Source organism: Alexandromys fortis, unplaced genomic scaffold (assembly GCF_014885135.2).
Source record: "Alexandromys fortis isolate MF-2015 unplaced genomic scaffold, M_Fortis_MF-2015_v1.1 scaffold_64, whole genome shotgun sequence".
Classification (NCBI taxonomy): domain Eukaryota; kingdom Metazoa; phylum Chordata; class Mammalia; order Rodentia; family Cricetidae; genus Alexandromys; species Alexandromys fortis.
In genome coordinates this window covers 896,734-951,928 of record NW_026067976.1, presented here as the reverse complement: position 1 = coordinate 951,928, position 55,195 = coordinate 896,734, and the positions used below count along the sequence as shown (strand labels likewise).

Sequence of the window (55,195 nt, the reverse complement as noted above, 5' to 3'; positions counted from 1 at the left end):
CCGGTAAGCGCACCTTGGGGTGCTTACACACATCATTAGAAATGGGCTAGTCCAGGTGCGAGAATTAGCCTGTAAGGGCTAGAGTTCATGGGCCAAGCAGTTCTTAAATGAATACAGTTTGTGTGTTGTTATTTCGGGCATGAGCTAGCCAAGCGGCCGGGGTGTTGGGGACGCAGCCCCGCCGCTCAATATTGCAACAACAAATCACAATCCCAGAGAACTTAGACAACAATGAGGACTCTAAGAGAGACATACATAGGAAGTAGAAAAAGCTCTCACCTCAAAGAGGGCATGAGGATTTATTTGAGATTCAAGCATGAATGGCCATGACAGGGGAATACAGATTTACTTCAACCCAAGTATCATGTTCCAGGACAGTAACAGTTTCACTGAGTTTTCATAGGGGAAGAACAAAGAAAATCATACAGGAAAATACTCTGAATGCATTTGTGAGAACACTTAGGTGAGTTGCGAAGCAGGGAAGTCTGCATATGTTAACTGATGATTCTTAGGTTTGGAGATGATTGGTGGACTAGCTTTGTACATCCCCAGAAGATTTACCCACTAGTCACAGGATGGAAAGGCACACAGAGAGTTAGGCAATAAATACTACTTAGTGGAGCAAGACAGGCCAGAATAATTTGGCTCCGAACCTGCAACTTTCCAACTCTTCCCAGTCACCGAAGTTCTGAGCCTGGTAGAATGTAATGTAACAGGTATTTTTTCTCTGGGAACTTCACTTAACACTGGTGAAAGGAAGAAGACGGAATTTCCTTCCTTGACTCCCATCCCAACCTCAGGGTAATTTGTAGCATTTCTGTATCTCAGGGACCACCCTTAAGAGATAGCTGTCACCCAGAGCTGGAGAGATGGTTCAGGGGTTAGGAGCACCCATAGCTCTTGCAGAGGTAAATTCGGTTTCCAGTATCCATATCAAGGGGTTCACAGTCGCTTAGAACTCCAGCTGCAAGCTGGATTCTGCAGGCGCACGTACACATACACACACACCTGCAGGTATGTGCACACTCACACATACACATAAGTAAATAACAAAATAAGGCTTTTTAAAAAATGATAGCTGCCTCCCAGCACTTTGTTTGGGGCAGTTTACTGCATCAAAAGCTGTATATACTGAATCATCCTAGTGGACAAGGGATGGGCCTCTGAACTGAGTATCCAGGGCAAGGTCATAGAGATGAGAGTGGTTCCTGCTAGTATTGCATCATCCTGAATTCTGCTGTATTGTATGTTGTCCTGGCCTAGGAAGTTTTGATTTTTGTTTATTTGTTTTACTGGACTGAGGACTAAAGCTTGGGCCTCCTTGGATGTTAAATACCAAGTCCTCCCCCCTTTTTTTTTTTTTACTTTTTGAGATACTTTTTGAGATACTCTTTTTTTTTGGAGGGGGGATAAGAGTTTTAATTTAAGACTAATATACTTGAAAAATTTTATAAATACATTTAAGAAAATTTGAAAATGCACTGAACATTAAGATATATAGATAATATAGATATGCAAAACTATATGTAAAACTGTTTTTGATTGATAGATATTGCCAAAAAAATTTTAAATGATTGAATACTTTTGTATGGAGGTGACATAACTTACTTAACCAACCTATTGATAGACATATAATTATAATATGCATCTATTTATAATTAATGCTGTAACATTTGCTGCCTCAGTGTACTGCCTTCAGCTGCTTCATTACATGGTTATAATAATTTCTTATAATACTCTTCTAAACATTGAACTCTCAGGTCAAAACATGAACATTAGAAAAAATTCTTGGATATTTGTAGATACATGTTTTCCAAGTATACATGCTTCCACTCCTGCCTGATGAAAATACACATTGTCGATGGCATATTCTAAATAAAAACAGAACAATATGTATTTTCTTCCTGTGGAAAAACTGATGTTTGGACTGGCTCATTTTCCCCTGCTGCTTCTTGTCTTCTACTCAGATGACTGCTTGAAATTCTCCCCACAAACTTTCCCAAGTGTGGTCCATTAGAATTTGCCCTTTGCTCTCCAGAAACTTTATTCATCTAGAAATGCGATGCTTCTTCTGACCCTGATTCCACAGTTCTGAGGTTTTGCAGTAACAAAGTCCTCTTATTTTCCTTATCAGATCTAGAGTTCGGAGATCAGGTGATAAAAGTAATTCCTATTTTTAACAATAGAAGCCCAGCATTTCCTATTCGTCCAGAACATCACAGACTTACACTGTTTTCTCTTTCTTCGTTTCTTGGAACCCTTCATTTATTATTAACTGGTTGGAATTTTTTTGTCAAAACCTGCTGTTAAATTGTAAGAAAAGGATTGATTTTGCTTTCCTCTTGTTAAAAGAAAAACAACATTACCATGTGACAGAACTATTCCTATTCTGTTCTAAGAACTGTGAACTATGTACAACCCAGCACCAGTATTTTTGGCTCTCTCACCATTTAGCAAAGAGTAATTTTGCACTCTTAACCTCCTGTCCTCCAACCCCAAGGTGGACACACCATGTTGGATAGCATGGATCTCCCTCCGCCATGCCCGACATATAGCAGTTAACGAGCCACATGTGGCTACTGACGTCCCAACACAATAATGTTGACTTTAACCCCTCAGTTAGATTAGCTACATTTCAAATCATTAATAGATTTACTATTACTATTCAAGATAGCAAATTTAGTTACTGTTACTATTCATGATAATAAATAGATTTACTATCTGAAAAGTGCTAATTGTAGAATATCTTTATTATCGGAGAGAGTGTATTTCTCTATATTACTATAGAATCATTTTTGAAATATTATAGAAAAATGGTGAATTGTATTTAAATACAAAATTATGATTTGCTTCTTCTGAGGCCTGGGCCATTGTTTGCATGAGCCCTCTTCTGTTCCCTGCTCTCTCCAATGTCTCTGCTCTTTCAAAGATCCTATCCTCTTATTCCAGCAGATAAATTTGTTTGTGCTCTGGACTTTACACACACACACATACACACACACACACACACACACTCACAAATCACTTGTCATGTAGACATTTGATGTAACAACATATAGCAATAAAATGTAAATGGAAAAAGTCAATCATAAAGATGTCTATGCTGCACCAGTTTTGCCAACTAGATCCTTTAGCACATTCCCTTTCCTTTCGTTACTCTCTCTTCCTCTGTCTCACCCTTCTCTTTCTCAACTTATCTCCCGCTATCCCTCTTCCCTTCCTCTCTCTCCATCTTCCTCTCTCCTCCTTTCTTTCCTTCCTTACAGGGAGTCGTCAACCTTAGAAAAGCCTTGAGTAAGGCTAGTCCCTGGCCTCATTTATGAACACATTCAATTCATATTCATTAACAACTAACCCAGTAACATAGTGTCACCATGATGTAGATATCACTGGTGCTTCTAAAATATAGAGACATTTGCCTATGGAAAGCCATGCATTCAAACTTCAGACCAAGGGATTGGTCTTTTTTTTTTTTTTTTTTTTTTTTGCCTATTGCCTGCATCATGACTGAGGTCTACCTTACAAAAGAGATTTCTAGAAAGAAGGAGTACAATTTAAATTTAATTTAATTAATTAAATTTTAATTTAATGTAATTTAATGTACTTTTTATAAGGACAACTGTAATTCTTAGAAGTATGCTTAGAGAATAAAAAAGTATCACTGGGTCTAGGGAGGTCACGCAAAGATGAGGACAGACCTCCAAAGTTTAATAAATCAGAAGAAAGCTTTACTCCAGACACCAGAATCCAGGAAAAAGTAAAAAATAAAATAAAAAATCTCCATGGGGCACAAAAAGCTTATCAGCTAGCTGAGACCACAGCCAGAGATGGATTTTGTAAGGCTGTGGCAAAGGCTGGTTTCTGAACTCACCTTTTTATAGTAGGAGCACCAAGCATTAGGTCTGGACAAAGGAATTTTTGCAATCTTGAGGTAAAACTCAGATACAGATTGCCTTTCTTTACAATCCCCATTAACTGAGTTTTCCAGTTAAACTAGTGTTTGTACGTAATCTATTATCTTTCTTGGTCTTTCCAGGTAGTGTTTATTGAAGCCCTGTGCTCTCCCCTTTGAAGCTGCCAGTTCAGTTTCACATAACAGGAAAAAATGTGTAACCCAGAGGTCATAGATCTGTCTTGTAAACGTTAACACAGCTCATATCTGTCATTAATCGAGGATGGCCATGAGTGTTTGGCTCTCAGTTTGCAGAGAGATCCTTCAGCCTTACAAATTGAGCTAAGGGTTGTAAAGCAGAACAACTCACTGTTAATAGTTAATCCTGAAGCTACTGAAAAAGCTAATCACAGTCTGTTCTCATTCTCATAGGCTTACAACTTTGTATTTCTTTATTTCTACATTTTTATTTCTGAAATCTACATTTTTATATTCTTATTCTTATACCCTTCAGTATGATTTAATGGTAATAAACTTACGTGTGAGAAGAATTTACCATAAATTTGTGCTTTCTAATTCTTCCCTGTATCCCACTATCTTCAAAAGACCCCTCAACCACCCTTGCTGAGGATATCCAGGATGTTCCCTCTCCAGAGAGAAATGGGAGAAGGATGATGAGATAGACTCTTAATATAGTTCAGGGTGGCCTTGAGCTCACTCTGTAGCCAAGCCAGACCTGGAATTTGCCACACTGCTGCTGGGATAACAAATCTGCACCACTAGGCGCTGTAGGAAGTATTAAGAATGCGTCTTGCCTGGTGTTTGGGCAGAGTCGTGCCTCCTTAAAGACCTCCCGCCAAACTGAAGATGAATAAACCAGTTTGTAAATCAGAGCGCAGGGGGCGGGGATCTCAGCTAGCACCCTTCAGCTTCCCTTCGCCCACCCAAAAGCCCGACTGGAATGCGGCAGAGCCTGGTTTTACAGCCCAGGTCACCGAGGCAGTCAATTCAGTGCAGAGCTGAAGTACTGCGCCACCTCACGGAGTTCTTATGAAAGAGTTAAAAGACAAAGTGCCACGCACGTCCTGAGTGGCTTCATTTCTACCTTGATCAAGGACCCGCCATCACGCGGCAAGATAAGAGAGAAGCGCAGAGAACCCCAAAAGTCTGCAAAAGGGTCGGGAGGCGGGAACCTGATTTGAGGAGGAGGGTACCAGGAGAGCAGCCAATCCCACGCTCCCCGGGAGGAAGAGGAGGAGCCAGGGCCCCAGGGCCCCCGCACTGCTCACTCCCGCGCGGCGCCGGGTCTGCAGTCTTCTCCCGCTTCAGCGTTCCCGCTCATAGACGACTCCCCTGGTGCAGACATGGCCTCGGGCGCCGCCTGCGCGCCGGTGAAGGTGAGATCACCCTACGAGCTGCAGATGGGCCCTCCCTGCCGGGTTCCCTCTCGCCCCTCCGCAGCGGCCGCGCCTCCCGGCTGTGTCCCCCAACCCGAACACCCCCAACCCCCGCACGGCGGCGGAGAGGCGCAGGGGCACGGCATTCGCCCCCAGCGCACTCCAGTGTCCCCCAGCCTTTAGACTCATCTGCATCCCGGACCCACGGTGGTAGCCGGTGGTCTGGTGGGGGGGGGGGCGATGGGTGGGCTGCTCCCCGCTACCGCCCTTCCTCAGTACCACTCCCCTCTGGAGATGCTCCGGGCGGGAGCTGACACGTGGCCCGGCTGCGGCTCCTGTCCCTCCTGCCTTGCGGGATTTGCGCTTCCGCTCTCTTGACTCGTCCCACGTGGGAGAGCTGTACACTTGCTCTTTTGCACGCGTCTGGCTCCCCACCCCCGCTCCAAACTTAGATTTCTCTTCGCTTTGTTTTACTCCGGTAGCGCAGAGCTGTGGGTGCTCCAAGACTTGTCTAAATACTGAAAAGGAGTGCAGACCTCGTGTTAGGGCCGCTCCCCGCCCGGAGGCCTCTGTCTTTAAAACTGCTTTGCCACCACGCGAGTTCGAGCTATTTTCTGTAGCCTCGGGCCCCCAGAGAGCTTTACACAGGGGATTCTTGTGTTCAGGGAACCGCTGGCCAGAAGAGAGTTCTGAGAGTTGCTGGGAGCCTCCCCTGGGTCTTTTAAATAAATCCTGACTGAAGAGTAGAGATTGGAAGTGGAACTGCAGAGAACGGGAAAACTGGTGGGAAAGGCTGAGTCCTTCCTAGACTGTTTATTATTAGCCGGTAACTCAGCTAACTTGGTGACTTTTTGGCCGGTGGCACAGGAGGTGCACTGGTTTCTCCAGGCTTCTCTTGGATTCCCCGCAGCGCTGTTGGATTCCCTTGGAAGAAGCAAATCGCTGCAGTTAGGGTGCAGCCAACCTGGGCTTCCTATACTGGGGCCTTGCAGGGCTCTGTGAACCACCCAGGAAGAGAGGAAGGCATTAGGATGCTGCGCTCAGACTTACTGACTTACTGGCCAACCTTTTTTTTTTCTTTTTTGCCATTTTTTACAAGATTGTGTACGTTTATAGAAAGCTTCCCGACAGCAGGAACTAAGCAGGAAGGGTCTTGTGCAAGGTACAGTCCCCCACGTATTTATGAAGTGGGCATTTTACTGCAGTGGAGGCTGGGAATGCTGGAATTAAGAGTGGAGATAATTATTTCCAAAGGTATCATAGGCTTTACCTCTTTCCCTGAACTCTGTATTCCTTTGACCTTGACTGAAGAAGGGGTTTCTTGGCACTGAATCCAAGAAACTTCACCGGGGTATATGTATGTATGTATTTTTTTTTTTTCATCTCTGACACACAATATGAGTAAAGCCAGAATGGCTGGTGCTTCTCACACACTGAGCCCAGTCAGGGTAATACTACCCGTGCAAGGGCTAGCAAATCTCAACAGAAGGAATTCGCTTTAATCTGGTTAGCATTCTGTCTGACACACAGTTTCCCTGTAAAATGGATGTGGTACACTTAAGAGCGGAGAGAGCTATGTAAATATTGAATGATGTGTATTTTTTTTTAACTTGGCAAGCTTTTGAAATAAAACTTAAGAGATATAAATGGTGCTAGAAATGCCTGCTGGTTGCTCTCCTTGAGACTGGAACAGGTGAGAATTCGTGATGCCCGCACTATATTCTACAAATAGCTCAAGCAGCATCTCGTCTAGAAAACATGAGGTGCCCTTATCCACAGCAAAATAACCTATTAAAAAAGCATATCTTAAGACCGGCAAGTGAGGTGCTCTGGGGAGCTTGCTACCAAGTGTGAGAGCATGAGTTTGGATCGTCGGCACCCACATGGGGGCGAGGTGAGAAGGCTGGTTGCTGAGGCAAGTGTCTACAGTCCTGGCACTAGAGAGGCAGACGTGGGCAGTCTCTTGGAACTTGCAGACTGGCCGGCCTAGCCAAATTGATGAGATCCCAATTCAGTGAGAATGCCTGCCTCGCTGAAAAACAGATTACTATTAACTGCAGGAGACACCATGTCAACCTGGGGCCTCCGCACACACATACATGTGTGTGCACCTTCACACCAGACACGTGCAAACATGTGCAGAGCACCCCACGCAAACGATTTTCTCTGCATATCATCTGGTAATAGTGTTCGTACAGATGTGGACCTGAGGCCCTGAATGGTCGAGAGTCCACTGGCACAGTGCCTGCACCCGAATCTATTGCAGGTTTAGCCAGGGACTGGGACTCTGCAGTCACTGGCCTGCCCCAGCAGGACTTTTATGACCCGCTGGATCCACCTCCTGCTGCTGCCACCAAATGTAGTTTTTAACCAGATCTATTTCGTTCTATTTATCAAGACTCAGAGGCTGGGATGAAAGCCTGCTGGCTCAGGGATGTTGAAGAACAATGAGCCCTTTCCTCTTTGCCAGTATCTCTGAAATAGTGTCCTTCAGTTCTGCCTGGAAGTCCCTCCCTACTACTTCCTGTGCACCTCTCCAGCTTCCGGACTTCCTCTGACTTTCTGTTAGCTAGTTGCTGGCTCCGCCTCCTAACCCAAGGTTGAATTTATTTAATTAATGCAAGGTTAATTTTATTTAATTAATGCAAAGGTAAGCCCAGGGTTCACAGTGTGATTGAATATCCCACAACAAAACCGGGCCTAGTTAACAACAGACCTAAAATCTGGCCTTCTCATCAAGTAGATGTGAGACAGTTCTCAGACTTGAAACATTGTCTCTGTTGCTTTACTTTGTGGGTGAAGAGGGCACTCTACCTTAGGAAACAGAGAGCGTGGGCTGGGTGTCTACACAGGCCACCTTCGCAAAAACCACTGAGCATTCTCCAAGTGCAGGTGTAGGAGGCACGTTTGTGCCTGGCTGGTGGCATGCTGCCTGACTCACTGGGCCATTTCGTCTGTTACCGAGACGCAACAGTTGGATTAGGTACAACCGTAGGAGTGTTCTCACTTCTGTGTTGAGGGCCAAAAAAAAAAAAAAAAAAAGATCCAGCCTCCCATTCCAGTACCTCCCTCTGTCAGCAGTGTGGTCTCTTAGAGCTGATCACACCTACTTTAAGAGTTGCTAGGTTTAAATACAAGAGCACGTCGCACAACCAGCCAGTTCTTGTATCATTATTGCCAGCCCTGGGACCTTCTTTTGTAAAATGGAACTATTACCCTCGGTTTAAGAGATTAGAGCATGTAGGTGGAAAGCCACTGGTTTTGTATGGACAGGATAATGTTCGGTACCTCTGTGAAACCTGTCTACTGGCAGAATCCTACCCACAAATACTTCATTGAAAACCTGTCAAGCCCTAGAAGACATCGTATTTGAGTGAAACAATGTTTCTAAGTGTGTCTTGTATTGTGGCTGGGAGATTGATAGGATGGAGCTAGTAAGAGTCATGGAAGGGGGCCAAAACAGCCTTTAGGGCGTGGTGTTTAAGCTCTGCCGCTACTATGGTTGTTTGAGGAGATGGGGTGGTTGGAGGCTATTAAGTCATGATCATAGAGCCTCCCGGATGGCAGTAGCATCATTGTGAAAGGCATCGGGCTTTTAGGGCCACATGGTTCTGCCATAGAAGAGACCATCTATGAACTAAAGAGTAGGTTCTCCCAGGCACTGAATTGGCCTCGGGGTCTGCAGATGGTGAGAAGGAAGTTTCTAAGTCTGATTATTATAATAGCAACTTGAACACATTGAAGACACGCCCGTAGTTGAAATGGTGATTAAAGAACCTGAGGTTGTGGTGGCTAGCCAGGACTTGGGAAGGTCTGGGGAAGAACTTGGCATGGTGGCCTCGAAATAGAAATCCTGCGCTTGTGATTATGAGGATTCTCTGGGTGTGGGCCTTCGGGATCTAAACCATGATAAAGAATTTGGATTTACAATTACCTTTAAACCCAGCACCCCAAGGCAGAGGCCAGCACAGGCAGATCTCTGAGTTGGAAGTCAGCCTGGTCTGCATACTGAGTTCCCGCCCAACCGTGGCTGCCTAGTAAGACCCTATTCCAAAGTAAAAGAAGATTTCAGATTTGATCCTAAATGCTGTGGAAGCCACTTAAGGACTCTGAGGAGAGTGGTAGCATCTGGTTTATATTTTGAAGTGGTTGCCTGGCTGCTCCGTACAGAATGGCCTGTACTGGACCAGGGACTACATCTGGCTACGAGCCATGGCCCTTGTGCTCCAGTCTCAGCTGGCAGCCATAGAAGTGGTGAGGCTCTGCAGGCAGAATGGAGGTGCAATGTGGGGAGAATAGCAAGAGGGAGGGGGTGGCTTCTGTGTCTGAATTCCAGCCCCAAAGGTGCCGAGGAATCAAACAAAAGCAGGGAGGGTAATTTCAAGATTCCTCCCATTGACTTTTCTGATCAGGGTTAAAGCAAGGGCTATGAGGGGCCTCTTTACCTTGGTGACAGGGTAGCTGCTGGGGCATCCAGGTTTGGGGAGAGTAGAAAATAATGGAGACTGTCTTAATGGTCCCTGCATGTGTGCATGCCCCGTGAAGCCGCCCTAGACAATAGCTGCCTTTGTGTAAGACTTTAGGGGAACAATGTCCATCTTCAGCCGTGTGCTGGTGGAATGCTTGACTGTACGGAAGGCAAAGCAGATCTTTGGTATCCAGGGGGGGGGAGGGGGCTGGAGAGCTGCTTTGGTGATCTGTAATGCCTCTGGCTAGCTTCCACTCCGGGAGATTAGGGAATAATGTTAGTCGCATTAGAGAGGTGGAGAGAGAATATGGCCCCCTCTGGAGATCACTAGTGGGCTTCAGACAGTGATACCAAGTCAAGTGTCCTAGGTTGGAAGATGGCTCTCCTTTGAGCCGTCCCGAGCGTGGGTGGCACAGTTCTTCTGTCCTAAGCTCTGCAGCACACAGAATTCATCCTCACCCCCTCCCCACAAAGTGCCAACGCTGTCTCCTCGCTGTCACTGTGGCAACCATTGCAGGTTCTTCAGATGCCCCCAGGAAAGCTAGTTCGTATTTGGTTAAAGCCTCCTGGGCCACTGCCTGAGAGTCTGCCTGGAGGACCTGCCTGCAAAGAAAAGCAGGGAAATAGGGAGCCTGAGTTGCCTTGAGGAAGTTACTTCTGGTGTGCTCTGCTGGTCTTGGTAGAGTAGGGAGCAGGAATTGTTAGGATGCAGTAGTGCATTTGACTTCCATGCTGGTTCCATAAGGTAATTAAAAACCTGGCCCATATAGGAAGAGCTGAGAAAGCAGACTAGTAAGTATTTGAATGTGATGGTCCCCAGATCCTTAGCTGTGGCTTTAACTGTATTCTAATCTGTACCTCAGTCGTTTTCTCTTTTTGTTCCCCCTTTTCTTTTTCTTTCTTTTTTTGTTTTTGTTTTTGTTTTGTTTTGTTTCAAGATAGGGTTTCTCTGTAGCTTTTGGAGCCTGTCCTGGAACTAGCTCTTGTAGAGCAGGCTGGTCTCAAACTCACAGAGATCCACCTGTCTCTGCCTCCTGAGTGCTGGGATCAAAGGTGTGCGCCACCACCACGCGGCAACCTCAGTGGTTTTCAAAGCCATGCAGTGTGTCTGTTTCATCTGACACCTTGTCAGAAATGCAGAGTCCTGGGCCTTGGTCCAGTCCTGCTGAACTGTAAATTTGTGGCCCAGCAATGTGGTGCTAACCAGCCCAGGAGATTGGATGTCCCCTTATTGACATTACTGACATCAGGGAACTTTGGAAAGTGCGGAGGTGGTTCCTTCTCATTGTGTTCCTTCACTGTGGCTGCAAGGAGAATTAGTTCGAGCTGAGTGCCTTCAAATGACAATGTATTGTTCTCATAGTTCTAGGGGCCACAAGTCCATAGTGAGTCTTAGATCAAGAAGTCCGTAGGGCTGGCTCCTCTTGCAGGATCTCAGGTAGGAAGAACTCGTTGGCTCTATAGCTTCTAGAGACTTGTCTACTAGACCTACAGTCACAATCTCCTCATCACGTGACCTTCTCCCTCTTGACTTCCTGTTATTGGAACCCTCTGACATCCATTTAGGACCCATCCAGATAGTTCAGGGTGGTGTCCCCTCTCATCTTGATTTATTTATATGGATTAATGTTTATAGGTTCTGAGGGCTGCGGTGTAAGGGGGGGGGGCTCTTGTAGTTTGGCTCCTAAATATCTCTCTTGACGCCTCTTGATAAAGGTTACAGCCTGTTATGGAGATAGAGCGCATAGGAGGCCAGCCTTGTTCTGGAAATTAAGTCATGGAAGGCATGCTGCTACCGCGGGCATTGGAACTACAGACCTTCCCATTTTGCTTCCTTGCTGCCTTGGTTTGAGCAGCTCGAATCTGTCCCCTGCATCTAAATACTCCACCTCACCACGAGCTCAGCCATGGGGCCAGCTGACACAGACTAAAACTTAGAGCCAAAGTAAACTTCTCCTCAAGGTTGGGTTTTCTTACATGTTTGTCTCCCACTGACAGAAAGCTGGCCAAGTAGCGAAGGGGTCATTTTAAAGCCGGCCATCCTCAGCTGGCTCACATTTTAGTAATTTGTGTTTTGAGCAGAGCCACACACTAGAAACAACCCGCAGGCTTAAATACAGTGTATGGCTTGCCTACTGATCAGAACCCCCGCAGTTTGGGACCTGACTTTGGACATTTGGAGCTACTGATAACCATCATCTGAGTAGCGAGGAACTTAGGCCATGTCCTGGTTCCACAAGCAAAGGAGACTTGGGGTGAGAAGAATGAGTTTTGAGGAAAAGGCTCCTCAGAAACTAGTAGCTGATTTCAGGGGGAAATGCATGTCGTCGGGATGACTAGAGGCTTGGGACATTAAAGTCAAGGCTGTTTTGATGGTCCAGGCCATCCTTGCTTCTCAGACTCTAAAACCAGGATTAGGTTCCTAGGATGGCCTCAACGGAGCTCGGCAGGCAGGAAAGCCTGAGCAACGGGCACTGCCTCAGTACCAAGTACTGGAGGCTACTTGTCTTAGATAATGTGCCAAGAGCGTTGGGTTTTTTCTGTGGTAACCCTCCGTGGATTTTGGATGGCCATGTTTTCCACTTATTTTGACATAAAAAAATCCTTAAAGAATATATGATATTTGAAGTAAGCTGAGCTGTGTCCTAAGAACATGGGTTCAAGTTGCCCCAAAGAAAATGTATAAATGGTTTTGTGAAGTTTATTTCAGTATAGAATAAAATGAAGACATAAATCAAGGCATTTTTAAAAGAATCCTTTGGTGGGAGCTCAGATTCGACCTCTCACAGCAGAGCAGAAAGTCTCTCAGAGTCTATCTGACGTTTTTTAGCTTCGAACTGGTAGAACATGGTGGTCTGCTGAATGAATAGATTCCAGAAGGCTGCTGGTAGCTTGGGTATCCGGTAAGGCACAGGTGAGCAAGAGAACCAAAGGTGTGGGCTGAAATTTAACTCCGAATCTGCAACATTCCAGCTCTTTACAGCTGCACAATGTTTTGATTGCATTCTGACGATAAAGTTGGTTTTGAGTCAGAGGGCAGAGCTAGCCACTAGCTGGCCAAAATTAACCATAGAGGTTCAGGAGGACTGAAGAATGAGGCAGGGCTTAGAGGGGTCTGGGACCTTTTTGAGGAGGGCACAGAAGAGGTCGGAGGTCACTGATAGCTTCTCCACAGCTTCTTTGATCATTCAGATTCTTAACCCAGTACCTGACTCGCGATTTTTTTATTGGTAAAGAATAATTAGATAAACACTTTACAATACAGAAGGTCTATCATTCCATCAGCATTGTAGAATCTTTAAACTAGGAATGGCCTCTTTTTCTGAGCACTCTAGTTCCCAGGCCTCTCATGGTCTTCCTTCTGGGTGTAACTGACAGTTCTTGTAAGTACACGGTGTTTTTTGTTTGTCTGTTTGTTTTGTTTTATTCAATTTAGATTTCCCCTCTCTCCAAATATAATCACCAAAGCACTGAGCATCGCAACATCTGCATATAAATTCGGACTGGGGCACAATTTGGCCCAGAGGTAGAGCTACCCATGACGTGATCGCTTTGGTTCGTTTTGCAGGTTTTGTAGAGACCTGCCAGGCTGAGACATTTGACCTCTTTGTCCCCATGAATCTGGACTTCCTGGGTTCTATGGAGGGTCATACAAGACCACACACATAGCTGGCTTGGTGCAGTGGTGAAGGCTTCAGTCAGCAGCACCTGTCATATTTGCTGGTGGTAACCAGAGCTGCGGGACTGAAATCCCAGATGAGGGATTGTACCAGTGCTTCTCGACCTGTGGGTCATGACCCCTGGGGTTGCATATCAGATATTTATATTACGATTCAGAGTAATAGCAAAACTACAGTTATGAAGTAGCAAGGAAGTAGTAATCTTATGGTTGAAGGTCACCACAACATGAGGAACTGTATTAAGGGTCACAGTGTCAGGAAGTTTGAGAACCACCGCCTTAGATGCTCAGCTGGCTATCCAGGGGGTCTGTGTGGTGTGTTTTATAGTATGCTCTGTCTCTTTGGGCCAAAGCTTGACTTGACCAAAGAAACCATTTCTTTATGTCATAGAGACAACGACTCTTTCTGTAGACTGAGCTCCTGGAAAAACCCAGAGGATACTGGGAGTTAGCACACAGTGCTTACGTTGGAAAACGGTGGTGCTTCTCTTCCGTCAGTTGTAAAGTGGGGCTGATACCATGGGGCCTGTCTGAAAGAGTGGCTGTGAAAACCAGGGGCCCATGAAACACGGCACTAGCCTGAGTTGTACTTGGGAGCATCGTCAAGGTGTACTTTGCCTGTACGGCCAGCAGGTGGTGACATTGGCCACATATTGAACCGCAAGGTTCTCATCACAGTTGTATTCAATTGCCACTCTGGTTCCCTGTGAGGTGTAGGTTTCCATGAACAGTGTGAGCCAGCTGAATGACGGGCTGGGCTTGTCTGTAGACTGTGTTCTGATACTGTCACTTCTTGCTGAGGGCTGAGCTGCCAGCGACCTAGCGCAAGGACATCATGCAGCCGGGTGGGTTTGGACTGCAGTTCAGGCTGCTCACTAAAGGCGGGTGAGTTGCAGGAGGCAGCCTGTTCCGGTTGCTGCTTTCCTGCCTTGCTAGCCTGGCTTCACACTGAGGGCGACTGCACAACAAAACGAGGTCTGTTTTACCTTCAAGTCTGAAGGGTCAGTGTTGCCTCAGAATCTGAGGTGCTGTGGCCCACAGAGCATCTTGAAAGGATGGAGCAAAGTGGTCCTAAGTAAAAGGTCTGAAAGTTTTTATTTGTTTGATGGTTTTCATTTCATGTTGTGTAGCTCAGGCTGGCCGCAAACTCCCTATACAGCTGAAGAAAGACAGCCATCTACTTTGGGTCCTTCTGCCTTCTAGCCCCCTTTGTGCATCAAGTAGCTAAATTCCTGAAGAGTCGGGTGATGGTCATTTCATATGCTGCTCTTTCTCTTGCCCACTGTGAGGACGTGGGATGGACAGTCTGCTGGCCCAGCTATGTAAAGATCAAGTGGAGAGGCCACACCAGCAGAAGTGCTAGGGCTTTGTAAAGCATAATGATTTAAGTGTGTGTGTGTGTGTGTGTGTGTGTTGAACTGAAGAATTTACGTAACTTAAGTGTATTGAACAAATAAATGTTGTTGATTTGAAATACCAATGTATCAGGTAGTTTTTTTTTACCTATAGTGTTTAGTTGATGTGAAATACAAAACCTGTTGTAATTTCAGTAATGTACCACAAGGTGGCACCAATGTCAACTGTCTTAGCTACCAGGAAGTGAAAGTCGGCCTGCTTTTCTATAGCTAAATCTCACAAATTCTTTATTTTGGAACTTTCTTTTCTGGAGTTAGAAGGTTCTGTTTTACTTTGTAGAAATTTGACCCGGTGACAATATGTTTGTACCTTTTCGTTTTATGAGGTGCTGGGATTGTTCTCCATAACGTGTCTCCTTAAGCCCCACATTATACCCAGCCATTGACCTGTTTAAATTCTAGTTCCTATAGGAGGTCCACACAGGAAAAACTTCCTAATGATAATGTTAAGGTTTTTTTTTAAAAAATATTTGTGTGTTTATTGTGTATGCAGTATTCTGCCTGCACACCAGAAGAGGGCACCAGATCTCATTTATAGATGGCTGTGAGCCATCATGTGACTGCTGGGAATTGAACTCAGGACCTCAGGAAGAGCAGCCAGTGTTCTTAACCTCTGAGCCATCTCTTCAGCCTTAGGTTGCTTAATTTTTTATGTGAAGACTTTACTGTTTGTCTTTGTATTTGTTCCTGTTTGTTTCCCAGACTTCAAATCAGATCAACTCAGTTTTTTCATATTTATCTTTTATATGCATTGGTGTCTTGCCTGCACATGTGTCTCTATACCACATATGTCCTCAGAGGTCGAAAGAAGGTGTCGGATCTCCTGGAGCTGGAGTTACAGACGGTTGTGAGCCACCATGTGGTTGCTGGGAACCCTCTTAGTTGCTCTGCCGTCTCTCTGACCCTAGATCAATTCTTTTTTTTTTTTAAAGATTTATTTATTTATTATGTATACAACATTCTGCTTCCATGTATGCCCACGTGCCAGAAGAGGGCACCGGATCTCATTACAGATGGTTGTGAGCCACTATGCGGTTGCTGGGAATTGAACTCATAACCTCTGGAAGAACAGCCAGTGCTCTTAACCACTGAGCCATCTCTCCAGCCCCCCCTAGATCAATTCTTAATTAACTTTTTTTCTCTACTTTTTCCAAGAGCATGGGTTTCTAGATAATCAGGAAACTGAAATAAAATGCTTGGCCTTAAAAATTAGAACTGCTTTCGAATCACTTATTTTTATGCACATCTGAATTGTGTGGTGTGTGAGCTACTGTCTGCTGTACATGTGTGCGCATGAACAGCTGTCTGACTTAGTAAGGACACACACGAGCGAGGGCTTGTCCTGTCGCTCATCTCCTGCCTGCATTTCCTCCCAGTTCCGCGACCGTGGTGGCACAGAAAAAAAACTTCTTTTATTTTTATGGTGGTGTAGTAAAAAGGAACCATTACCAAATAAACAGACCTAAGTTTTTGTATCACGCGTTCTTTACACCATAGTAAATATGGGAAAGAAACAACCTTGGTCAGACAAGCTCTTTCTCCAGAGATGTTTGGGCTCAATTTCTAACCTAAAAGCAACTTTATGTTGGGAGTAAATAACGACGTGGTTGAGAATAGAGGCCTAACTAAGTCTGGCTATTTCTCAAATCGAAAAGACCATCAGGTTTTGTTGTTTTGCTTGAGGTTTTCTGTTTTGATTCTTTATTTCTCTTTAGTAGAGGGCTTTTAAGTGTTTACTGTTCGCCGGTCATTTTCAGAACCGCTTTCTTTTGGGGTTTGGTAGGAGTGGAAAAGGGCCTGTGGGTATGGCTAAATATAGTTCCTTAAAATGAAGCAGATATGACAACCTACTCTTTTTCTCTTTTCTCCCTTAGATTGGGATAATTGGTGGAACAGGCTTGGATGATCCAGAAATTTTAGAAGGAAGGACTGAAAAATATGTGGATACTCCGTTTGGCAAGGTCAGTGTCCAGCCAACCGAGTGTTGGCTTTGGCATGGCTTATTCCTCGCTTGGTTTGTTTTTTTTGTTTTTTTTTTTTTTTTGGTTTTTCTTTTCTTTCTTTTTTTTTTTTTAAGTCAAGAACAGTTGGTTTTGTGTGGACAACCTAAAGACTGGCCCAGACAGAGGGCCAGCGATGCTGCCGCCGGGTTCACTTGCTGAGTTGTCGAAGGGTGCCCAAGGCTGCTGTTTTGATGACACAGCTTTCACACACACCGGGCGGCATCTCGGGTTTGCATTGCTAGAAGTCAAGATGCTCATTTTAAATTCAAATATGTGTGTAATTTAGAGCCCTGGTCATACCATGGTGACTTAGCCCGGGCTGGTGGCTGGTAGCATAAGGACTCTGTATGAGGTGACATTTTCTGACCCGGATGAGTTCTGGGATCAGGGACACATGTTAGGATTGGGAAGACATGGAATCTAGGGAAGGCTGCTTATTTTTCGACCCGGCCAGGTGGGTGAGTTATCTCCATTCGTAACCCCACATTGCCTCTTCCAAACACTGGCTGGCATTTGTCCCTCTGAGAACTTGCATCCCTGCCCAACCCTCCTTGTCAGCTAAGTTCTTAGCCTGACCTGGGGTTTTCCAAGTCCTTTCCCACCTCACCCTTAGCCTCTCGGGCTTCCTTAATAATGTTCGCTCTGGGGTTTTCCCTGTGACTTCACCTCGTCCCCGTGGCCATCTTGAAGCCTGGTTACCATAAGCAGGTGGTTCCATCACTCAGCTCTTGGTGCCCCACAGCCCTCTCCTCTCCTTTCAGCTTTTGACTCATAACATTTCCGAAACCTTCCAAATGCCCCCTGACACGTGTCAGTCTGATCGGGCCCCCATCAGAGGGTCCCGGAACACTTGCGGAGTCCGTGCTGGCCGAGAGCTCGGTCACTACTTCTGGCTGATAATGGTGAGGAGTATAAACTCCTTCCCTAAACTGTGTCTTCAAACGCCAGATTCCCACCAGTTTGTTGTGGTTTAACGAACTGATTGTACATGGTTTAAAAATACTAAACTGCGGCTGTTTATTTTTTATTGCACGAAGCCGTCCGACGCCTTAATTCTGGGGAAGATAAAGAATGTTGATTGTGTACTTCTTGCAAGGTAACGTATTAAGTTTTGTTGTTGTTGTTGTTTAATATTACTACCACAGGAGACTTTAAACTTAAAGTCCAGAAATAGGTGCTGATGTAGGTGTGAGATAGGTGTCCGTAGAGTCAGAACATAGCAGTCCCTTTATTTCCTGAGATGGCTCTGAGCCAAGCTTGGATTATAAATATTTAGGAGGTCAAGGATCTCTTTCCTCACTTGTGTGTGGAAAATGGATCGGTTGTCTGACACAGAAGCTCCAGTATTTTCTTTGGTAATTTTCTTTCTCCCAATTATCAGATAAATCAGATGTTTTGTTCATGACGAAGCCTTATCCAGTAGCAGTTACGTTTTTCGGGGAGGAGGTCTCGGTCCCTGAACTAACCCGGATTACCTCTTGTGCTTATACCCTTGTTCCCTAAACAGGGTTAGTGGCGTCAGCTGCTGCACAGAAAGCAGCATAGTTAGAAAGTCCCCTGACCACAAGTGGCCACCACTGCAGTTAATGCAACAGCAAGCAGGTTCTCCTGCCAGCAAGGAGCTACCTAGTCACAGGAGGGACTTCTAAAAGCCGTACATGGTCTAGTGTAGGGGATCAAGTCTCAGGCTGACCCATATGAGATATGTGGATTATATAGGACATGAAAGGCGGACTTAACAAAGTTTTGTCCGCCACAGTCATGTGGAAAATTGGTTCTTGGGAGCCAGCAAAACTAAAATGTAGTTTTAAGCAGTCCTTTTTACAAGTCTCCGTCCTTGGCCTGTAGTCATTGCTAGAGAAATGCCTGGTATTTTGGTTGGTTGGTTGGTGTTTGTTTTTTTCAAGCTTGGGGAAAAAACAGTTTTTTAAATTACACAGATGTTTAATTTCTTCTGGAAAACCTGCTGAGTGCTTTAGAGGCCAGTCCCAGGAAAATACATGCATCTCTGTATGGTAAGGGCTTCTGCTCTCTCAGAGGCTGTCTGTGAACTCAGGGTGGAAATCTTAGTGTCTGTGTGTCACAGTTTGCTATCAAGAGAAGACATCACAGATTCTTTTTAAACACAGGATGATAGTGAGGTCGCACTTAACAGCTCTGAGGAGCAGGTCGATACTTCATTAGGTTTTACTCATGAGGGGGAAATCCGAGCTCTGAGTGGGTTGGGTAACTTCAGGGCAGGTATCTAAGAGAGCTTTGAACCCAAACGGCCACACTCCAAAGCCCAAAGTCTTTACTTCAATGCTTGGAGATATTCCCACAAAGTAAGGCTGTGTGACATAGCTGCCGGTGCGTTTCTGCTTTATCGGAGGTCAATAAATGAACTCTCGACTGAGGCAACTCTGTGCTAGAACATCCCATGTCCTAGTTTTCAGGGGGCCCAGATAATTGTACGCTGCTCTGTGAAATGTTGCCTATAAGAACATAAGGAAGCCATGTGACCAATGTGAATTTTAAAATTAATTTTAGAAATGAAACACTTTACAGCTGTTGACTGGAGTTTCCCCCACGGGTGTGGATACGCAGGTTCATGCTTATGTGTTTCAAGTGCATAAATAATTTCAACCAAATGCATGTGTTTTTCCAATGAAGCGAACTCCTTACACACAAGGACTTACTTCATCGTGGGGGCAAATTATAGTTGTAGAGATGGGCACCCAATAGACATAGACAGAGTAAACATGAGTGTGGTAGTTAGGTATGGCGTAAATGCAGTGACTAAGGTAGATGCTTTTTGACATTGGAGCTAAGACCGGAAGAAGTCAAGGGCTTGAAGGCCAGGGAGGAAGGCCTAAATAAATAGAAAATGGTTTCTTGCAGCTCTGGAAGCTAGATCTCTGAGATCAAGGATTTGGTTCCCTGGGAGTTGTGGGAGATCTCATAGCCCCTTTTGATGTGTTTAGTAATAATTCTTCATGGGGCTTGTCATAGGTGTGATGTGCATACCATCTTAATGAATCTAACTTTCTTTGTTTAGCTTTTTTCTGACCATTACCCCAATAATAACTTGTAACTAGCCTCCCTAAACAATGACAAATACCTATAATCCATTGAATGACCAAAAACCACCTACCCCACCTCTTGGGAGTATGTGGACATCGTGTTCTTAAAATTTACTTCCTACTGTCTGGGGGCAATGGTATCTTTAGGGGATCCTGAAAAGAAAAATGTGGGTTAATTGTCAAGTCCTGGGAGAGGTAGCTGTATTATTTTTTTGTCCAGTCTTTGCATAATGGGAAAATGTAGGGTGTGTCTCGAGTCCTGGCTAGAGTAGTCTGTTAAGCTGAGTCATCTCAGCTAGCCACCTCAGATTATTCTGAGCAGTTTGTAGTTCAAAGGCAGTTCTTAGGTGTTTTTAGCTTAGCGGTGTTATCGTAGTCATGGTGGGGCCCCATCCTCCTCATGGAGACGTCAGAGGTAGTTTAGATAAAGGGTGTGTGCCACTACCGCCCCCCAGTTCCCTTTTCTTTTTAATTTATTTATTATGTATACAATATTCTGTTTTGCGTGTATGCCTAAAGGCCAGAAGAGGGCGCCAGACCTCATTACAGATGGTTGTGAGCCACCATATGGTTGCTGGGAATTGAACTCAGGACCTTTGGAAGAGCAGACAATGCTCTTAACCTCTGAGCCATCTCTCCAGCCCCCCCCCCCAGTTCCCTTTTCTACAGCTCTTCTTAAAACCCTTTTTGTCCACTGTTGTTACAGTGCCTACTACAGTGCTCCATTTGGTGTCCCCAAGTCTTGTTCCCCATTTCTCTTTTCTGTTATCAGCTAAGAAATGTCCCTGCCATGTTCAGTAGAAAAGCTGTGGCTTCTGGACCTGTGGTTTATGCTGCCATGCTTCTAGAAAGCTGTGCTTTCCCTTCCTGTCTTTACTACTTCCTGAGCAAAGTAGTAGCTCTGTAGCATTCCCAAGTGTCAGTGGGACCAAGGGTTTTCCCATTGAAAACTGACATTATATTGAACTATTGTTCAATTGAAAAATCAATACATTGTTCATTGAAAAATCAATCTAAGTAAATTTTTCTTAAAAAAAAAAAAAAAAAAAAAACACAAAGAACCCTGTCTTTAAGTACACAGCAAACCCTGTGGTCCAGGTTGGGGTTAGAGCTACAATTCAAGAACTTTGACTCAGGGCTGGGCCATGGTGCATACCTTTAATCCCAGCACTCGGGAGACAGAGGCAGGCAGACCTGCTAAGTTTGAGGCCATCCTGGTGTGCAGAAGAAGTTCCAGGATAGCCAGGGCTACACAGAATCCCTGTCTCAAAACAAACAAACAAACAACACCAAAAAGAACTTTGATTTCGTTCAGCCTATAGCACTAGCCATGAAAGAGCTGGTCTGCTATCCAAGGCAGCAGGAGCTCCTAGGTTGAACAGTTTTCATAGTTTACTCCGGTAGGCTGAAGGGGTGGGCGGGGTCGCTGTTTCCTTGTGACTGAAGATGCCCTGTCCTGGTGGCTGATGTCCCCCTGCCATCTCCTTCCGTAGACATGGGAGACAGCATACCATCATGCCCTCGAAAGTCAACTACCAGGCCAACATCTGGGCTTTGAAGGAAGAGGGTTGTACACATGTCATAGTGACCACAGCCTGCGGGTCCTTGAGAGAGGAGATCCAGCCTGGTGACATGGTCATCATCGATCAGTTCATTGACAGGTAAGGGGTAAGTGGCCTAGTAGTTCTCCGTTTCCAGCTGTGAGGGGTGATGTGGGGGCAGCGTGGGGAGTGGGGTGAGCAGGACGTAGAATCGCTGTAAGCTTTCCATTGTAGGCTTGTATTTTTTTTATATTTATTTATTTATTATGTATGCAATATTCTGTCTGTGTGTATGTCTGCAGGCCAGAAGAGGGCACCAGACCTCATTCCAGATGGCTGTGAGCCACGATGTGGTTGCTGGCAATTGAACCCAGGACCTTTGGAAGAGCAGGCAATGCTCTTAACCACTGAGCCATCTCTCCAGCCCCTAGGCTTGTATTTTTTTTTAAATATTTATTTATTATGCATACAATATTCTGTCTGTGTGTATGTCTGCAGGCCAGAAGAGGGCACCAGACCTCATTACAGATGGTTGTGAGCCACCATGTGGTTGCCAGGAATTGAACTCAGGACCTTTGGAAGAGCAGACAATGCTCTTAACCACTGAGCCATCTCTCCAGCCTGTATTTTTTTAACTGAACTGACAAATAATAATTATGAACATAATTGATATATGTGGGCATTGCATGGTGATTTATATGTACATGTTCACCTATCGCCTCACAGATCAGTTTGGATGCAAACACTGATTTTCAGTATATAATAGATACACCACATCACCAAGCCATACAGGAGAGCTCAGAAACTTACTCTTTCTGCTTAACCGAAATTTGATATCCTTTGGCTAGTTGTCTCCCAAGCGTCTGGTAAATGCACTTCCTCTGCTTCTGGGTCTGTGGTTTAGATTGCACTGGGAGGTCTTGCATTGTCTTTCAGTGTCTTGCTTATTTTGCCACACAAAACTCCTCCAGGGTCACTCATTTTGCTGCAGATGTTCATTGTCTTCTTTATGGTTGGCAATTGTCGGTTATCAGTACATCACATTTTCCCGATCTGTGGGTAGGCATCAGGGTAGGTTCTGTGACTTGGCTATATCCAGTAGTAAAAGTAGGTGTGAAAGAATCTCTGTAATACGCTGATGGAGACACTTCATGTGTACGCCCAAGGCCGGGTAGTGTTGGGACTAATGAGTCCTGGCTTCAGCTGCTCTTCCCTCCTAGAACCTTCTAATTAAAGTTACCAGAAGCTGTGCCTAGCTTAGAGGATCAGAGGATGGGATTTTCACCTGTCGGCCTTTGACTGCAGTGTATTTAAGCCTCCACGGTGCTAATAAAGGGGGGCTTTTGGTATCAATGTTTAAAGGTCTGCGTGTCGGTCTGTCTCTGCGTGTGTGTCCTCAACCTCCAGCCCCTTGCCCGAAGCTCGAGAACTGGGGTCTAACGCATAGAGCGCAGACTGGAGCGGCAGAGTAGGTCTTGCTGCTGTCACTTTCTTTGAGGAACCTCCAGGCTGATTTTCTTACGAGCTGGACTACTTTACAGTCTCACCAACAGCTAGTGAGGGCTTATTGTCTTCCTTCTGTGTTGCTGCCAACCTTGTTGCCTGTTTTCTTGAAGGGAGCCATTCTGATTAAGGTAAGATGGAATCTCGCCGTGCTTTTGATTGACGTTTCCCTAATGGCTAAAGATGTTGAACATGTGTTTATTAGTTGTTTCTACTTCAGAGAAGACTCCAAGCAGTTTGCTTCCCCATTTATGGGTTGGATTGTTTATTATTTTGATTTCTTTTTTTAGTTCTTTATATATTTTAAGTTTCAATTCCTTCCATGATCCCTGGTTGTTGAAAAGTACGTCCCATCTCTGTATATATCGTTTCTGTGTTTTCTCTTCTTGGCTTCTAATATTTTTTCCCCCGTTATGAGCCGATAAGATACAAAGAATTCACTTTCTTGGTACTTGGGGAACAGTTGCTCTGTGGTTTGAAATGTGGTTCTTGGGGTGACAATTACGGGAAGAATTCCTCAGCTCTTGGGTCAGATGTCCTACAGTTCCTTATAAAGTCTGTTTGAGCCCTAGCATAATTCATCCTGAAGTTTCTTTGTAGATTTTTTTTTTTCAGGGTCGGGGGCCTGGACGATGTCTGTTGATGAAACTGTTCACACCGTCTGCTGTTTGTGTATCTGGATTGACCTGTTGTTTATGTCCAGTATGAGCTTGGCTGCACCCACACTCAATGCTTACTTACCTATTCACGGTCGTCCAAGTTTTCTTCTTGGGTTGTGTCCTTCGTCAGTATGTGGTGAGCTTCTGGTAAACATTTCATCCTCTGCCTCCGAGTCTGCATCATAGACTTCACGTGAGTTCCTGTCACTGTCTTTCTGTCTTATTTTACATATCACAGACTTCCTCCGGGGTCATTCATTTTGTCACAGTGATTTGTCTTTGTCATCTATTTCGTGTTTCTTGCCTGTTGGGAAAGACATGTCTGCTTGTTCGAGTTCTCCGTGGGCGGTCCTCTGCAGCGCTCAGTGTCACATACACGCCTTTGTTTTAATATTATTGACAAGGATTTTTTTGCCCCTGACTCAAACTAGACACTGAGCACTGCGTAGGACTGCAGATCAAGGAAAAGTCATACTGTTCCTTGCTGAGGAGGCGAGGTCTTTCTGGGTTTGGGGCCGAAGGGGAAGATTTAGATTGTGTGGGAGATGTGGAGGCTGAGTTTACTCCACCTTTGTCTATCAGAGCTAGGGAGTATGAATTCAGGGCTCTGTTCATGCCAGCAGCCTTGGTGTTGTGGACCCTGGGAGGTAGGCTGCAGTCCACTGCTCGCCACAAGTGTGGGCCGTTCAAGGCCTAACCCTCTCTAGTGTACCTGTGTGTGAGAGAAACCAGTGCCAGCAAGGCATTGAATGCTTTGCCAACCCTGGGCACACCAGTCTCAACCCTAATGCACGTGTGAGTCTTTACACGGGTCATCTCAGGCCTCCAAGATCCAACACTGCTTTTGAATAGAATTGCTTTCTGCTTTCCTGTGCAATGCAAATCGTCGTGTTAGGGAGTGTTATTTTACCATGGAGTCTCATTTTATATTGCTTATATATTGGTGGCTAAAATTATAGCTATTGAACTTGTACATCTTCAAACTTATGCAAGTCACAGCTGGTTTCCTGGACCTATACACTTTCAGAGGCTGGACATCTATCTGCTGAATCAATTAAAAAAAAAAAGCATAGGAACTTGAGGTATAAAATGAAGGCGCTTTTGGTGTGCCCAGCCATGAAGACAGCAGCCTCCTCTTAGGGTGTCTCCCCATTGTGACAGCTCTGACTATGCTGGGAAGAGCTGACCACCCTCCAGTCCCTCCTTGAAGTGCAGAGCACAGGTGGCCTGCCTGACACTGTATTGCTGCCAGGTTCTAGAATCCACGCCTTGCAGCTCCCGCCATCTTCCCTTCTGAAGACCCGCCGCTCTTCCTACCATGCAGCCACACTCTCTGATACCAGGCTCCTGGTTTCTCTTACAGTTTTCAAATCCTGTATTTTGGGGTTGCATGTGGTCCCCAACTCTACTGCTGTATTGCTGTGCCTCTCTATAACACCATACTTCTTGGAGTTTTCATGTCAACCCAGTGAAAGTGCTGGGAAATACTTAGAGTCTTTAATAACTGCTCTCCAGTCTCTGCGACCATTTGTTAAGAAAGTGGAATACTGGAAAAAAAAAAAAAAAAAGAGTCTAGTGAACATCAGAGACTGATTTACAGTGAAATCTCAAGTGGTTAAAATTTTAGGTATATTAAGTTTGATAAGGCTTTCTTTTCTTTTTATGTGGTCATGGAAATTTCAGAATTAATATGAGACTCACATCTGACTTCTAGGAACCATTCACACCCATATCCTCAATTTGTCGGAACTACCTGGTGGGTATGGGCCAGAGCTTGCTCAGGGCAAGGGAAGAATCAGGAACTTGACTTGGACTTCACTGTCAAGCATGGGAAATAAGGAGGTAGTAGGTTTCTTTGATAGTAAAGTTCTAGACAAATGTTTTGCTTTCTGTGATGACCTTAATGACAACTGAAGGATGCTTGTCTTCCCTGTAAATGCGTGAAGCCTGAAGCACCTCTCGGGTCTGATAGGAGCCTGGACTGACCGCCCCACCCCACCCAGGCACACTCCAGCTCTCCTGCCCTCACTCACGGCTCCCCTTCTCTCCTCCCAGATTTTCAACTCTGTTGGTTAAAATGTTGTCTGTGGGGGTGAGAAAGGAGTTTTGGAAAAGAATGACCTCTTCTTCTGACGAGGGCTCCTAACCTGTCAGGGTCTGCCAAGGATGTATGTTTTCTTATATAGAGCAGAAATCTAATGCTTTTAAGAGGGACTCACAGTAAGTCAACCTCACCTCCTCGCATCCAAGTCCTCTGATGCATACATGGCGCGAGTCTTGTGAAATATTCCTCATAAACCAAAGCCTGGAAACGGGATTCATATTGATCATATTAAGAACCCATACAAGTCTTTTTCCCGGTAGGTCTCCATGGTGACAGCTTCCTGCTGTCTTCAGTTTGATGAATCCATTTCTTCTGCCAACAAGTGTCAGAACCATAAGTGATTAGACCATTGAAAACAGTACAGTTCAAACTGTGATTTATTCTACTTCTTTTTTCTTCTTTTTTTTTTTCTCATTCTACTTCTTTTTTTCTTTCTTTCTCTCTTTCTTTTTCTTTCTCAGAACATTTAACTGTATCTGGTTCCCTTCAGGTCATCAAAGACATTTGACTATATTGGCCAGTACCAAAAGTTGGGGTTGGGCTTTTCTACTCATGGCTCCCATGATTTCTATTGTAAATTTTTCTTGCCAGACCTCTTCTTGTTTAGCCATCTTCGCACTGGTGGTCTTGGTTTTTAACACCTGGTTCTGCCCTGAGCATGCCTAGCTTATAATCTGTTCTAGAAGGTAGATTTTTAAGGAGTTGATCAAGAACATCAAAGGCATTTTGTGCACTCTTGGTAGCCTGTCTCGTGGAATGTTGCACGGAGCCATTCCCACTGTGCTGTTTTCTTTTTCTTGATGGTCACTAAATAGTCCATTTGAAAGGGAAAGAATTGGACCTTTTACTTGGCCTAAGAGAATCTTGTTAGGCGTTTCTCTTTTAGAAGGAACTTACAGGGCTTCCACCATTTGTAATTTTAGACTTGTCTCCTGTAGTGCACACCTTCATGTGTGGGTGGGCACACCTTCGTGTGTGGGTGGGTACCTTTAACTTTCATCTTGTTACCTGTGGGAAACCAAAGCAGCTGTGTAAGTGGAGGTGGGTAGCTGTCACACAGGAGCCCTCCAGCTTTGCCATGTGGATGGAAATGGCTCAGCCTTCTCTCGGGGCTCCAGTTGGGCTTTATGGTGTTCTTCCTTGAATTTAATGTGTGCTTTCATCCCAGTATCTTCTGATCTTTAATATCACTTTGCCACATAGGGTTCAAGGAGCAGTTGTATGAACGCCACTTACTCACGGATGGATGGGTTCTGTAGTTACTTCCTCACTACATGGTAACCATTCTAATTTTTTTTAGTTTTATTTTATGTGTATTGGTGTTTTGCCTGCATATATGTCTGTGTGAGGGTGTCAGATCTTGGAGTTACAGACAGTCGTTAGCTGCCACCTGGGTTCCGGGAATTGAATCTGGGTCCTCTGGAAGAGCTATCAGTGCTCTTAACCGCTGAGCCATCTCTCCTGCCCCTGGTTCTTTTTACAGATGTCTTTGGAGATGCAGTGTCCTAAGCCCAAAAGTATCTATGATGAGGCCTCTCAGGAAGCCCAGCATATGTAGATTCCCCCTCCCTACTTGTGGCTTGGCCAGGGCCTTGTGTAAGCAAAGCACATTTCTCAGAAGAGACTTAGACAAATTTAGAAGCATCATTATGCAGTTACTTAGTCTTTGTCCTATGGTTGCTTATCAGCTTTGTAGCTGATACTTCTTAAGGCTGTAAAATGTTGCACAGGGATGGCTTCTCCTGAGGACTCTGCTGGCCCTTCCCCAGTGTCCTCAAAGCCTGAGGCATTCTACTGTCTCTTCCTCTGTTACTTGTGACACATGTTCCCTCCACTTTCTAAACTAATCACTGTTAGATACTACTATAGGTCCTGTTGTCTGGCTAGAAGAAATATAATACAGTCGGGCCATTCAGGAGTTCGAGGGGCCCGGGGATGGGGACGTCAGCAATTTCTACATATACCCTTTCTTCTCTGTGCCGTCAACTTCTGTGACTCAAAATACCAGGTGAAACAAGGTTGCCGGTGAGGAGGAAGATGTTGAAATATGGAGCAGCGGGCGGGGCTGCGTCCCCAACACCCCGGCCACTTGGCTAGCTCATGCCCGAAATAACAACACACAAACTGTATTCATTTAAGAACTGCTTGGCCCATGAACTCTAGCCCTTACAGGCTAATTCTCGCACCTGGACTAGCTCATTTCTAATGATGTGTGTAAGCACCCCAAGGTGTGCTTACTGGGAAGATTCTAGCCTAAGTCCATCCTGAGTTGGAGTTGCCTGGAAGAGCTGAGCATGGCGTCTCTGCTCCAGAGAGCAGAGCTGTCGGGTCTGTCCGGGAGCAGAGCAGAGTCTGACCTCACTTCCTCTTCCGCCCAGAATTCTATTCTGTTTACTCCTCCCATCTATGTTCTAAGCTATGAGGCCAAGCAGTTGGTTTATTATAATTAACCAATGACCTTCCTCCATCAGGAAGATGAGGTGGTTTTTGTTTTGTTTTGTTCGTTTGTTTGTTTTGGTTGTTTTGTTTTTTTAATGCCAACCTTTATCAGGAACATTTTGTTTTACAATGAAAAATGATGCAGCCCCAAGTCCCAAAGATTGAAGAAAATAAAGCGTGCTTTGGAGTGTCATGTGGCTTTTCAGGACTTCTGGACCCTGATTAGGCACTGCTTAAAGAATGCAGAGAGCTGCCTAGCGAGCAGTGGAGACGCCCAGCTTTTGGCTGGCTCTTCCCTCATGCCTTTGTCCTTCAGTGTCCTCATCGGCTTCAGAGTTCTGAGGGTGTTGGGTTCTGCTGTGCTCTCAAGAATTTTTTTTTCCTTTCCAGTTTATCCTCTCTCAGGAAGAATGGGAGAGGCCCGGGTTTGCCATTGCATCCTGACTCATAGGAAAGTCCCGCCATAGACAAATGGGCCGATAGGTTATGCCTGTTCGTTTCCCCCTCCCAGAGATACAGCCCTTCCCTGGGCTTCCCCCATGATGTCATTGGTGATGCTGTGCTCTTATGGGGGTATGCTCTCATCGTAAGTGTAGGTAGGGTCTGTGATTAGACACAGAGACTCCTGAGTTGGGCATGGCAGCTCGCAGGTGTGACCTCAATCCTCAGGAGGCCACAGCTGAAAGAGTGTGAATCTGAAGACGGTCTGGGTACCTGGATTACGTCACGAGACAGACCCTGTCTGAAACAAAAAAAGGAAGGAATGGAGATTCGTGATGAAGAGTTTCTCAGGGAGCCTTGGCATGGCGCGGTGCCCCTCCTCTCAGAGGCAAGGGCAGACAGGACCGTCCTGTTCCCATCCTTCTCGTGCATCTCCCTCGCTCGGTGCTGAGAGTGTCACTTTCGATTTCGTAGGGAAGCAGATACTACTGGACATACACTTCCTCCCTCCCTCCCTCCCTGTCTTTACACTTCCTTTCATCCCTAAAGTGTGTCCCGAGTTCTCCTTTACCTAGATGTGTTTCAGGTGAGGTCAGCGCACCCTCCCCCCAGAAGTAGTTTGTCTTTATATTCTGATCCGGAACCTAGTTTAGTTCTAGCTCTTCACAGCATTACCACATGTCCTGTGGTAAACACAGCTGCTGTCATGTTGGGTGCCTTCATCTGTTAATTGCAGGCACGCAGTGCTCCTTCATGCCGTGATGCATGAGGAGACCTCGCTAAAAGAGGTGGCTGTTAGCCTGCTAGCAAGTAAGCCCTGGGGGATTTGTGCTCAGGCCACTCTGAAGACTCTCAAGCCTGTCACCTCAGCTGCCCCTCATCCTCGTGCTTCCGCCTCTCCCTCCTCCTCCTCCTACACCCAAACACCTCCGATGTTGTCATTGTCTTCTGCCAGTGCCATCCTCCATCCTTGCTGGGACCCTCTGTCACATCGTTGAGTCTGCATCAACTACATCTTGTTGTCTCTGCGCGCTTGAGCCCTCCCGCTCTCCTGCCCGGTGCTCCCCCTTCTCCCGCCAACCAGCCCTTTAGCTACTTTCTCCTGTAAGTGGCATAAACCAAGAAGAGTCCCTGGGCCTGGGGACTCCTCAGGGCACTGAGCAGCAGGAGCTCATCCAGGGGAAAGGACGTTCTAGTGAGCTATGTTCGTAGACCTCGGCCCTTCTGGTCATTTGATGCCACTTGTTCCAACTAGTGGGTCTGTGCTGCGTGATCTCTGGCTCATTGGGAGGAATGATTTCCTCTCGAAGTTTCTAGTTAGAGAGCCCTGAACCTCCGCTTGTCCCCTCTCTCCAGAGGAACAGCAATGAATATGATGTGGTCGCCTCTTGTCTTGTGAATATTTGTCAGGTCACCTGTAAGTAATTCCATGTGAAAAAAGTGTTCGTCCTGCTCGTAGGATGAGAGTTACTGAAATATAATCATTGCTATTGAAGTGGACCTTTTCAAAAGGTAATCTGACCCGTTAGTGGAGTTTAAAATGCCAAAGCCTTTCCAGCCAGCTTTTTCCCACTTTTCACAGTCTGGCATCCTAAGGGGAAGAGTGGAACTTTTCTCTGCCTGTCTACCTAGGTGTGGCTATTGTTTCTGGGTCAACAGCCTGGAGCAGTGATTATGCAACCTGATAAAATACTCACTTTGACCTGAGCCAAGGCTGGTACATTTGGGAAACACTAACAGTATTAGCGAATACATTCCTCTTTCCTTGTTGTTCTCCTTAAAGTGTGCAGATAGAGATTAAATGGCTGTCTATCAGAGCCTTGAGCAAAATCCTTGCTGTAGTCTGTCTTTTTACGACCCTCAGACTCTTGCGTTGAAATCCTAACCCTTAAGGAGATGGTAACAGATTTCTTTTGCTACCTTGATCGGACTTAAGATTTTGGACTTCCCACAGGGCAGAGAACCCTGATTGCTTTTTGGGCTGACGAGGGAGGGGGACTTGGTTGGGGGAGGGGGAGGGAAAGGGGAGGCGGCGGTGGGGAAGAGACAGAAATGTTTAATAAATAAATAAATTTTAAAAAAAAAGATTTTTGTTGCTGTTTTGTTTGTTTGTTTTTAAGATTTTATTTTATGTGTATGGATGTTTTGCCTGTGTGTCCGTGTGTGTGTGTGTCCGTGTGTGTACCACATGCATGTCTGGTGCCCTCATCAGTCAGAAGGAGTGGATCTCCTGGAACTAGAGTTGTAGGTGGTTGCAAGCCTCCAAGTTGGCGCCGGAAACCAAACTGAGACTTCTGAAGAGCAACAAGTGTTCTTAACTGCTGAGCCAACTGTTCAGCTCCCACGGTTAGAATTTTTGATCTTACACTGTTCCTCCGCGTACTGCAGCCAGATCTCAGAATCTATCACAGAATGATGAAGCCCCTTTATTGAAAAGTCTCTCTTAGTGAGGTATAAGCATACGTTGGTTGTTCTTTTCTTCCTTCTTTTTTTTTTTGTTGTTGTTTTTAATATAATCCATTCGGGGTGCTCCTGATTGGAGCTGAGCTGGGAGAATCCCTTCCCAAGAAACCATCCTTGTGAGCAAAGCCGCGTTGCTTTGCACCAAGGCTGCTGACTCATACCTCTCATGCACTCACGCCGGGGCTTGCTAGGCACAGAGGTTTCATTCAGAGACATTTATTTCCTAAGAAGTTTTACCTCTGTGCCCCCCACTGCCCCACTGCCTCTGAGTGCTGCCACCACCACCCAGGTCATTATCTAACAAATGAGCCTTCCAACTAACTCAAGGGTATCCTACTTAAGCAACAACCTTGCAGTCAGTTTTTCTCTGGGTTTTTCTCCTGGTCTGTGTCTGAAAGAGTGCCATGAACTCCTATCTCTTGGCAGTGCAAGCTTATTTGTCTCCTTCACTCTTTCCAATTTATGTTTTGTTAGGGCTTTTTTTTTTTTTTTTTTTTTTCCCTATGATGGTTAGTTTAGTTTTCTCTCAACACAACTTAGAGCCTTATCCGGGAAGAGAATCTCAGCGCTGTATTATCAAGGTTAGGCTGGCCTGTGGTAGTTGTCCTGATTGTTAATTTATGTAGGGAGAACTAGTCCCTTGTGGGCAACACCATTCCCTAGGCAGGGGTCCTGAATAATATGAGAGGGGAGAGCCGCCTGGGCATGTATTCTCTCTCTGCATTATTTCATGGCTACAATATGACCAGCTTTCTCAAGCCTCTGTTACTTTGACGTCCCCACAGTGATGGGCTGTAACCTGGGATTGTGACCAACACCCCAGCTCTCCTAAGTTGGTCTTAGTCAGGGTATTTTGTCTGCAACAGAAACGAAGCTAGTATAACGTCTCTATTCCTGCTCGGCAGCGTCAAGTAGTTTCAGAGGTTTCCTTGAAAATCCCAGCTCCCATCTTGAGAGAAGAGAGCGCAGAACCAGATGTCCATGTGCAGCAGGGGCCAGTGCCAGGCCCTTGTCTTGTAGCATCTCATTCTACCCTCATATAGACCGTTTGGGATGAGTGGCTTTGTCCGCCCCACCCCCCCCCCCTTTTAAATACAGGAGGATCTAAGGTGCAGAGATCAGAGTGACTTTTGTAGCAGCCCATTAGTCATTTCCTGAAATCTGTGTTTAGTCAGGAGGCATAACGAGTCTCTTTACTTCGGTAGAGGGAGCAGGCCTTCGACAGTACTTCTTTACTGCTATAGAAGCCGTAACTGGGTTGATCATGTGTCAAACTACAGAAATGTTTTTATCGCTGCTATAACAGTAATTACAAATATTAATTACAAACGTAGGGGCTTACCACAAATTTATTGTCTTGTTATTATTTGGTTCGTAGTTTAATATCTCACTGGACCTTTTTCTTTTTTAAAAAAAAAAGGTTTTGGCAAGGGCCTGTTACTTCCTGGGGTGCAGTTAAGGTAGAGTCCATTTCCTGACCTTTGTCCCCCATGCTCTGGTTTATGGCCCACATCCATCCAGTGCCCGCAATGATGGATGAAGTTCTTGTCATCTCTCTGACATCTACATGTCTGCTGCCCGCTTGCCACGTGTAAGGACTCTTCTAATGATGCCATTGTTCCCGCAAAATTAATCCAGAATAAAGTCAGCTTCATTCTGGCCATCTGCTGCCTTTGTCTCCCTTTGCCACATAAAATAGCGGAATCATAGCTTCTAGGGATGAGCATGGTGTGGGGGAGGCATTACCCGAATGTGACATTGAGGTGTGGTTGCATCTGGGTGTATTGAGAGGTAGCCACTGATGTTTTTGCTGTTCTTTCCATCTTTAAGTAAGGGTGCAAGTGGGTATTTTAGTCTGTTTCAGCTGATATAAGAAAATATTGTAGGCTTATTAGCTTCTAAACAGAAATTTCACAGTTTTGGACCACAGGAAAGATGGAGGAAAGGTGTCAAGAGATCTGGTGTCTGAGAACAGCTGGCCTTCTTGGCATCTTCTTGTTGTGTCCTATGTAGTAAATAGGGAGCTCCTACTTAGTTCTCTAGAGCCTTTTTTGTAAGGGCCCTAGTACCAGTCAGACTGGGTACCTGCTCCTCAGGACTTGGTCTTAAATTCCTGTTAGGCATCTAAGGGGTAGCTTTTAAGGGGTAGGATTTCAACATAGAAATTTAAAAGTTATACAAACCTTTAAATGTACAAAGATAGAAACAGAGGTGTTATGGAGCTTGTACAAGACATACTGGTTTGGTTTGGTTTGGTTTTTAAAAATAAAATTCAAATCAAAGGTTATATTACACCTCCTGCCCACATCACTCACTAGTGATTGAACCACACACTGTAATTGTGAATCTAGATGAGCTGGTTTTCTTGGAAACAAGAAGTGACCTTTCAGCTTTGGTAACAGTCTCTCTTCAGCATTGGCTCAGTCCTAGAAGATGCAGTTTCTCTGGCAGGTTCTCAGAAGAAGTCACGTGTTCCACAGATGACACACATGTTGGTAAATGTTTTCGGGGGTTGCCCTGCACCTTTCTCGGCTGTGGTCTTGCTCTGTCAACTCATTTTGTGTAAAGAATTGTATTTATCACAGTTGAGGTTGTGATCATTCGCCATCTCACTGAACACAGTGGCGTTGGAGTTAGTGATGCAGACGCCACAAGCAGGTGTATCCTCATTGGGGGATGAAACGGTGGCTTTAATTCTGCTTTTTCTCTCTTTTATGAGGTCCCTTGCAGGGTCGAGTTCTCTGTGTCCTCGGCCTGCAGCTGACTCTTAAGATATCTCTACTCTGGGGTATCAGATCATCTTGATTGTCTTATTTCTCCTCGTGCCTTTATACATGAAGGGGTGAGCACTCTGGGTTTGGTGGGTTTGGTTTGGTTTGTTCTTTGAAATAGAGTCTCACTATGTAGCTCTGGCTTTCCTGGAACTTACTATGTAGACCAGGCTGGGCTGGAACTCACAGAGATCCACCTACCTCTGCCTCCTGAATGCAGGGATCAAAGGCATGTGACACCAGGCCTGGCGAGTACTATGTTTTATTAGGAAATAGGAGGCTTAAAAAAAGTATGCAGAATTAGCTATAACCATGTAACTTATAATTAGATACCTTCGCATTTAGTGAGAAAAATGTAAACTGTTCGCATTTGAAAACGGTAATTAAGACCGGTCGACCAATATCAAGTAACGGCATGATGTGGTGCGCGTTCTTTTGTGTGTTTGCTGCAATGCAAGGCAGAGATGTGGGAAGACAGAGAGCCCTGCAGGGATACCTGTTACTACGGGAAATTTTCCTGTGTCTCTTTCATAATCCCAGTTGCCAGTTGAGGATATGGAGACAGCATGGAGCAGCAGAGGCTGAGACCAGGCAGATCTGTATGTTGATGACATGGCAGACATGGGCCAGAGCTGTCACTTGACCCGTTCTTCAGCCTCGGCTGGATGTGCTGAGGGCTTAACTGGCTCCTCCAGGTGCTTGGGAAAGACTCAGGAATTGTAGAGATGCGGTGTGCATTCTTCCACGCTTCTTCATCTCCAAGAGAGGTGACTTTGCCCTCTGGAGTCACTGAGTGTGACATAGCCCGAGGAGCCAGCTGTGTAAATGGAACCAGGAAAAAAAAATCCATTCTACTCCACTCCCACCCCTGGAAAAAGACAGCAGATTTCTGGCTTCAGCTTTCTTGTGTCTCTTCCTTCCTTCACCTTCCCTTATGTAGGAAAGCGCCAGGGGCGGGAGGAGTACGATTTCCCTGAGTTACTCAGTAGTTAACTTTAGAGAAATCAATGCACATAAAAGGTGGTTTGTATTTTTTTTTTTTATTTTCTGAAAACTTCCAGGAAGAAGTACAATAAGCTGGCAGGGAATTCGATTTCACCTGTCTTTTTTGAATTCCAAAACAGATTTTAGCGGAACCCTTGGAAATACTTGAGATCTGGGGAAAACAGGTGGAGAAGCAAGCTGAGCAAGGAGACAGATTCCCTGTGGAGCAGGACAGTCCCGCTGCTTTCTTCAGTGGGTTAATGGCCTGGAAAATGTGATGAGGGTTGAAACAGGAATTATTTTTATTTTAAGATACGACAGTCGAATGTGGGTAAGGACATTGTATGGACTGATCGAAGCAATAGTTTAAAAAGTATTTTAAGATTTTGGGGAGATCTGGTTTGATGGTTTAGGGAGACCATGGTTTGAGTCAATACGTACAATTTACATTTATGCAGAATCTAACAAATAGAACTGGCGGTATCTGTGTTGTGATGAATGTTTCGGATTGTCCTGGGGCATCACCCGCCCTCCCCCAGGTCCCGGTAGGGTGTAATGAACCTTCTCAAGTGGGTACACTTTTGTTCCTGGTTAAGAAGCATGGTTGCAACCAACCCAGAGCTAGAAGAGCCCAGTTCAAACCTGCAGATGATCTGTGACAATTCCCTTCATTTATCTACAGCTGTTGGATGTGGAGTGGTCCAGATACGGTGGATTCATTGACCCTCAGAGGACAGAGATGATACTGTGACGGAAGTCAAAACCTTTACCGCTTTCTCTTTCTAGGACATCCCTGAGGCCTCAGACCTTCTATGATGGAAGTCACTGTAGCGCCAGAGGAGTGTGCCATATCCCAATGGCTGAACCGTTTTGCCCCAAAACAAGAGAGGTTTGTAGTGTGTCTGACAGACTTACTCGAATAGAGTATACAGTCTTGGGCTGATATCTGTAGGAAGATCAGTTTGCAGAGTAGGTATCAACCACTTTTCCTCCCTTAGCTTTCGTTTTGAAGTGTTGTGGTTTCACCGGGAATCTTTCCCCCTGATAATAACAACTCCATTCTCAGATATTTTTAGCATAAACATTTAACCTACTGAGCTATCTCTTCAGCCCCAGAACTGTTTCTGATAAAACTTTAATGTTTCCTTTTTAAAAAGAAAGAAAAGAAACAAAAACCTATACATGGCCCTGTAAAAACGAGTAATGAATGCCCAGATAAGTTGGTCTCTGAACAGAATAAATCAGGACAGCCGTTCTCATTTCCCCATATGCCCTTAGAGGGGCAGCAAGCGAACGAAAAGTACTTTCTACAAGGCTTTCCAAAAGGCCACAGAGTCTGTAACTGAAACGCCCTTTGGAAAATGGCACTTGGCCGGCAGTTTAATCTGGGCGTGACAAGTGATGCCTTAACCAAGCAAGTGCGGTGGGTCAAGACCTACGACACAAGTCCAGATAAAAACTGAATGAGATTCAGATACATAAATCTATTTTCTCTAAAAGCTGTGAGCTATGAGTGCAGGGGACCAGGACAGCAGGGATGTGTGAGTACATAGCCAGACGCTGTCTTTGAGGGAGCTAGCCTTCCTCTAAGGGCTTTGTAGTACAAGTCTGCTCTAGATACTTTGCTAGACATCATAGATAAACAAAATCTTGTACTGCACGTAGGTTTATGTGATTTGAGACTGGGTCTTCCTTTTTGCAGGTCCTCATAGAAACAGCTAAGAAGCTTGGTCTTCGATGCCATTCAAAGGGAACAATAGTCACAATTGAGGGGCCTCGTTTCAGCTCTCGGGCAGAAAGTTTTGTATTCCGTACTTGGGGTGCAGATGTTATCAATATGACCACAGTTCCAGAGGTGGTGCTTGCTAAGGAGGCTGGCATTTGCTATGCAAGCATTGCCATGGCAACCGATTATGATTGTTGGAAGGAGCATGAAGAAGCGGTAAGTGGGAATCTCCTGATCATGTGAGGTGTGGGCTGGGCTTCTGAGTGTCACAAGCTGCTGAGAACGTCTTGTTGATTGTCTTTGGCTTCATCTTGGGAAGAGCCTCTCTACAGCATTTTTAAGCTTTCATTAGGCTTTATAAGCTATTTCCTGTAGTTCCTATTGGAAGATAAGATCTTCCATGGAGGGTAGGGGGGTGCTTATCTGAGAATAATGATTGGCATCGTAGGCATGTAGATGTGTTGAGAATCACTGAGACTTGGACCTTACTCTAAAGGTAAGGGTGTGCGTTGAGTGTGCTTTCCTTGGACTGTAGAAGTAGCTGCGGGCAGCATTCCTGCCACCCAGCTTCCAGCTGCCTGGCTAGCTTCTGCCCTGAAATAACAACACACAAATTGTATTCATTTAAACACTGCTTGGCCCATTAATTCTAGCCTCTTACTGGCTAACTCTCACATCTTACATTTCTAATAATCTGTGTGACTTACCGGGAAGGATTCTAGCCTATGTCCATCTTGTGCTGGAGCTTCATTGTGTCTGCCCTGGAGAGGAATGGCTTCTGCCTCACTTCCTCCCAGCATTCTGTTCTGTTTACTCCACCCACCTATGTTCTAACCTATCAGGCCAAGCAGTTTCTTTATTAATTAACCAACGACCTTCCCGCATCATTGTACCAGTGTTTATTATGTTTATTTTCATGGAGAAAGAAACCCCCGGTAAGAAAACCCTGAGTCCCTGTCCTGTTGAGCGAACTGTGACTGGATGCTGTACACAGCTTAAGAACGGAAAGACATGCTCTTTAAGAAGCCAGCCTTCTGTTTGAGGAATATGGAGGCCACCTTAGTCTTCTATTGCTATGAAAAGACCATGACCAAAACAACTCTTAGAAAAGAAAGCATTTACTTGGGGGCTTACTTACAGTTTGAGGGGTTTTGTCCACTGTCATTGGGGTAGGGAGAATGGCGGCACACAGGCAGACACGTTGCTGGCAGATACACGTTGGTCCCCAAGCAACAGGAAGAGAGAGCCACTGGGCCTGACTTGGGCTCCTGAAACTCTAAAGCCACCTCTAGTGATACAGTTCCTCTAACAAGGCCATACCTCCTAATTCCTCTCAAATTCCACTCCCTGATGACCAACCATTAGCTAATGGGGGCCATTTCTACTCAAACCCCCACAGAGGCTAAGCAAAGGGTTATAAAGGAATACCACTGAGTTTTATGAGTTGCCTGGACCAAATATTTAAAGTCTGTGAGTACTATTTAGGAGTGTGATGAGAATAATGGGCAGGATTGAGAGACACACATAGGAGAAGAGGGGAGAGGGCAGGATGAGCTGTGACCAGGCTGTAGACTGTGATAAAGATTGCAGACAGGTCAGTGAGGGTACTAGACAGGGAGCCCAGCAAGGCCTAGCTAGGACTTGAAGATCCTAGAACACTGAAGCCTCCCAAGACTGCGATTTCATCATGGGAAGCTTGACGTTCTGGGAATCGGTCACCCAGGATCTGCAGTTACCAGCCCTGGTCACACAGGGCTCTATCCACCCCTCCCTCTCTGCCCTCTTTTGAAGGTAAACATTTTCTAAAAGGCCTCTCAATTCAAAAGCAAAAAAACATAACTCATACCACAATTTGTACAAAGAAATGGTATTTCTTACTGAATCTCTAGACTATTGTTTGTCTTTGATCACATAATTTTTTAGCAGTTTGATCAAATCAAGACCCTTATAAACCTGTGTTGTATGTTAATGATAGGCCTATAAAATCCTTTGTTTATGTATCTTTTCCTGGATACTGATTTGAATTTGGCAGTCCCTCTGCCTCCGCCTCCCAAGTAGTTGGATTACAGGCTCAAGCCACCAGGCACTGCCGGGGTCTTTTATCCTAAGCGCCGTACTTCTCTTAAAATTGTTTTGTTTTAACTGAGAGACACAAGCTCGTTTGCCTGTCTCTTGTCTAATCTTAGAGTGGAGAAGGAAAGGAAAACGTAAAAGAGTGTTGGAAGAGGTATAGAGGTGCGTGCGCACCTAGAGGGCTGTGTCTCAGAGAGCTCCTGTTTCTGCATCTAGTTACACGCAACAGAGCTTCTTCTCATCTCTCTGCCCATGTGTACTTGTTGGGTAACATAAACGAAGCCCTATTCTTTGGTTTTATCACTATTTATAGTCCTCTCTCCCCCACCAGCCATATCACTTCTGTCTCCATCTCCTTAGTGTTGGAATTAAAGGCGTGTGATTCCCACACACTGGGATTAAAGGTGTGAACCAACACCGCCCTGGCTGTTCCTCTTTGAGACTGGATCAATCCCGTGTAGCCCACGGTGCCCTTGAATACACAGAGCTGGCTCTATTACCCCTGTCTTGCAAGTACTGGGATTAAAGGTGTGTAGCACCGCACTGCCTGGCCTCTATGGCTACCGAGTGGCCTAGCTTTGTACTCTGATCTCCAGGCAAGCTTTATTTGTTAGATGACCGTATCTGGTTTGGCAGCTCCGTGAACTACTCCCAACTTCCTGATGTAAAGAAGCTGCTTTCAATTAGTGGGAAACATTAGCTCGTGTCACTTCCTGACTGCAGTTTGCTTCCTGCCAGAAATGCCCTGCTCAGTCTCAAGCCTCCTCTAAGGTGCTTTATGCCAGATGAGGGCCGCAAAGCAGAGGGCCAGTGCGGAAAGACAAGTCATGTCGAGCGCCACAAGAAAGACACGCATAAACATGGCATCCACTCAAACAGCCATTCATGTCATTATGCTTTAGACCGATGACAGGGTTCTGGAGTGGGCTGAACTCTGATGCTCAACAAAGAACTGAACTTGTTTTCTCTGAAACGAAGCCATGGCATAGAGTGGGGTGGTGACTTAGTTATGACTCTTGACCTTTGGCGGCTCACTGGGAGAATTGACTGATAGAACAGCTTATGGGAAGAAAGATCCCAGCTAGTTCATGTGGCAGGCAAGACTGCATGAAGGGGAGACCTAGACTGAACAAGGATGGAGCAGTACCTCTCCAAGGCCGGCATCCCAGGTACCTACAGTAGCCCATCAGGCCCAACCTTCCAAAGCACTAGTTTGCGACTTCTTTGGGGGTTGAACTGTCTTTTCACCAGGGTTTCCTAAGACCAGATATTTGCATAGTGATTCATAATGGTAGCAAGTTACAGTTATGAAGTAGCACAAACTAGCTAGCTTTATGATTGGAGGCCACCACAACTCATCACTTAAAGAACCCATGATCTCCCAAAACGTGAGCCTATGGGCATGCCATTCAGATCAGAAGTGGGGTAGTGTTGACTCAAGGGAGAGTAACCGATGACTACGTGGAGTGAGTGCAAAGAAAGTATTATAATAACCTTTTAGGTTTGAGCTCCGTCTTTTAGGCTGTTTCTGTGAGTCACCACTGGGTCAACAGTAGTAAGAATATTTTGAATAAAAGTTAACAACAGGAACAAAGAAAAGAGGTCAGAGTTTGGAAATTTTCGTGGGAATAAAGGGTCAGTCTCCAGCAGCCCTAAGCCCCTGCATTTAAAGACTCAGCTTTAAATGCATGTTTTGTGTGTGCCATGCTGTAGCAGGGCTTCCGCTGTCGGGCCCCTCATCTTCTCCCATGTTCGTAGAAGCCATCTGGATGAGGAGATACAAAGGTGGAGTCATGTGTCCCTGGATCTTGGCTTTCTTCTAAGTGGAAGAAAGCAAGGCAGAGGGACTCTGGGCCTGAGGGTCAGCTTCCCATGTGAGTCAGTCATTCATACACAGAGGTAGATAGTAGCATGAACACACAGGAGCCCAGCCACTCTCCAGTCGTCATGCCAGCTTATGCCCAGTAATGTTCATCTATACTTCCATAATTGTAATCCAGAGCCGGGCGTTGGTGGTGCACGCCTTTAATCCCAGCACTCGGGAGGCAGAGGCAGGCGGATCTCTGAGTTCGAGACCAGCCTGGTCTACAGAGCTAGTTCCAGGACAGGCTCCAAAGCCACAGAGAAACCCTGTCTCGAAAAACCCAAAAAAAAAAAAAAATTGTAATCCAGAAACATTGTAGGAAGTGGTTAATTAGATTATAATTATGTTATTTAATATGCTCAAGCAGAATTGTGGTGGCGCATGCCTTTAATCCCAGCACTCGGGAGGCAGAGGCAGGCGGATCTCTGAGTTCGAGACCAGCCTGGTCTACAGAGCTAGTTCCAGGACAGGCTCCAAAACCACAGAGAAACCCTGTCTCGGAAAACCAAAAAAAAAAAAAAAAAAAGAAAAACCAAAAAAAAAAAAAAAAAATCATAAGCGGCATGATCATACAACACACACACACACGTTTCTGAAATCCAGTTCGGGATCCAATTTATTGTGGTTTAGCATTCTACCACTGAGATACATCCCTAGAACCCAAAGTAATTCTTTTTTCTTCTAAAGAGACTAAGATGCCAAACATAGTTGGTCCATGTGAATGGCAGCACCTGGTGGGACAGAAGCAGGAGAATCCTGAGTTTGAAACCAGTGTGGGCTGCACAGTGAGGGCCCACCTCAAAAAATTAAAAATTTAAAATTAAAACTACTAAACAAAACAGTATAGAGAACAGGGAAAAAGAAAACAGAGGCCAAGGCCTCGTCCTGTTGGGTCTCGAACACTCTGGGTTGCTAAGACTTTATCTTGATAGCAGGTGTTTCTGTCTTCCATATTGGAAGCTGGGTCTACATATATAGAAGGGAAATTGAGCATCGTGATGGTGTTTTGATACAAGAAACAATTTTCCAAGGTGGTTTGTCCTGGTTTGTTTGGTTCTTTGACCTCTTGGGTTTAGGTGGTAGTGTTAACCTCCAGTCTACTAACTAGGAGTCATGACAGTGATGGTACTTTGATTCTTTTTTTTCCCCCTTTGTTAAAAAGTGCTTTTAGAATACTTAGCTCCTGTTTGGTTATCCAGTATAGCAAGTGTTAGGCTGGAATTTATTTTTCTATGGACCAGGAAGGGTGGTATTGGTGGCTCCTGCTTGACATTTATGATATTTTCTCAGGCTTTCCAGGAATAGAGTTGAGCAGCTGGAAGGCCTTTTCCCTAAGGTGGAGGAGAGTGGTGTTTAGGCCAGGGGGCGAGGGGAGTAGCATTTGGAGTAAGCAGACTTTACAACACAGGTTCTTTTGTCTGTTCAGGCAGCTATAAGAAAATCCTGTTAAAAGTAGACGCATGGCACATCTCAGATACTTTCACAAGCTGCATAATAAACAAGAGTTTATACAGCTCAGAGGGTGAGTCCCTGTCCATCCTGACAGGGAGTACAGGAGCAGGCAGGCAGGCAGGCACTGGAACAGGGGCTGAGAACATCCTTCCTGGTCTGCAAGGGTGAGGCAGTGCCCCCAGTGTAGGCCACACCTTCTTCAGCAAGGCCACACCTATTCTAACCCAAATACTTCCTCCAACTGGGAACCAAACATTTCAATATATGGGCCTGTGGGGGCTCACTGGGGTACCAGACCCCATTCCTCAGAGCACTGCCTGACCTAATCAGCTCCCAAGTCCCCCTTCCTGACACTCTCAAAAAGAGGACTAAGTTCCTTTTCTTTTTTCTTTTTTTTTTTTTTTTTTTTTTTTTTTTGGTTTTTCGAGACAGGGTTTCTCTGTGGTTTTGGAGCCTGTCCTGGAACTAGCTCTTGTAGACCAGGCTGGTCTCTAACTCACAGAGATCCGCCTGCCTCTGCCTCCCAAGTGCTGGGATTAAAGGCGTGCGCCACCACCGCCGCCTAAGTTCCTAAAGATGAATTCAGAAGGGATATAAACATTGATACCATACAGCAAAACAGGGTAAGTTATTCCGCGAGAAGCAGTTCGTGCCAGTTAAATCCTGTGTTCTTCTTCCTCAAGGTGTCAGTGGATGGGGTTTTAAAGACCATGAAAGAAAATGCCAACAAAGCCAAAAGCTTACTGCTCACTACGATTCCACAGATAGGCTCTATGGAGTGGTCAGAAACGCTTCGAAATCTGAAGGTGAGTGGCCTTGCCCCTGTAAGCAGACACGTCTGTGGCTCTAACCATCTTTCCCCTGGCTTTCACTTTGAATTTGGTCCATCTCCTCGTGTAGTTTACACAAGACAGCTTGTTTTGTTTTTGGCAAACTTTCACGCCTGGGGTGAGAGTTCTTTTACCTAGTGTCCTGGGTTCTCTACACGGTCCTGGAGTTATCTTTATGTCTTGGTTCAGAAGGCTAGTGTGCTCGCTGTATACGGTTTCCAGTGTTTTTCAGCTACTTACTCTTAGGTAGGTTTGTACCGAGTGTAGGCAGGCCTTTGCAGCCAGTACTTCTATATCAATAACAATGACGTTACAACTATAGACAGTTAATTGTGATAAGCAGGTGACAAGTGGTAGATTCCGAGCTCCAGTGCTCGCCCTAAGGGTATCATTTAAACTGACTGGGAAGCTTAGAAAGCGACATTTTTATTTGACCATTTTGTAGCTTTTGATTAACCAGAGTAGTGAGGAACCTCAAGACATTCCCTGGCAGCTTCCTCTTGTATCTAAAGAGGAAGTACCTCTGCGTGTTCTCAAACTTATCTCTCCTCTCAGATACCTTGACAGTCAGTGAGAGGGCATGGGGCAGGGTGATAGAAGCTGTCCCTGCCCGAGTTACCACCTAGGAGCTCAGGAAAAAGCCACAGTTTCAGTGTGGTGGAGGCATTTTGCTGTGGTAAACGATTACTAGTGTTTTCTCTCTTGCATGGAAGGCGTCGGGGCAGCCACATGAAGCCACCCTGAAGCTGGAAAGTGGCACCTGTGAACTGACACAAACAGGTTGCAGCATGCAACTATGACCCACTGTGACCGTAGGGTCTCAGACGTTAGTTAGGGCTGGGAAAGCCACGAATGTTCTAATTCATAATGTCTTCCCTGAGAGGAGACGCCCCCCGCTGGTTTCAACACTGGATACCTGGGAGATAAATGTTTATCTAATGAGTACATAAATTTTCCTCCCAGGAAGTGTTCTGTCACAGTTGAGGTAAAACAAAAAGACCAGTGACTAGTCTAACTGGGGGGAGGGGAAGCACAAGATAAAAAAAAACAATCTACCAGTTATAAGCTGGTGTTTTGAACTAAACAGGTTCTAGCAGCAGACCGATCTGGTTCTAGCCAACCAACGGCTGAGCCACCTGACCAAGTCCCTCCGTGGCCAATTCTGAGTCAGTGTTGGGCTCACACGATATCCAGTCGCCAACCTTGCTGTCTTCCAGCTGACTTGTCTGTCACTATGGTTTTACCCCCAGTCAGTTCCTTAAAAAGAAACCTGAGGCAGGCTCGGACAGTAACAATCAGTGATCTTCCGAAGATGAAGGTGTGTGGTTTTGTGAATATGCACTTAAAATGGGTTAATTGGTGTGGCATTGATTAGGTGTTGAACAAGAGCCGAAGAAATGAAGAATTGCCCTGTAGACAAAATTGAGTGTTGTGGTCTCCATTGTGGAATAGTGAGGAACCCAGTGCTAATGATTCTTACTTACCCTTACTAGTTTACTTCAGAAACATTAGTCAGTTTACTCATTGTGTGTCCAGCTCCAGATTAGAATAAAACTCAGTTGTAGGGTGTGGCAGTACAAGCCTTTAATGCCAGCACTTGGGAGGCAGAGGCAGGCAAAGCTCTGTGAGTTCAGGGCCAACGTGGTCTACATAGTGAGTTTCAGGCCACCCAGAGTGACAGTGAAATCCTATCTGCAAAAGAGACAAACGAACTCAGAAAAATACCCAGAGACTCCCAGTGATGCTAAAGGTCCCATCATGTTGCCAGCTGAGACACATTAAAGCTTCACTGACTTCTCAGTGGCATAAGGATAAGGAGGGGGCTCGCCTGAATAACGGCTGATGCTGGGAGAGGGTATAGTGTCCTGACGCCCGAAGCAATGGAGGGACATGTGTGATTCTCAGATCCGTCCCCTGAGATGTGCAGTCCTGACCTCACCAGTCAGCAAGAAAAGGAACAGCCAAGAATTGAGAGACACTGCTAAAGTCCCATATCTGGTTCGCGTTGTTGCTGTTTTGTTTTGTTAACGACACTTCTAAAAACTTAGTTATGCGCGTCTGTAAACGGTGAGCGCGTGAAGGCTCAAGGCCATCTTGTACGAGCTGATTCTCTTTCCACCACGTGGGTCCCCAGTGATTGAAGTCAAGCTTCCAGGCTTGGTGGCAAAGACCTTTACCCCCTCAGCCATTTCACCCTCCCCAGTTAGTGGTTTTTAAATTTTGATGAGCATGGGAATTATCTGGAGAGTTTAAGAAGTATGTGTCCCTGTGGATCCTAACTAAACTCCGAATCTCAAGGCTCCTTCTCACTGTTGTTTTCACTTGGAGATTCTCAATGCTTTTTCTTCTGTTGTTTTGACTTGTTAGGAAGCCTTGGGGTAATTGGCATGCTCTCTACCGCCTGTAGCTCATCTCTGTGACTTTCTTCCTTTCAGAACATGGTCCAGTGTTCTGTTTTACCACCAAGACATTGAAACGGCATGGCCACCACGAGGAGACTTACTACTTCTAGTCTTTGGGAGATTTTGCTTAAACAAAAAATGGGACCGATACGTGGCCTTTGTTCCTTTTCCGGGAAAGGAGCATGTGGTAAGAAAGAGACCGTGCACTCCAACTGAGATACAGATTCTTCTGGAACCTGGAAGGAAAACAACAGCCTGCAGAAATATAAGGGAACAAAGCCAAAAACCTTGTCAATCATTTCTCCTTCTACACTGGCAACCATGAAGACTGGTGAGGATGTTTGTCCATTCCCCCGCACTGCTGATGGCTGTGAGCTTGAAATTTGACTGTGGTTGTAAATTGGCACCATCCTTCTGGGAGGCAGGTTCAGTACGTTGCATCTCGGGCTTAAAAATACTGAATGCACTTTGGTATGCTGGAATTTCTCTTTAAGAAGTTATGGGAGAGTCATTGAAAGAATCATGAAAAGAAGGCAAAATATTCTAAACAATATGGAAAAATTAGATATATCATGTTCCTGTTAAACTTAAGCTATGAAGCAATCAAGTAGAAATCATATTTTCTCACAAAGAAATGGTCACTTCATACTGTGAAATGAGGGGAAAGGGTATAAGCATTTATGATACTGGTTTTTTGTTTTAAATGGTGTGTTAATGTACAAAAAAAAGACTAGAAGGGATATATATAATCCTGCTACTGTATTTGTGAAGAGATGCTGGATAATTCTTTCTTTTGATCTTTTTCTCTACTTTTTTTAAAAGTATAATCAAATAATAAAGTTGTAACACTTAAAATGGACTTAGAGAAATCAAACTCTTTGAAACTCTTGGTGGGGAAACAAAGATGTTTATAAAAGAAGCGCCCGTGTGATACAGGATCTACAATCCAGATAGCCTGCACTCAGAAAAATACAAACAAACCAAAACGTGCTATGTGAGAAACATAGATCTTTTTTTAAGATCACCACAGATGCAACCACTCGGGACTGTGACTGAGAAGGTTGGTGTTCACTGCTACATTGTGTCAAAGGCAAACTGCTTCAAGGATTGCTGGTGTGCCTCATTGCCGTATATCAGATCATTTTTACACTACCATTTCTTTCTATTCCGTTTTAAGAGTTGACCCATTCTCAGTTGGCAGTGTTGTTTTTGAAAACAAGAAAGGAAGGAAGGAACCAGAAGCCTTGTGTTTTGTCGTAGGATACTTTTTGTTACCGCCATGGGCTATCTTCTTGTAAAGTAAGTGTGCTCATGTCTGAAGCTGACTTCAGGAAAGTAAGCAACTGATTGTAAGGATAACAAACCAGTTGCTCCAGCTGTCATGTTGAGCCCCTGGTAAGTGCCATTGTAACTTCGGGCCCATGTTGCGGAGCTTCCTGCTCTGGTTATTAAAAATGTGTAGAGACTTCATGGGTCCTGACCGGGCTCTTGGTAGTTTTTACTTCCTTGGGGAGTGAGCGTTTGTCTTATCGCCTCCAGTGTGGAAGAGTGCTTTTCCTCAGTGGCCTTCTCCAGCATCGTCATAAGCAGGCTTCTTCCTGAATCCTTCACTGCGATTGGAATTGCATATAAACTTACACTGTCTACCTTCTTAGCTATTTAAGTGTGGCTGAAAATACATTTGTATTGTCTTTTCCTATGGGTGTATCAGTACAAAACAATGGGTTTTATTCTGTCATTTTTATATGCATATCATATACATCATCATTTATCCCACGTTATATTATCTTGTGCCTCCCAAATAATGTTCCCCATACTTTAATGTCATCTAATCTATATTCTGTATATGAGAGAAATGTGTTTGCCTTACTAAGTCTGTCTGTCTTAGCATGATGCTCTCCAGCTCCATCCATTTTCCTACATGTGAGATAATTCTTCTCTTTTCTCTAAGTAAAATCCCAATGTGTAGCATACCAATTCCTTTATCCATTCATAGTTCGTGCACGTGTAGGCTGATTCCTGATTTTGGCCGTTCTGAATAGTGTTTTAATAAACATGTGTTTGCAGACTTCTCAATTGACCAAAGTATGCTCCTGCTCTTGGGTTGGGTCTTGGCTATTGCTGTTAGTATAGAAACTCTGCTTGGAGAATCTCTACCTGTACCATTTCTGTCTGGTTGTCCTTTAGACAGATTCTAGCCCTTGGACTTCATCAAGGACATTTATTACTTGATCCGTTGTGCTTTTATCTCAACTATTCCTTGCTCTTTGTTATGTCATTCCAGCACACAGTTGCATCTACAGTGAAGAGTAGGGAGTCTGCTCACTTTATCATTTTTACACAGTCCGGGATCCCAGCATAACGATGGCGGGCCACACACACACACACACACACACACACACACACACAGTGGGTGTGTCTTCCCGCCTCAGTAAACCCAATCAGTATAATCTTTAACATGCCCAGAGTTCATCTCCTGGGCGACTCTGGAGCTCATCAATTGACAACTAACGTTAAGCATCACAGCTACTCCTGTTCTCCATTCTTTAGCTTCTATTTTTAGATTCTATTCAGGTTTTGACACCATTCCCCACCCCCACCCCCACCCCGCTCCACCTTCCCCTTTATCTAATCTGCTCACTCTCTGACAGCCCATCCTTTTTCCTTCCCAAACACTTGGTTCTCTGGCCACACTGTTATAATTTCCTGTTTTATTGTCCTTTGGTGTGGCTATCTTCACTTTTGTATCCATAGATTCTTGACACAGTAACTTAACACAGAAGTGGTACTTTTTGTACTTCATAAATAATTGTGCAAGTCTATGAAATTTTGGCCCGATCATATTTCAGCCGTCTTTCCATCTCCAGCTGGAATCACTGGTTCCAGAACCCTGATCAGGTGTGCCCAAGGTAAATAGTTCACCCTGTGTGTTTTTAGGCCACCTAGAGTCTGTGTTACCCAAGGACCATTTGTCATCATGTGCAACATAAAGCTATGTACATATTCTGTCTTCCAAGTAGATAATGAAAAACTGGAAAAACACGAATTCTGAAAAACGAAAATGGCTTAAGTGTTAAGTAATAAAAACCCAATGAGTTATTTAATATACTCCCTGATTTGAGTTTTGGCTCAGAGGTTAAGAGCATTGCCTGCTCTTTCAAAGGTCCTGAGTTCAATTGCTAGCAACCAAATGGTGGCTCACAACCATCTGTATTGAGATCTGGTGTCCTCTTCTGGCATGTGGGCATACATGGAGGCAGAATGTTGCATACATAATAAATAAATCTTTAAAAAAAAAAAAGAAAGAAAAAGTGTTTGGTTTTGGTGTGTTTTGTTTGGCCTCTTTTGTTGTTAAGCTAAAGAAGAAAAGGGTAAACTGCTTCCAGGAGCTGCCCTGTGCAGTATGCAGTGAGCATTAACCACTTTCTCCTGTCACTCTTACTTGAAGACAGTGATTGAGTAGGAACCGGAGTCTCAACAATAGGCTTGGAGACAGTCCAGGATGTGCCTGCTCTCGGTAACAATTCAATTCGTGACAAGAGATTATGGTGGATACTTCAGTGGAGAGGCATAGAGCCCCTTTGATCTCTCACCAATCCGTGGGTGACTGTTGATGGTCCCGTCTTGTGTTGGTCCATTGCAGGCAGCCACACTGCTGGATCATGACTGCCTTGGCTGTGCCATGCACAGAGGACAGCATTTCAGAGACCCTCTCCCTGTCTTCCAACCTTGATTTCCCCACCCCTCTAACACAATGATCCCCTGAGCCTTAGAGATAGTGATGTGTGATGTAAGTGTTCTCTTTGGGGCTGAACATTCAACTGTCGCTTCTTCTCAGTACCTTGAGCCTGACTCAGTTGAATAGCTCGAAGCTCATCATATTGATGATTCTGATGAAATCCTGGATCTCAGACCAAAAAGGAGGCCATAGTTTTATAGGAGTGGAGCGAAAGGTGATAAGCAGAGTGAAGAAATTGGGGGTACAGTGATCAGAATGTACTTTACATGTATGAAATTGTCAACAAATTCAATAAAGGTTATAATGGTGCCCTGGTGTGACAGAAACCAAAAATTCTTTTTTTCCAGTATGTTCCAATTTCTTCATTAGCCAGTTGATTATGTTGGTATCTTATTGTTTGCCAGAACCCTATTCTTTTTTTTCGATTTGTATCTTGTTACCTGGGTAGAGTTAGAGTAAAAAATATTTGTGTTCATAAAGTACCCAGAAGAGAACAAACTGGGGTTTCCAGTTATTAGATTTTGAGTTGTCCAACATATGCATTAGTCTTAAGAACAACTGTTAAATTTTGAAAATAGGTCCTCCCAAAATACACATGTAGAAAGTTAATTCATTGTGCAGTGGTATCAGGAAGTGAAGAGATGTTAGGTCATGAAGGTCCTTAGACACCCCAAAGGGCTCTAAATGCCTCCTTCAACCCTGTGAGAACACGGCTAGAAGACTCCATTTTATGAAGCAACAAGAACCTTGATATTGGTCTTCACCTCTCCAAATCTATGAGCAATACATTTTTATTTATGTTTTCTCATGTGCAGCATTTTGGTATAACAGCCCAAATGGACGAATCCAGAAGCCAACAAAAAAGTTGCACATCAGAGAAACCCTGTCTCGAAAAACCAAAAAAAAAAGTTGCACATCAGTCAGTTTAATCTGAATAGTCATGGAAAGAAATAGAGCTGTAGTTACAGTCCTGTTTCACAGAATTCATCAGATGTTGGCCTCGTGAGGCACAGTGTAAATTCCTGAGCCTAACTCGAGTTTAGCTACCAGTCTCTGGCCAGAACTTCCACATATGGGTGACTCAGCACAGCCCTACCTAAACCCGCCTCTGCCCGATCACCACTAACGTGGCAGGACATTATTGGCCCTTATTCCTTTCTCCACCTCACCCCATCCCAAGACTCCCACCTCCTATCTCAGCCCTTTATAAATTCCTGCCTGAAGCAATGATCCTGACTCTCCACTCAGTGTGTTTCTGGAGGGGGTGGAGAATATAGGTCGTTGACACTCACCATCCGGCCCAGCCCCAGGGAGAGACCGGCAGGACCAGCTCTGCCTCGGCCCTATCTGCTGGAGAACCCTGCAAACAGGGAACTGAAAAAGAACTTAAGAAACTAGACATCGAAATACCAAGCAATCCATTTTTTAAAAAATGGGTACATTCCAGTGCTCCATTGTGGGTCTCTGTCTCTATCTCCATCCATCGCCAGATGAAGGGTCTATGGTGCTATGCAAGATATTCATCATTATGGCTCTAAGATAGGGCCATTTCAGGTTCCCTATCCTCAGCTGCCCAAGGAACTAACTGGGGACATCACCTTGGGCACCTGGGAGCCCCTCTAGGTTCAAGTCTCTTGCCAACCCTAAGATGGCTCCCTTAATTAAGATATATACTTCCCTGCTCCCATGATACTCTTCCTTTATCTCAACCATCCCATTTCCCCAAGTTCCCCCCATCCTCCCCTTCTCACTTTTCTCTCCCCAATCTCCCCTTACCCCCATCCCACCCCACCCCAAATGAGCTCCCAAGGTCCCAGTGAAGAGCAGAAGGAGGGAGAACATGAGCAAGGAAGTCAGGACCGCGAGGGGTGCACCCACCCACTGAGATAGTGGGGCTGATCTATTGGGAGCTCACCAAGGCCAGCTGGACTGGGACTGAAAAAGCGTGGGATAAAACCGGACTCTGAACATGGTGAACAATGAGGGCTGATGATAAGCCAAGGACAATGGCACAGGGTTTTGATCCTACTTCATGTTCTGGCTTTGTGGGAACCTAGCCAGTTTAGATGCTCACCCTCCTAGACCTGGATGGAGCGGGGAGGACCTTGGACTTTCCACAGGGCAGGGAACCCTGACTGCTCTTGGGACTGGAGAGGGAGGGGGAGAGGAGTGGGAGGAGGGAGGGAAATGGGAGGCTGGGAGGAGGCGGAAAATTTTTTTTTTCAATAAAAAAAAATGGGTACAGATCTAAACAGAATTCTCAACGGAAAGATCTCAAATGGCTAAAAGACATTGAAGGAATTCCCCCAACGTCCTTAGTCATCAGGGAAATACAAACCAAAATGACACTGAGTCTTACACCAGTCTTAATTGCTAAGATCAAAAACACAAGTGACAGCTTATGTTAGACAGGATGTGGAGTAAGCAGAACACTCCTCCACTGCTGGTGGGAGTGCAAACTTGTACAGCCACTTTGCAAATCAGCGTGGCAGCGTCTCAGAAAATCGGGAATTAATTTACCTCAAGACCCAGCAATACCATTCTTGAGCATATATCCAAAGGATGCTCAATCATACACAAGGACACCTACTCAACTATGTTCCTAGCAGCATTATTCATAATAGCCAGAACCTAGATGTCCCTCGACCAAAGAATGGGTAAAGAAACTGTGATACATTTACACAATGGAGTACTTCCTATTCAGATATATAAGAACAATAATATCATGAGGTTTACAGGCAAATGGATGGAACTAGAAAAAAAAATCATCCTAAGTGAGGTAACCCAGACTGAGGAAGACAAACACAGTATTACTCGTAAGTGGATACTAGATATAAAGCAAAGGATAACCAGACTACAACCCACAGCTCCAGAGACAATAGGTAACAAGGGGGACCCTAAGAAGGGCACACATTGATATCCCTGGGAAGGGGAAATAGATGAGATCTCCTGGGTAAACTGGGGTGGGGAAGGTTGAGGGGAGGCAATGGGGATGAGAACATGAGGGCATGGGATGGTTGAGCTGGAGGAAGGACAGAGTGGGAGAGCATGAGAGAGCTGGATAAAAAACGTCTTTAAGGGGTTAGGGGGAAACCTGGGGCTAGGAAAATTCCTAGGAATCCACAAGGATGACCCAAGCTAAGACTTGTAGCAGTAGCGACGAAGGTGCCTGAACTGGTCTTTCCCTGTAATCAGATTGATGGCTACCCCAACTGTCACCATAGATCCTTCATTCACTAGCTGATCGAAGCAAATGCACAGATCCACAGCCAAACACCAGGACAAGCTCCAGGAGTCCAGTTGAAGAAAGAAGAGGGAGTATATGAGCAAGGTGGGTTAAGACCATGATGGGGAAATCTACAGAGACAGTTGAACCAAGGTCGTGGGAATTCACGAACTCTAGACCCACAGCTGTGGAGCCTGCAAGGGACCAAACTAGGCCCTTTGTGGGAAACAGTTGTATAGCTTGCTCTGTTTGAGGGGCCCCTGGCTGTGGGACCCCTGGTTTATGAGCTGGGTTTTTGGAGCCCATTTGCTACGTTAGGATGTCTTACTCCGCCTTGATGCAGGGAGGAGGGGCTTGATCTGATCCTGCATCAACTTAATCTACCTGGCTTGCTTTGTTTACTCTCCATGGGAGGCCTTACCCTTTTAAAGGAGTAGTTGGGAGAGGTCGGGAAGAGAAACTGGTTGGTATGTAAAATGAATAAAAAAATTAAAGAAATAAATAAAAATTCAACAATAAAAATGCCTTACAGGCTTGCCTACAGCCAGATCTGTATGTACACACACATACAAATGTATATACGTATATATGGATATGTATATAATTTATTGATTCTATGGAAATTTCACATTGCACCCCAATCCCACTCACCTCCCAGTCCCTCCATATCCACCCCTCACCCCAGCAGCATCTCCCCCAAAAGAGTGTCCCCAAATTTAATTAAAAACAAAATAAAAAAAAAAACTACCTTACACCATCTCTCCAACATCGGGAGCTGCAGAGTGTCATGCAGGATATATTCTATTTTGTCCAATCAGCCCACCCACAAATGTTCATTCATTGCTATGAATCATTAGTCTGGCTCAAGGCCTCTGGCCTCTGGCACACCATCATCACCGGACCCTCACTGAAACTCCCCTCGGATATCCTGCTGTTGCCCTGAGTCATGGGGATCACGCAACTATCAGCTGTTGTTCCACAGGGCCGCTCCCCTCACAAGCTACAGCAGGTCATCGATGAGGGAGATATTAGGGTGGGCCCTCAACCGAGGCCCAGGTGGTAGCTGAACTGGTCATTCTGGGGTACTAAAACTGCCCCACTCAGGTAAGGGGTGGAACCAGCTCTCCTAGGCCCCTGTCATCAGGGGTCAGCTCTCTCATGCCCATGGTAAGGGGTGAGGCCAACTCCCCCGAGTGCTGAGGTGGGGAGGAAACTTCCCCATGAAAGGCAGGGCCAGCCTCCTGCTGTAGTGTCCAGTGAGGGGAAGGGCCAGGTATCCCAAGGCCAGTGAAGGGTGGGGCAGGCTCAGCATGGTCCTCCAGTTTCAACACGCATGGTTCCTATGACGCCCTGTGGTAAAGAGGCCATGGACATCAACACAGACCACAGCTGCAGTGGAACCATGGACCCAGGTACAGACCTTGGCTGCAGCTCAAGCCCAGATGTCACCATGGCCCCTGTGGCAGTGCAGGACACCTAGATCAGTATGGCCTTAGCAGCAGCATGGCTTTTGGACAACATGATTTCAGGTAACTGGCCAAAACCCTAGCACTGGCATGACCTTTAATGGTATCAGGAGCCACAGACATCAACACTGACCCTGGCTATGGTAAGGCCACAGACTTGACCTTTGGCAGTAGTCCAGGCTCAGACAGCACTGTAGCCCCTGGTGGCAGTACAAGCCACTCAGATCAGCATGGCTCTGGTGGTAGCATGGTCCTTGGACACCAACATGGCCACAGGTTATGGCCTAGATCCTGGTCTTCTGTGTGGCTTTTGGTGGCAGTATGAATCATAGACCCTGGCTGTGGTAGGGGCCATGGACCCAGACATAGCCCTCAGCTGCAGCCCGGGCCTGGATGTCACCGTGGCATCTTGCAGAAGCCCAGGCCACCGAAATGTGAATGGCCCTGGCTGCAATGTGATCCTCAGACACCCACCTGGCCTCAGGTGATTGCCCAGACCCCAGGTATTTTCACAGCCTTTGGTTGTAACAGGATCCACATACATCAATACAGACCTTGCCTGCAATAGAGCCATGGACCCAGACATGGCCATTGGCAGCAGCTTGGGTCTTGATATCGTCAAGGCCCTAGGTGGCAGCACAAGCCACTCATATCAGCCTGGCCCTTGTAGCAGCACAGCCCTTAGATGCCAACATGGCCGTGGGTGGCACCAGGCCCCAGGCATCCTTGTGGCCTTTGGTGTGTCAGCACAGATCCTGGCTGCTGTAGGACCAGGGACGCAAACATGGCCCTTGGCTGGAGCTCAGGACCCGATATCACCCTTACTTCTTCAGTTCTGCCTCTTACAACAGCACGGGAACTATTCCGCTTCTCTCGTCCCTCCCATTTCTCCACTACTCATTTTGACGGTACCTTCCCACCACCATGTCGCGAGGCTCTATATAGAGCCTGTGGAGGCCTTCAGCCAGCCTGGACTGCAAGGGCCCAGACTGGATCATGAGTCTTTCACTTGCCTGAGCCAGATGGCACCAGGAAGGCCCCTAGAGCCAAATCTTACGGAAGCATCTTCCCACCTGAGGTTCTCTCCTCTCGGATGACTATAGGTTGTGTCAAGTTGACATTGAACTAGCAAGCACAGGTGGGAAAATTATAAGAGCCAGAATGGCAGAAAAGTCTGCTGTGAAACAGTCTCTCCTAAAACAAAACAAAACAAAGAACAAAGAAAACAGCAATGGCAACATCAACAGACATATTAATGCGGAAGGAAGAAAATCTGTGAACGGGTACCAGCCCCAGACAAAGAATTACAGGCAGCTAGTGACTGCTAAGGGAGGAAGAATTAGCCCCACACAGGGATGAGACTCCTTGTTGTCCAGTACAGAGTAGTGAGAGTGGTGAGCCCTGAAACTATATACCCACAAACAACACAAATGGACTCAACAGGCTGTATTTATATATACTTGTATATATACATACCTACATGCATAAAAATGTATATAGCAACAATGAAAGGAGGCTTGAGAATTGGAGGGAGACAGAGAGAGGTTGGAGGAACAGCACCTAAGAGGAGCTGGAGGAGGAAAGGAAATGTAATCC

The 55,195-nt window shown here is 45.3% G+C and overlaps 1 protein-coding gene across 1 annotated transcript; it reads left to right on the top strand.

Moving 5' to 3' along the window:
- Positions 1 to 5,102: 5,102 nt before the first annotated feature.
- Positions 5,103 to 47,239, top strand: Mtap (methylthioadenosine phosphorylase). Its single transcript, XM_050157397.1, has 8 exons — positions 5,103 to 5,289; positions 16,726 to 16,812; positions 17,892 to 17,950; positions 21,410 to 21,577; positions 35,608 to 35,710; positions 36,524 to 36,763; positions 42,620 to 42,742; positions 45,202 to 47,239. Exons 1-8 carry the CDS (start codon positions 5,257 to 5,259, stop codon positions 45,238 to 45,240), a joined length of 852 nt encoding a protein of 283 aa, XP_050013354.1. The 5' UTR covers positions 5,103 to 5,256; the 3' UTR covers positions 45,241 to 47,239.
- Positions 47,240 to 55,195: the final 7,956 nt, after the last annotated feature.

Bases quoted from the DNA above. Each gene is read 5' to 3' on its own strand.
- Mtap (XM_050157397.1), top strand. From the start codon at position 5,257: ATGGCCTCGGGCGCCGCCTGCGCGCCGGTGAAG. The intron at 16,813-17,891 runs GTCAGTGTCCAG...TATTGCACGAAG, and splicing joins TGGATACTCCGTTTGGCAAG to CCGTCCGACGCCTTAATTCT. The intron at 42,743-45,201 runs GTGAGTGGCCTT...TCTTCCTTTCAG, and splicing joins AAACGCTTCGAAATCTGAAG to AACATGGTCCAGTGTTCTGT.